Raw genomic sequence first — 72,089 nt, 5'->3', positions numbered from 1 at the left:
CATACGACAAAATGACTGCAAACCGCGAATGGATGTACCGTAGGATAGTTGACAGTGAGGTATTGCATGAATATATGGATGGTGTTGAAAGTTTTATTGAATTTGCAACAAGTGTCAGTACAGTGGATCCCACAGGTCGGATTAGGTGTCCCTGCAAGATTTGTAAGAACAATTGATTTGTAGAACCTCATGGTGTTAGACATCACCTATACAGGAAGGGTTTTGCGAGTAATTATCGGAAGTGAACCTTTCATGGTGAAGAATTTAGGAACAATTTTGATGCGTGGGTGAATGTGGTACACAATAATCCATATATGGATTTGATATTTGATGCCGCAGGAATAGAACTGGGTTCTGCTATGGGTCCTAGTGATGTAACAATTGGGGTAGAGGAAGAAGTACCAAACAATGCAGCTAGTAGATTTTATGATTTACTTAGAAATGCCGATGAGCCACTTTGGAATGGTTGCTAGAGTCACACTATCTTATCTGCAGTTCTTCAACTACTGAATTTGAAGTTCGAGTATCATTTGAGTCAATCATGTTTTGACTGTTTGTGCATAATAGTAAAGAGTATGTTGCCCAAAGATGAGAAATTGCCACATAATTTCTATCATGCAAAGGTTATGGTTAACACTCTAGATATGCGGTATCAAAAGATAGATGCTTGCCCAAATCATTGCATGCTGTATTTCAAGGATCTGAAAAATAGCATATCATGCCTGTCATGTGAGCAACCTCGGTTCAAGCCAAAGACAAGAGGCAATGGTAGCACGAGATCAAAATAAGTTTCATACAAGTCGTTTCGCTACTTTCTTATCACCCCTAGATTGCAATGATTGTATATGTCTTCATGAACAACTAAACACATGAGATGGCATGCAAATAAAGTTTGACATGATAAAGACAAGATCACGCATCCTGTTGACGCAGAAGCTTGAAAGCACTTTAATCATACTCATCAGAACTTCGTAATGGAAGTGAGAAATGTTAGACTCGGTCTATGTACAGATGGATTTAATCCATTTGAGGATAGATGATCAACTCCATACTCATGTTGCCCAGTATTTGTAACTTCATACAACCTTCCACCAAGCTTGTGTATGAAGTGTCATAATCTTTTTTTGTCTCTATTGATCCTTGGTTCGACCTCACTTGGCCAAAATCTTGATGTATATTTAAGGCTATTGATTGATGAACGAAAAATATTATGGGATGACGGTGTTATCACGTATGATACCCACAAAAAACAAAATTTCAATATGAAGGCCACTGTTGTATGGACAATCAGTGACTTCCCTGCATATGGTATGCTATCTGGTTGGAGCACACATGGAAGGTTAGCATGTTCGTATTGCATGGAGGACACAAAATCATTTAGATTGACGCATGGAAGGAAGTCGTGCTGGTTTGAGTGTCATCATCGATTTATATCTAGCAACCATCCATTTCGAAGACAAAAGAATGTGTTTCGAGCGAGCACAACTAAAATGGAAGGTCCACCGACAAGATTGTCTGGCATAGAGATTTTAAGAAGATTGTGATACTTTCCAGATGTATTAACAGATGCCCGTAGTCTGACGCCCTTCCTTAAATTTGGGAAGGATCATAATTGGACAAAGAAATCTATATTTTGGGAACTACCATATTGGTCGACTTTATTGATATGACATAATTTGGATGTGATGCATGTAGAGAAAAATGTGTTTGATAATGTGTTCAATACAATAATGGATGTTAAAGGGAAAACGAAGGATAATCCGAAGGCCTGTATGGATTTAAAAGTAATATGTAAACGACCAAAATTGGAACTCAAAGACTATAGTGGCAAATTATTGAAACCAAAGGCAAGATACGCGCTTCGATCTGATCAAATAAAGTAGGTATGTCAATGGTTGAGACAGTTGAGATTTCTAGATAGATACGTCTCTAACATTGCTCGGGCTGTGAAGATCGATAATGGATAATTATATGGGTTGAAGAGTCATGATTGTCATATCTTTATGCAATGATTGATACCCCTAGCATTTCATGATATGTTAGACAAACCTATATGGAGGGTATTATCTGAGTTGAGTAGATTTTTTAGAACATTGGGCGCATCAGAAGTCATAACATTTGAGGTAAAGAATCTCGAGGATTCTGTCATCACTACTATTTGTCAGTTATAGAAGATATTTCTATCGATATTTTTCGATGTTATGGAACATTTGATCATACATTTGCCATATGAACTAAGGGTTGGTAGTCCTGTGCAATATCGGTTAATGTACTCATTTAAAAGGTATATTTTTTCTTATATTATTCTCTTTAATGACAGATATTTCAAATTTAAGATGTATCTTTTTTACAGATGCATGTTTGACCTCAAAAAAAAGGTTCGGAATAAAGCAAGAGTAGAAGGCTCTATTTGTGAGACATACACATTAGAAGAGATTTCAAATTTCTCATCTATGTACTTTGAACCTCACATTCCAACATGTTACACATGTCCACCTCGTAACAATGATGAAAAACAATTTACTGTAGTTGACAAACTGTCGATATTTCAACCACTTGGGCATGCATTTGGTAGTTGTTGATTAAGACTCTTGGCAGATCGAGAGCAAGACGCATCACAAATATATATTCTTTTTAATTGTTCAGCGATCGACCCATACATCGAGTAAGTACATGTAGACACAACACAAATCTAAATCTTTTTATGTTCTTGACGTGCATACATGGTTCGGTAATATAAGTATTTGTTAAGTGCAGACGATTTGATCTAGAGTTGCGAAGAGAAGTTTCATATTTCACTGATGCAGAAGTGCAAAAAGAATGTGAAACTAAGTTTGTGGAGTGGTTGAAAAAGTTGGTAAGGACGATGACATAATATGTCTATGTGTAAACAACACTAAGTTACTTAATTGGTCGTGATCACAATCATTGTTTATGTTTATAGGTTCGTCGTGGTGATGTTAAAGATCAAGGAATATATGATTTACAAAATGGCTCAACCAAAGTTGTGCAATGTTACAACGGATACATCTTAAATGGTTACCGATTCCATACAAAAAACTATGGTATAAACAAATCAACAATGAATAGTGGCGTATGTGTCAAGGATATCAGCTACGGTGAAAATGAACATGATTACTACAATGTTATAGAAGAAATAATAGAGTTGACTTACTTAGGCATAAATAATAGGGTAACTTTATTCAAGTGTCATTGGTTTGATCCAACTGCAACAAGAGTTGACAAAGCCTCAGGCATTGTTGAGGTGAATCATAAATCAAGGTTTGGAACATATGAATCATTCATATTAGCCTCGCAAGCTCAAGTTTACTATACTTCATATCCGAGTACAAAGAAGTCAGATAGAAATGAATGGTGGGCAGTTTGCAAGGTGAAGTCTAAACTATACCCTGAGTATGATCAGTTACAGGAAGACAAAGTAACTGAGGAGAGTGAGTACTATCAATCAGATGGTATTTATAACTTCTCTTATAGTCACGATGTCGCGCATGATATGCATGTCATATCTTCATTGGTCGATGGAACATTCATAGAAGAATGTGATCCAAATGATATACCAAGTGGATGGGCAAACAATGAAGAAGATGAAGAAGAGGAGGAAGAAAAAGAATATGAAAGTCAAACAAGTGATGATGAAGAATTTTCGAGCTAGTGAGCAAAATCTTGTAATACAAACCTCTATTGAATATATTGTAACGTGTTTGAATTATTTGAATGTACTGCAATACTTTATGTGAATGATTTCAAATTATTTGATTGTATTGAAATATATTGCAATAATGTGAATGATTAGAAGGTATTCAAATGTTTGAATGTATTGAATTACATTTTTTATTTTTTGATTATGTATCTTTGATACGTATATAGTTATGATTTGAATATATTGTAACGTGTTTGAATGTACTACAATACTTGATGTGAATGATTTCAAATTATTTGAATGTATTGCATAAAGTGTTGTGAAAAGCGTTGAGGCGTAGCGAGGCGCTCCACCAAAATCTGAGGCGAGGCGTAAGCCTCGAGGCGCAAAGCATAAGCCTCAAAAAAAAATTTAAACTTAAAAAAAACTATAAAAATGATCTAAAATTATAAATAAATAAGAAATGCTTTATTGATGAAGCGCCAACCAACACGAAATAAAAAAATCTCAAATAAATATGAAAAAAATATGAGATTAACATGTAAAAGTAACATAAATGGCAAAGAACAATAAACATCCACTTGAGCCTTTTTCTATAGCTACAGTTGGAAAAACCAAAAGGAAATAACACACAAACATAAAAGCAAGAACTGTGGAAGGTGAAGTCCACTGAACATTACAAACAAGAGAACAGTAAAAGAGAAAGGTCCCATCAATATACTAGAGATAAATTGGGCCGTTGATCCTTTTCCCTTGGTACCAGAAATGTGGACAACCTAAACGCACAACGAATCAAATGAGTGAGTTTAAGGAGGGGAGAGAAATTCAGCAAATTCATGTCAACTATTGTAACAAACATAAATAGAAATTTCAAGCAATTGCACATAAAGATTCAAGCAACCTAGCATGCAATATGGTGAAAATTGGTCTTCAAAAATATCAAACAATTTCTCGATGAAGAGAAGAACATAAGACACAATCGTTATGTGGGTGAGTGAAAAAATCAGCCTTTGGATGTAATCGGAAAAAGCTTTCTTTTGGAAGCACTAGACATAGTGGTGCTCTGATCTCGAGTGGCACCTTAAACTCAAGATGAGGGTTGCCAAGGGAGTGGAGCAACCGCTTCATCTTGCCCAAGGTGATAAACCCAGAAAATTGTTACCAGAAAACACAGAGGTCGCCGGCAGCGAGTGGTGGCCGGCGACGGCAGTGGCGACGGTGAGTGGTAGCACGACGGTGGTTGTGAGTCGCTGACATGGCTGTGAGTCGCTGGCGAGTGGTCGCACGACGGCGGCGAGTGGTCGCACGACGATGATCGGCTACGGGTGGTGGTCGGCTGCGAGTGGTGGCCGACAACAGCAGTGGCGGGGGACGAGAGGGGACGGAGTGGAGAGAGAAGGGGTGAGGGCTTTCCCTCGCCCCAAAGCGCCTGTGTCTTTTTTAAAGACACAGACGCTTCAATCTTTCGAGAATACGGGCCCGGATCTGGGTCGAACTTGGGTCCGGGCTATCCGATTTTTAATGCGCACCTCACTTTGAGGCGCGCCTCGCCTCAAGGCGTACGCCTCAAGGCGCATGAGGCGTACGCCTTAATGATGTTGCGCTTTTAAAGTGCGCCTCAAGGCGAAAAGGGCCTTGCCTCGAGGCGAGGTGCGCTTTTTGCGCCTTGAGGCGCGTTTTTAACAACACTGATTGCATGACATTTTTTATTTGTTAGAATATGGTTCGTGGAGGTTACAGTGGTCGTTCATCTAGTGGTAGTCAGTCTCAGCCTTCATCTTCACATGCAGTTCTAGTAGGTATATCTTTTAACTAATTATATACTTGATTAGTTTAAATGCGTATTCTGAGAAATTCTAACGCATTTTTCTACAAATGATGTTTCGCTTATACATGACCCACCTACACCAGTTGTTCATATAAGTCACGAGCCAATGCAGGATGCATGGTCTTCTCAGTCTGACACAAGAAGACTCATTCAAATAGTATATATCGATAATCGACCGTAAGTATTTCATCTTCACTTATTACTTATCTTATAAATATTGTATATTGGTAGTTAATGTGTATCAATTCATGTGCAGTGTGTGCTTCGAGCCACAAAAAGTAATACGAGATATTAGGAATTCACTACTTCAACATCTACTAGGACCAGTCGCTCAATGGAAAGAGTACCCAAAGGAGGTGTTGGACAGATTGTGGTTCTCATTCATGGTATACAATCGTTTATTATAGTTAATGTGTTTCATATTTATTTATTTTTTTATTGTCATGTCTATTAACTTTCTGAAAATATTTGTAGGCTTTGAATCGCTTCACCACTACGATGGAGGATCAAGATGCAATAAAGATGTGGCAAAAGGTGGTTGCCAATCGATTTGCAGACATGCTGCACAATATGAAGACTGCAACAAAAAAAAATCTGGCGAGATAAATGATCCATTGCAATGAAAGAGTCATGGCCCTCCTACTATCAGGTCAGATGTTTGGGATGCAATGTGTGACAAGTGGGCGGGGCATGAATTTTGAAATCGCTCAGCGAAGGCTGCACAAAACCGAGCAAAATGTCTAATGCCCATCTACACACAGGTGGATCTAGGACTTTGGGGAGCCACCTGAAGAAAATGGTAACTCATCAATATATATTGTTAATTTTATAAGTATTGTTGCAAACATGTTAAATAATTGTTTTATCATTTAACTTTGCAGGAAGCAGAAAAAGGAGACATTGTGCCATACAAGGATATGTTTGTTGAAACACATAAACGTAAGACCACGAGAGAGTTCGTATTAGAGAAGGCGAGAACGACAACATTATGTATTTATTGTATTAATAATCATTATAATGTACAAGATATCATAAATATTATAATTCTTAATTATTATGTCATACTGTAATCATTACTTTGTAGAAGTCATATGAGCAACAGATGGTAGAGCGATATAGAAATGACTCCACTCAGCATCCACCTTTTGATTCTGCAACATGGGTGACTGCAACAGGTGAACCCAAAAAGGGTCGTGTGTTAGGGTTTGGGAGTAATATGAACACCTCACTAGTCTTTGCTTCCTCCAGTCATGGCTCACAGAGTTCTCCCCGTTAGCATCAGTTCCAAGCATCCGACTGACCCGCCTAATTCTTGGGATGGTGTACGCCAGCTCATTAAGGACACAATGCGTGACTACGTTGTCCGTAATGAGTTGAGTAGTTTTTTTCAGAACAAGGAAACTTCATCTGCAGGTGAATCTCAGGTATGAAAGTTTTGTGTTATGTATTGTATGTCGTTAAATTTCATGTCACTTTGATTGCCTTAACTTAGGTGCATTGCATATAATTTATTTCAGTATATTTTGTTTATCAATACTAACATTTCCTTTCTTGTGTAGGTTGTTGGCGCTAATCAGCGTAGTGGAGCTAAAAACGCAGATCGAGACAATGAAGAAGAGGATACACAAAATCTTGGCAATGATTAGATTCATGTGTTGCATTTGGTGTACCTTCTTTTTGTTTAAAAATTTTAAATGTTCAATTGTAAATAATTATAACTGGTGAATTTTGTAGTAGATCGATTAATTGTTTTAGTTTCCTTTTATATGTGTTTTGACGGGAAATATAAATTGTACAGAAAATACAAATTGTATTACAAATTTTTTTTTCTCGATATTATGTTTTAAATATTTTTTCCCTTTTTTTGCGACGGAAATATCCGTCGCCATTTGGGACCAAAATGCAATTTAGCGACAGATTAGGGACGAATTTTATTCCTTCGCTACTTACCAGCTGGTCATTGTTTTTGGGATGGATCTTAATTCATCGTTGGGTTCGTCGCTATATTAGCGACAACATTAGCGACGTATATTAATCCATCGTAAAGCCAAAATCTTTGTATAGTAACGACGACTTTACGATGGAACTTGTCGTTCATTGATTCATCGCAAATTAGCGATGAAACTAGCAACCAATAGTGTCTATCTCTAATTAGCGACTATAATTTTGTGATGGAACCTATCTGTCATCACTCCGTCGCTAAACACGTTAGTAACGGATTACTGACAGAGTAGGGTCGTCGCTAATTCACTGGTTTCTTGCAGTGTAATATGCATAACAAACCACAACTAACATGTATAAGAATTCAACTCAGAATGTCAAGCATGGAAATTTTATGCATGTCATGATCTCACTCAAAGACTATTATGCTACTCATTTCATTCACAACATTACATTAACATGCAACATAGAAAAATATTTATTTATATCTAAAATTATTTATAATATCTCTTACCTCAACTGTAAACATTGTGCTTTTACCGCAATCGAGTTTCAAAAAGCTCTAATACTGTGATCTGGTCATTGCACAAACATGCTTGCATTAATGCACAAAATCACTTACAGAATTACCAAAATACCCCTCCCAAATTGACTCATGAAACCTTAGTTTTTGTATCACTAATTTAACAAGATCTACTAGGTAAGTATATTCCTCTCTTTGATACGAGTCCAACGCACCAAATCTCACTCAATTCTGAGTTTAGGGTGCAAAGTTATGTCTATTTTATCAAAATGGATCTCGGGTACCCAAAAGGGTATTATGGTTATTTCAAATTTCAGTATAATTATAGAATTACCTGATCCAGATTCATCGCTGATATGGATTCAATATAGTTCAACTGGATCCAGATCCATTACTCATCTGGGTCCAGAACTGTGTCTGATTGGATCCAGAATAGTATGACTGGATCCAGGACAATCTAATTGGATCCAGAACTGTCTGACTAAGTCCTTACACTCTGATTGGATTGAAAACTGTCTGACTGGATCCAGAATAGTTTGCCTAGATCTAGAATATTTTGACTGGATCCAAAATAGTCTGATCTAGACCCAATTTTGATATGGATCTAGGACTGATCTAATTAGATCCGAAACAGTCATTCTGGATCCAAAACAGGTCCAGATGAAACTGGATCCAAACTAAAAAACTAGATCCAGTTAGATCAAACCGGTTCGGTTTGACTCGGGTTTATCCAAACCGGTTCAGCTCAGACCCGATTCGGTCTAGACCGATTTCACTTGAACTGGTTCAATCAGAATCAATTTGGTCTGAATCAGTTCAATCTAAATTGCTTTAATCTGAACCAGTTCAACCAAAGTTCCTTTTTTTTTAAACAAGATTGTCTCAACCTGGGTGTGATCTAGACCGACCCAGTTCGGTCTGGGTTGCACCCTGGCTGAACCAGACCCTCCATGTTTTTTTTTCTCTTCTGGCTCGGTTTGAGAGCGACCCAGACCGGCGGGTTTGGTTTAGGTCACGCTCAGATCGACCCAATTTAGTTCAGGTTGCACCCGGTCCCCCAAATAAAACCCCAACAGGGGGCAGAAGGGGCATCACCCCTTCCGTCATCCCCTTCTTCTTAAACAGAGAAGGGTCAACCGTCGGAGCAGGCCCTCTTTGTCCTTCTTAGTGGCAGAGGGGCCGACCACCGGCATCGGCCGGTCAGTCCCCTCCTTCTACCCTCCCTCTGACTCTCTCTCTCACACCCATGTCCTTTGTATATTTTTTTTCTTTTTTTTTCCTCTGTACATCGCCAACAGCCACAGTTGTCGGCCCTTGCTCACCGAAAAAGGAAAGGAGAAGAAGATGAAGAAGAAGAAGAGGGGGTACTCTGCTCACCTAACTATCGTCGTCGTCGTCACCGTCACTAGTAGGTGCCCCTCACTCACTCTCTCTTCCTCTTTCTCTCTCTGTCTCTCCCTCTACCGCTCGTTGGGATGTGGTGGAGGGAGGCTGACTCAGAGTGAGGATAAGCCTCACCTTTGCAGATTTGGGGGGGTGAGGTCTATCCTCACCCCCTCTGGAAACGCGGTTTCCCTTTCGAGGAAACCATTGTTTTCCCTTTTTTCAATGCTTATCTTCTTCAGCGATCTCGTTGGAGGGAGTTATAATTCTACCCCCCTTAAAACAAGATTCATCTTGAATCTTACCTGGAAACAATTGTGAAAAATATTCACGAATGTCAGATTCACACTCCCATGTAACCTCATTATTATTGTGATGACTTCATCTAACTAATACCAGAGATAGCGCTTTGTTTCTTAGTTTTTTAACTTTCGTATCTAGAATCTTTATAGGCTTCTCACTCAAGCTTAAGTCATCTTGTATCTTCAGTACTGACTCAACAATATCCAGTATATGGAAGGAATCAATCACATACTTTCGCAGCATAGATACATGAAACATGTTGTAGATTCGAGACAAGGAAGGTGGCAAAGCTAGTCTGTATGTTGTCTGACCAACTCTCGCGAGTATCTCGAAGGGTCCAATATATCTTGGATTCAATTTTTTTCTTCGAACAAAATGCATCACTTCGTCAAAAGAAGATATCTTCAAAAATAAATGATCACCTTGCTCAAATTCTAACTCATGACGTCTTTGGTCTGCATAACTTTTTTGTCGACTTTGAGCTGACAAAATATATTCTCGAATAAATCTCACTTGGTCTGTCATCCGCTGCACCAAATCTGACCCTAACAATCTTCTTTCTCTAACCTCATCCCAACATAATGATGTTCGACACCGTCGACCATACAATGTCTCAAATGAAGCAATGCCTATACTTGCTTAAAAGTTATTATTGTAGGCAAATTTCATCAAAGGTAGAATATTGTTTCATGAGTCACTATACTTTAAGGTATATGCCTGTAGCATATCTTCCAGGGTCTGAATGGTTCATTCTGATTGTTCGTCAAACTGGAGGTGAAAAGTCATACTCATTGTTAATTGTGTCCCCATAGTTTTCTGAAAACTCTACCAGAATCGTGATATGAACTTCGAATCTCTATCTGAAACAATCGAATTCGGTACTCCATAAAGTCTAACAATATCTTTGATGAACAACTGCGCCAACTGGTCACAAGAGTAGGTTGTCTTATATGCCAAAAAGTGAGTTGACTTAGTTAGCTTGTCTACAATCACCCATATTGAATCCATCCCATTCCTAGTTTTTGAAAGTCCTGAGACAAAGTCCATTATGATATCTGCCCATTTTCATTCATGTATGGAGAGTGGTTGCAATAGTCCACTGGTTCGTTGGTGTTCAATCTTCACTTGATGGCACACCAAACACTTACTTACAAATTCAGCAATGTCTCTCTTCATACCACTCCACCAAAATGAATCTTTCAAGTCCCGATACATTTTGGTGCAGTCAAGGTGAATGACATATCTAGAGTGGTGCGTCTCGCCGAGTAACTGATGTCTAAGTTGATTATCCTTTGGAATGCATACCCTATTACGAAATTTGAGAAGTCCTTGATCATCAACTTTGAAGTCTGACTCCTCACTTTTCGTAATCTTCTGTTTCACTTGGGCCAACTCTGGATCTAAGCGTTATTTTTCCTTAATCTGATCCAATAATCGTCTTGGTAAACATTGAGCTTCTGTTTTTTGATATGCAACCAAGAAAAATAATTCCCAATTTGCAAGTTTGGCTAATGCTTCTAACTTTCTGCTAAGTGCATCAGCGACTACATTCGCTTTACCCGGGTGATACTTCAGCTCAAAACCATAATCTTTTAAAAATTCTAGTCATCTCCTCTGTCTCAAGTTCAAGTCTCTTTGTGAAAACAAGTATAAGGCTTTAATGGTAGGTAAAAACTTCAAATTTGCTCGCCATATAAATAGTGTCTCTATATCTTGAGGGTGAAAACGACTACTGCAAGCTCCAAGTCATGCATTAGATAGTTGACTTCATGCATTTTGAGTTGGCAAGATGCATAAGCTATCACTTTACCATATTGCATCAGAACGCAACACAATCTTTTGTCATCGTTATACATAGTAAAACCTCTGGATCCATAAGGTAAGACCAACACTGGAGCAGTGGTCAAATGCTTCTTTATCTTCTCAAAACTTTGCTCACACTTGTCATTCCACTCGAACTTTATGTCTTTTTTAGTGAGTCTTGTCATTTGAGCTATTAATAGGGAAAACCCTTCCACAAATAGCTGGTAGTATTCAGCCAATCCCAAGAAACTACGAATCTTGGTAGGATTCTTGGGTCTAGTCCAATTGGTGACTATTTCAATCTTTGCAGGGTCTACCATAATTTCATCTTTAGAAGCTATATGTCTAAGGAAGAATACTTGTTCCAACCAAACAACACACTTAGAAAATTTGGCGTAGAGTTGATGTTCTCTTAGTGTCTGCAAAACTATCATCATGTGTTCTTCGTGTTGCTCTCTCGTGGTAGAATAAATGAGGTTGACATCAACAAATACTACTATGAACTTATCGAAATATGATCTGAAAACTCTATTCATCATATTTATGAAGGCCGCTGGTGCATTAGTCAGATAAAAAAGCATGACCAAGAATTCATAATGGCCATATCTTGATCTAAATGTTGTCTTAGCTACATCTTATTTCTTAATTTTCATCTGGTGATAACCCGACCTCAGATCCAACTTCGAGAAACATGCAACTTTTGAAGTTGATCAAAGAAGTCATCAATCTGTGGCAATGAATATTTATTATTGATGGTCACTACATTCAGTTATCGATAATTTATGCACATCCGCAGTGATCCATCCTTCTTCTTGATGAAAAAAATTGGAGCATCCCAAGGAGATATTGACGATCGAATAAAATATTTCTCCAATAATTCTTGCAGTTGCTCTTTAAGTTCTGCAGGTCTCATCCGATAGAGAGCCTTCAAAATGGGCGATGTTCCTGGAACAAGATTAATTTGGAACTCAATTTCTCGACCGAGAGGAAGACCAAAAGATCTTCTGAAAAAAGATTAGCATATTCTTGAACTATGTTCATGTCAGATATGATGAGATCTTCTCTCTCTTCGGTTTTCATGTAAGCAAAAAATCTCATGCATCTTTCTTGAATATATTTTTTGGCCTTTAGGCGAGATATGATTGTTGGTTTCAGTAGTTTTCTAACACCCTGATAAGTGAAGGTTGAAGTCTGGAGGGTTTGAAAACTTACACACTTCTTTCTGCAATCCATAGTGGCATGATGAATCGCTTAAAACCTAATATTTTGATTCAGGTTTTAGTAGGATTCAAGATCTAGTTTAAAGGCAAAACTCAACACCGAACACCTAATCAGATGGCTACAGAATCCAACTAATTGGATTTGGATTCGGTTAAATGTCGAAATACATCCGATCCGTTGACATCCCTAGGTGGAAGTGGGACCCGTAAGTCCGTAACACAGAGCAACTCGGGGCACCACACCTGGTGCACCTGAGCGTGGTCAGGTAAAGCGTTTTATGCGAAACGATAAACGGGATAGATAAGTGAAACCTGTCTCTGTGTCCCATGTAATACCAAACAGGACAGGTGTTACGGCTTGTGTTGCTGTTTCACATTAGCCAAGTGAGATGCGGTTTTACTTGATTTGCTCTCGGTTCGATCTCAGATTCTAAACCCGACCTCCTCCCATCCTCTTCCTACTACTCCTCCTCCAGCAGAAGCGCGCTCCAGCGGAGAGCTTGATCGATCGATCGATCGGAAGAACTCCCCATCCCGTCCAACCTCAACGAAATATCGGCGTCCTCCGGCGCCGGAAGATACAGAGGGGAAAGGGCGTCGAGTTCCGGAACCGTCCGATGGAGCCGGACGTGAGCATCGAGGGCGGGTGCATGATCCGGGTGGCGGTGCTGCCGATCGGCCCCGTCCCGCGGGCGCGGCTCCGAGACTACGCGGCGATGCTGGCGCGCCACCAGCGGGTGGAGCTCTCTGCCATCAGCTCCTTCTACACGGAGCACCAGAAGAGCCCCTTCGCCCACCAGCCCTGGGACTCTGGCAGCCTCCGCTTCCGCTTCCTCCTCGGCGGCGCCCCGCCCTCCCCCTGGGACGACTTCCAGTCCTCCCGCAAGATCCTCGCCGTCATTGGTCTCTGCTACCTCCCTTCCCTCCCCGACCTCGACGTCGTCGCCGACCAGTTCGCCACTGCCGCCCGCCCCTACGCCTCCTCCTCCCTCGATCAGCGCTGCTTCGCCTTCTGCCCCAACGACGCCCAGGTTCCTCTCTCTCTCTCTCTCTCCCTTCTTTTTTTTTCGCGAGATCGAGGGTTTTCTTGAATTAGGGAATGCTTGCGATCTATGGAAATGCAAAGAGGTTTTTGAATCGGCTTTGGAGGTAGATTGTGTGATCTGGAGAAATCCCGCGAGGTTTTCAAATCGGTTTCGGAGATAAATTACAGTTTTTCGGTTCGGTTTCGGAGGTAGATTGAAGGTTTTCGAATCGGTGTCGGAAGTAAATTGTATGATCTGGAGAAATGCTGCGAGGGTTTCAAATTGGTTTCGGAGGTAAATTGCGTTTTCTGGAGAATTGCTGCAAGGTTTTCAAATCGGCTTTAGTGGTAAATTATGTGATCCCGTTATGTGAGGATCTTTGCGAACAAGAGAAGTTTGCCGAGTGATTTGCGCGATGTAATTAGGAGGATTCATAACGTATGTTGTGTTACTTCACGGAATGTTATTGCTTGCTTGTTGTTCGTTTCTTCGACATTAGGAGAAATCTTTCTTTTAGAGAGTTCAGAGAACTACGGATTCAGAATCCTAAGTGACCTGGTTTCAGTGTTTCATTGTGCGCCTTTGATTGAAGATTGTGTTAAACGGAAGGAGGAGTAGAGCAATAGAAACAGTTTTCTCTTCCTCCCAAAGAGAAGAATAGAACAATCACCTTTGAGTTTTTATGACTTCTGTTAATCTTCTTAATGAAATATTTCTTGCATATGGTACTTTCTCAACGCCTCTTATGCGTTCTACTGTTCAACTCAATTGCTTATGAGTTATACACCAAAATGCAATATCTCAGCTTATGCACAAGAGGATGCATCCCGAATTCGGAAACCTTCTTATATAAAGTTTCTTTTGAACATTGCTTCAGATGACTATAAAGGTGTCCCAGGCCTAACTCTAGAATTGTTTTTTCATTTATTTTTTCTGAACAAAAGTTCAACAAAAAGTTAACCTTAATCCTTCTCACAGCTATATTCACCCTTCTCTTGTGACAGTTGGAAGATGGTAGTAAAAGGGGAGGCAGCATAGTATTGTTCCCGCCTTCTGATCGGCACACTCAGGAGTTTCATTTGCAAACGATGATGCAAGATATTGCTGCCTCGTTGTTGATGGAATTCGAGAAATGGGTTCTTCATGCGGAATCTGCTGGAACTATGGTCAAGACACCTCTAGATTCTCAAGCTAGCCTTATCTCAGAGGAGGTCTGTTTCTTGGGTGATTTTTGACACCTCTCTCCCTGAACTGAGTGACTGCCTAAAGTGTTTGTCTTTTCTTTCTTATTTTTTTAGGCAACAACAAGGTTGATGGAGTCCATAACCACTGGGGTCTAAAGACTCTAAACTCAATTGATTGACTTGACAAAATTCAGTTTTTAATCATGAACTTATGAATCTACTTTTCCCCTGAAAAGATTTTGTCCAGATTGGTAATGTAATCATCCTTTCTTGGAATGACTGAAGGTGATAAAGGCTAAGAAAAGGCGGCTTGGACGAGCACAAAAGACGATAGGGGATTACTGCCTGTTGGCAGGGTCTCCAGTTGATGCAAATGCACACTATTCTACTGCCATCGAGCTTGCAAGATTGACAGGCGATGTTTTCTGGCACGCTGGTGCTGTGGAGGGTAGTGTCTGCGCTTTGTTGGTGAGTGTGCTCTTTCTATGTATAAAGCACTTGTCTTGCAGACTTGCACATTTCCTTATATTTGACAAACCTTTTTCTACTTCAAAGTTTAATTGTATCCAGCTTGAGCCTTGCCTGGTAGACTGATGTTGCTTTTGGTATATAGATAGATCGGATGGGCCAAAAAGATCAAATCCTAGAGGATGAGGTGAAATACCGTTATTATGATGTGATCCAACTCTACCGAAGATCTTTTATACAAGACAATGCTCAAAGGTCCATTTCTAATGACCCTTTCTCTAAGGATCATTTTGGTTTATGATGGTCATTTTCTGTGTTGCATTATTACCGTCACATGCTAATTCTGATATATATATATATATATATATATATATATATATATATATATATATATATATATATATATATATATATATATATATATTCTATCTTTGAATTTATTACCAGACGGTTAAGTTCTGTTTTGTTATCTAAAAAACTAGGTTCCTTTTGGTCAAATTGGATCGGATTTTGTTTTCTAGGCTTTGTCATAAACCCAATTGGTTATTTACAATTACATAAATCAACAGTTTAGCTTGCACTCAGATGTAGTGGATTTCCTAATGTAACTTCTGTACCAGAAACAATGGTATCTCATTCCGTAAAAAATTTCCTCTTAAATAGTGTGACATTTTTTTCTTATAGATTTTTTATACAGAATATTTTCTTGTAGGCATTGGGTTGAATACTTTGTTATCCTGTTGAGATTTCAAAACCTTCTAGTTGTTTTGTAACTATACCTTTGGCAAATATAACTAATGCATGCACCCTGATATTCTTAATTTTTTTGAAGGAAAAAAATAATTTTATGTCGACTAAATAATTGTATCTTGACATATATTTTCTGGGAAGTTCAAAATTTAAAGCTTTGCTACTGATTTTCTGTTACTGTTATTTTTAAATTTGTCAAGATTTTTCAGGCATGCTCCCTTCTGAATATCACTGTGAGACAATACATATGACCAGTCAGTGTGTGTGTGTGCACACACACACGCTCATGTGTGTATGTTTGTGTGCATGGCGTGTGTGTAGGGGTGGCAATCGGGTCGGCGGGTCAGCATACCTCAAACCGAACCCGACCCGTTTATTAAACGGGTCGGCTGTGGCAAACACGAACCCGACCCGTTTAATAAACGGGTAACCCGACACGACCCGCCAACCCATTTAATAAATGGGTTGGGTCGGGTAAACGGGTTTTCAGGTTGGCGGGTTGACGGATCGGGTTGGCAGGTAGGCAGGTTGGCGGGTCGGGTTGATGGGTCAGGTTGGCGGGTCGACCCACCCGCCTAACCCGTTTATTAAACGGGTCAGGCGGGTTGGCATACCCCTAACACGAACCCGACCCGTTTAATAAACGGGTTAGGCGGGTCGACCCGTTTATTAAACGGGTTCATTTTTTCCAAACCCGAACCCGCCTAAGAGGCGGGTTGGCGGGTCGTGTCAGGTTTTGCCACCCCTACGTGTGTGTGAGTTCTGGTTGGTTTGGCTCTAATTTTACATCAGTCTGTACGGTCTGATCCTGTTTCAGTCTAACATGGTTATACTCCAACCTAGAGCCATGTTGAACTAGGTCTTTGCCCATTATGAACCAGTGGATAAGGCCTGGTCAACCAACCTCCTCATATGGAGGTGTGCATATATGTATATGAGTTATCTTATTTGTTGCAGGGAAAATTTATAGATTTTCTAAGTAGACCTATTTTGGCCTCTAATATTAATTTCCATGTGCAGAGTTTCAACTGTCAGTTTTGAACTGGAGGCTACACTAAAATTGGCTAGGTTTCTTTGCCGGTAAGGTTACACTGTTATTATATGAAAAACATCCTGAATGATTGTATGACACAATTTTTAGATCTTATATCCTCTCCTCTTAAAGGTATTTGAAAAGGGAATATATTTGCTACAAATGATTGTGTACAATCAACCTAGAATCTCATAGTTGCAAGTTGTTTTAACTGAATCTGATGTTGTAGATGCATACAGCATGGCTGATTTACTAGGGCTAAACACTTGGAGCATGTTTTTTTTTTAAGTTGGCAAATTTTGATGCGTTTAGTGCTGTCAATTTTTGCATCGCCGGGAAAACCAGCCCATGTGTTGGATTATGGCGATCCAAATGCTGATCCCCACTAAACAAAGCATGTAGATCACATCCATAGGGCTACAATTGTGGAACAAAACAAAAAAATAAAAAGAAAAGGTTTGCTAGTTCTATTACACATACAATTGATTTTAGCAAATATATTCCTGTTAGAAAATATATCATTCTTTGTATTTGATTACTTGATGATGGACATGATAGCTAGAATTTGTAGAAATTGTTGCTATGGATCCTTGGCAATTCATTTGTCTAATCAAAATTAACTTTAATTGTTGGATTTTTATTATAATGCTTGATTAATGGGAACATAGATGTTGAGGTGACCCATAGGATGTCCTATTCTACATTTGGCAGCCATTGTAGGTCCAAGTTTTGAACCTTTAATCTAATATTTTGAGAATATATCTAACAAAAGCCTTAACTAAGAATTCCTTATGATTTTTTTTTCAGTTTGGAATTGTAATTATTGGCCTCAAAATTTACTTTTATCATTGATTTATATTTAAAATTATCAGGCGAGAACTGGCAAAAGAGGTTGTGGACTTATTAACTAATGCTGCTGATGGTGCAAAATCGTTAATTGATGCAAGTGATCGTTTGATATTGTACGTTGAGATAGCACGTTTATTTGGAACCCTTGGTTATGCTCGCAAAGCTGCTTTTTTCTCGAGGCAGGTTGCTCAATTATATCTGCAACAAGACAATTCTTTAGCTGCTAGCAGTGCTTTACAAGTATTGGCAATGACATCAAAAGCATACCGTGTGCAAAGTAAAGGAACCACCTTGGAACCTCACTCTTCTTTGAGGGTATGTTGCTAGCTTTTGGTACACTTTGTATGATCTAATTAGAGTACTTCCTTACTTTTTTTAGCTAATTTATGGGCTTCTCTGCTCTGTTTTAGTTGATCATTCATGTAGTTACACTATATGGCTGTTGTTTAGGCTTTTGAATGGTTTAGTGGCATATCACCTTATTATCTGCTAAACTAGGTTCTGTATGTATGGCTTCTGAAGAGCTATTTACATGCACAGTAACTATAACCAAACATAAAGTATGCTTAGGTAGTCTTCAATGGTAAACAGTCCATACTGTGCTAATGTGATTAGCACTTTGACTTTCTGACATGAAATTTTCATATCATAATTCCAATCATGGTGCTAAGTAATCTTGTTAGAGACTTAAATTGTTTAATAATTGAGTGGGGCCATCCATTTATGGATTAGTGAAACCATATTGTCAACCTTAATGGCAATAATCCCCTGGTACTCTACCATGTTGTTATAGGACTTGTATTTCACATCCGGTATGACTCCATCGATAAACTTATAACTGATCATTGGTGATTCAATCACCAAGATGTTGTGTCTAGAAAAGAAATAATCAAAACCACAAACTACATGTTTCTAACCAAGAACATGAAAACGAAAAGGGAAGTCTGCGACTAGTTTCAGTCTTATCCTGAAAAAAGTTTTGTAGAAAAACTAAAACGAATCTTCATTCTTCTAGAACATCCTGAAACAACCAATGGGTAGAAGTTGAGCTCATCCAGCGTCATGCTTGCTGGTACATCATTCAACAAATGCATCACTAACGGTATCTGAATATTCAGTAGGGCCATTTCTATATCCATTTAGTTTCTGGATGGCAACCAGATACTGGAATGCCAACAAGTTTTGTTGAGTGCTCAAGATAAATTCAGAGCATACCTGGTGAGGAAGGTCTGGAGGGACTACTCGAGTAAACAATGTTGATGCCAAGAGCAAGGAGAAAACATTCAAAAAGGTATATAACTGTGCAATAGTAACACAGAATGTCCCCTTTGGTGTCTGGTGAACTGGTAGTTCAAGGTGTTGGGGACATGAGGCAAAGTATCCACATGCCCTTAGCTGATGCAAAGTGTTTACACTCAGAACTGTGCTGATCTGAAGCATCCATACTCAAGATTGTGTATGGTAGGAGATATCTACATTTGACATGGTGTTAGAGCGTTCATGTCCAACGCATTTGATGCTGAATGTCCATAAATGCAATATAGGATATTGAAGTATCCTCGCTCAGCATTGTTTCCACCCATGTCACATGGGTACAGGTATGAGTGCGGGTATGGGTACGGAGGGTACGATACGGCAATTCCAAAAAATGTGGGTACGGGGACATGGCGATATATATAATATTAAATATTATATAAATATAAAATAAATTTCAAAAATAAAAATCTATTATTCCAACAAGACAACAACAACAACAACAACAACAACAACAACAACTACGCCTTCATCCCAAAACAATTGGGGTCAGCGATATGAACCAAAAAAGAAATTCATTTTGGGTCTTCCACATGAATCCTTTTCCTCCAATCATTTCTATCCAACGCCATGTCCTCGGTGAGGTTCAAAGCATTCATATCCTTTCCTATCATCTCCATCCAAGTCTTCCTAGGCCTACCCCGACCTCTTTTAACTAATATATTTTCCCATTTCTCCAACCTTCTAACTGGAGCATCATTAGGCCTTCGCCGAATATGTCCAAACCACCGTAAACGATTCTCTCGCATCTTATTTTCAATGGGTGCAACACCTACCTTCTTACGTATCTCTTCGTTCCGAATCTTATCTTTTATTGTATTTCCACACATCCATCTAAGCATCCGCATCTCAGCTACACTCATTTTTTGAATATGATGTCTCTTGGCAGCCCAACATTCCGTACCATATAGTAAAGCGGGTCTAATAGTCGTCCTATAAAACTTTCCCTTCAACCGCAATGGCATTCTACGATCGCACAGCACTCCAGTAGCACTTTTCCATTTCATCCACCCAACCTTTATCCTATGATTTACATCTCCATCAATTTCTCCATACTTTTGAATGATGGATCCCAAATATTTGAAATAATCATTCACCGGTATATCTTGCTCACCAAGCTTCACTACACTCCCATCACTACTTCGTTGCTTACTAAACCGACATTCCATTATTCCAACAAGACAACATAAATTAATTTAACATTTAACAAATAACATTTAAACAATTAACATTTAATATCCAACTAAACTAGTAACAGAACAAGCTAATAACTTTTATTCAAAGAATCAAAATTCAATAACAAATAAAGCTACAACTACAGCTAACAAATTAACATGTACTGAATACAAAATGAATTGAATACAAGTAATGCTATCGTGAATATAAACTGATAATATAAATTAAATACAAACTGAAAATATGTGCTAAATACAAAATGAAAATACAAACTAAATATATGTAAATAAAAACTAAATAAAAAATGTAAAATATAAACTGAAAAACACCTTAAAACCAAAAAAAAAACTGAAAACACCCTATATGAGTCACTGAGAGATGCTCCTACCTCATAGCCATTCGCCGAAATTCACTAGAGGTAAGCTCCTTTAGTCGCCGGAGGACACTGACGAGATAAAGAGAGAAAGGGGGAAAATGAGATGGGGAAGACGAGAGCACGAGAGAGCGAGGCTGCGAGGGGGTTAGGGCATGGGGAGAGAGCCGAGAGCTGGAGGGTTTTCATCGGGCCAGGTTAAAAAAGATCAGAACGGGATGGGCCTTCGTTGGACCCGACCCGGTGCAGTGCGAGACTCAATCCATGGCGTACCTGCACTGCGTCCGGTGGCGGTACCCATGTCGACATGGGTACAACACCCTTTTAGTCATGTCTATGTTACTTAAATTTCTACCACTTTGTAGTAGAAAAAAAGTGTGTTAAGCTGTTTTAGTGTCGGTTATTATTTTTTAGTTTTTTTTTTGCAAATTATTCCCTGCCTTATGCAATGTGATTGCACCTGATCCAGCCTCTCTTATCATCTCTCTCAAACTGGACTTGGTCTGCCATCATGCCAAGCACTAGACAAAAGCTTCGTAAAAGGATCATCAGCTTGGTTTATGCCTTGAATAAACATGGGTTGTAACTTTGCTTTCAACATTTTTGCAAAATGCTGATCATTCTTCACATGTTTCACTTTTTTCATGTTGCACAAGATTATTAGTTATGGCAACAATACTTTTATTGTCACATAAGAGTAAGGATTTTCCAATATTTTAATACAGGGACGCAAGCAAATGTCTTATCCATAAAACTTCTAATGTCTTGGCAGCCATTGCTCTATATTCTGCGTTAGTGCTTGATTGGGCAACTGCCATATGTTTTCTAGTATTTCTACTAAACCAAGATATCAAATTTGACCTAAGAAAAACACCATAACCAATAACAGACTGCTTGGGAGTGTGATTTGTTGACCAGTCTACATCCCAATAAGCCATGACAACAAGCGACAATGGTTCATTCCTTTTAGCAAATTTCATATATATCAAGCCATCTGAAATAGTCCCCTTAATGTATCTAAAAATATGTTTCACCACTTCCATATGGCTCATATGCAATGCATGCATAAACTGTGAGGCTTGGTTAACATAAACAAGGTCTAGTCTAGTAAAGGTGATTTACTGCAATGTCCCAACAAAGCAAAGCTGCGATATTTCTCTAGTTCTTTTAACAAACCATCTTCTTTTTCAGTATGTAACTGCATATTCTAAGGGAGTGGAGTTTTGACAGGTTTACAATCTGCCGTACCATTATGCTGCAAGGGATCAATGTTAAAAATGTAAATATATATACAATGTATGTGTGTATATATATATGTAAATAGTAACTAGGTTAGTTTTACTTTTTCTTTTTTCTTTTAGTTAGAACTTAGAAGTCAACAATGTTGACTAAAGTCAAGAGACGTTGGAAATTACCCAATGGCTTTATTTGGAGCTGTTGGGATCTCTCCCAACGTCTCTTTTGGAGACTCCATTTTGTATATAAATAGGGGTGAATCCCCTTCTCATTTGTTATGCTTCTTGCATGAATTTATATCAATAAAATATTATTTTTTAGCCTCTTGTGTTGACGCCTTTAGTGGTTTTTGTGTGTGAGCCCATTTGTGGCTTATTGTGTGTTCACTTTGGTATTTTGGTAGACTTTGTTGTGGCTCTTTTGTGTGTCCACTTTGGTAATTTGGTGAACCTCATTGGAGGTTCTCATTTCCTTACATGGTATTAGAGTTTGGTGATCAAGCTGAAATTGTTTTCAGTACATTGAGAAGTATGACACTCCAAATTTGAAAGTGTTGAATCTCTTGCAATTTTTATTCGAAGTACTCGTAATTGGTGGCATTTGCTTTGTGGTAGAGTGATTGTGACTTCCAGCTTTACTCGTTCTTTTCTCTCATCTTTTTCTATTTTTTTCTTTTGTTTTACTCTTGTAAAACTGAATGACAATGAAAATGTCACCATAAAACCCATTAAGCTCAATGATTCAAACTATATAACATGGGCTTCAATTATGAAGCACCTTATATGGGGAAAAGGGTTGTGGGGATTAATGGATGGAACCTATCCGAAACCCAAACTAATCTTTACCAAAGTAGAATATGAGAAAGAGGTACTTCTTATAATGGTTGTTGAGAAAAATAAGGCAATAACTACTTATTAGAAGAAGTGAAAGAAATGGAAAATGGGTCATGCCATGATTATGTCTTGGCTCATTAGTAGCGTCAACATTAAAAAGTGTTTCAGTCTTCTAAATTTAAAATTCAAACAATGAATGTGATTATCTTAAGAGAATGTATTCTCTTAAGGATATTGTACATGTGTGCAACTTGCAAGATACGATACAGAATATGGTTCAAGGAGACAAAAGCATTAGAGAATACTATAATGATTTGTCCAAACTATGGGAAGAGTTTGCTTTTTTTGAACCAAAGTGGCATTGTCCGGAAGACATAGAACTCCGCCAAAATCAAATAGACGCGGAGCATTTTTATCAATTTATTAATGGGTTGAGATCAAAGTTTGAATCTATCAAATCCGCTCTCCTTCATCGATGAAAAATCCTTTCAATAAAAGACACTATAGAAGAATTAAGTATGGAAGAGAATAAACTTAACAAGTGTATCTTTAAGAGTGATGATGACTCGATTCTAGCTATATCTAGACCAGAAGACTATGTTCATACCTACGAACCACTACACTATGGAAGGCCAAATGATGAGAAGCAAAACAATGAATATGAAAAAAGGAAAGTTATTTGCTACTATTGTCGTGAACTGGGACATGTGAAAACATATTGTCTTAAATTGAAGAAGCCACATGAGAAGAAGGTTGCCTCTGTTGGGCCTCCAGAAAAGTCAAGTGATCCATCTATTGGAAACATATCCTTGACACAATTAGTGGAGGCTCTTCAACCTCTACTCAAAGGATCATCCTTATCCACTGGAGATACAGTTTCTCTGATCACGATAAATCTCTTTGGCTTCTTAACTCAAGTGTTTTTTTTCATATGACACCAAATGGTGATATACTATCCGAATGCCATAACTCAAGTGGGTCAAATATTTTCACTGCTGATGGAACATCTCTTGAAATAAAAGGAATAGAAAATTTTGAAAACATTTCTCAAAATTCAAAAAGATTTTGTATTTCAAAAATTAGATATATTTCTAAATTGAACTTAAACCTTTTATTTGTTTCTCAATTATCTGACCATGGATGTAATGTTTCATTCTTCTCTTATGGTTGTCGAGTGCAAAATCACCAGTGAGGGAAGCTGATTGGGGAAGACCATAGAGAATGAGGCTTACACTATATGTTTTTTTTGGAAATACCCAATAATACATTTTGTTGCAATGTTCAAAAATTGAATTTGGATCTATGACATAAGTGTAATGAATCAATGGTGCATGAATACAATGCCAACAAAGGGCTACACAAGTGCACAACAAAACCATGGTCTCTAATGGACCAAACACAATCTCATAAAAAAGATAAGGAATGTGAACTTTCACATAACACAAAGGCACAAAAGCTTATATAAAAAAGTTTTTTTATAAACCTCACACAATATGCTTCTAAGAGCATAACATACAAAAGCATAGACTTGAGGTGAGGGAGGCAGTCCAACAGTCACATGGTGCATTAATTACAAAAGACAAAAAGAAAAAGACAAAATTACATGTCGGTCCCTAATGGACTGTACTAAATATAAATACTTAAAAAGACCAAAATACACCTTACTGCTATACGTATATCAGTCAGGTAATGTACAATATTTTAACACTCCTCAAACTGACGGTGAAATCACTGAAAATTTGCTAAGAAGATACAACAATCTGGGTAAGGGAAGAGCTTTGGTGAACAAGTTCGCAATCTGAAATTCGGACTGAACATATGGAAAAATAATTGTTCCCTTCAAATATTTTTCACGAATATAGTGACAATCCATCTCAATATATTTCGTTCAGTCATGAAACATGTGATTGTTGGCTATATATATGGCGCTTTTGTTATCGCAGCATAGTTTTGAAGGTTCTGACACATCAACACCCATATCTAAAAGTAGTGCTCTCATCCACACGACCTCGGTGGTTGTTGTAGCCATAACCTTATACTCAGCTTCCGTGAAAGATAAAGACACTTTCTGTTGTTTTTTGCATCGCCAAGAGATGAGAGAATCACCTACAAACACAAAAACTTGTAGTTGAGTAACAGTTATTGAGATCACTTCCCCAGTCAGAATCAATATAAGCAATAAGATTTAAAGATGATGAGGAGGATAAAAATAACCCTTTAATATAGTTTTCTTGATGTATCAAACTATTCTTAATACTGCACTCATGTGAACCGATGTGGGCGCATGTTGAAATTGGTGTGTACAACATGCGCAATGTTTGGTTTGGTAATGGATAAATACATTAATGATCCGATAAGTTGTGTACAAGGAGTTGGATCATCTAATAACACCCCGTCTTCAGCTCTCATTTTTGCATTTATCACTTCAGGAGTATCGGCATATTTTGTGTCAGTGATTTTCAAGCGCGCAACAATATTACCTGCAAACTTGATTTGAGATAAAATGTACCCTCTTGGCGAGTAGGGTACTTCAATTCTTAAAAAATATCTCAAAAAACCAAGGTCAGTCATATCAAAAGATTTTTTTAAGCATAATTTTAATTTCTTCAATTTTCTTCTGATCATTCTCAGTGATGATCATATCATCAACATATAAAAGGAGAATGATAAGTGAGGTGCCCGTAGATCTTACAAAAAGAGCAGTGTCAGTGTAACAAGATCTAAATCCAAGATTCAACATAGTACCACTAAATCGATCATACCATGCTTTAGGGGTTTGTTTAAGTCTATATAAAGCTTTTTGAAGACGAAGAACCATACCATTTTTAATAGTCAAACCAGGGGAGGATCCATGCATACTTCTTCATTTAAATTTTCATTTAAGAATGCATTCTTAACATCTAATTGATATATATATAGGCCATTTTCTAATGGATGCTACTGCAACTAGAGCCCTAACTATGGTCATACGAGCTATTGGGGCAAATGTTTTTTCATAATCTATTCTATATTTCTGAGAGTATCCTTTCACAATTAATCTTGCTTTATATCTTTTTAGGGACCCGTTACTTTTTGTTTTGATTTTAGAAACCTATCTACACCCAATTGTTTTCTTTCCTTTGAGTAGAGGTTGAATTGCCTAAGTATAAGCCTTATGTAATGCATTTAATTCTATTTTCATGGCTTCAACCCATTCTTTTATGTTTTTAGCTTCGTTGTAGTTAGAGGGTTCATGATGTAAATGAATGGTTAGAAGACAAGTCCTATAGTTTGGAGAAAATGATTCATAAGAAACAAATCTATTTGGAGGCCTATGTATTCTTCTAACAATAGTTTCTTCAACATTTGTTGATTGATTATATCTTTCAAGAGCACATGGATGCTCCCCATTATCTCGTCTAGAGTATTGTAGGAGATTATGAGATGATTCTCTTTCTTCGCTTGAGTCATTAATAGACTCGAAATTACCAATGTCATTATAAACAATTTCATTATTTGATTTAGGTAACAAATCAAATAAGAAAGCATACTCAGATTCTTCCTTAGGTTTTTCAAAAACAAATCCATTTTTATTTTCAAGAAAAGTAACATTTTTAGAAATATAAAGCTTATCATTTGTTTGATCATAACATCGATAGCCTTTTATAGCTTTAAGAGAGAGTTTGTTATATTTTTCAAGAAGTACAAAACATTTACATCCAAACACCCTAACCTTTTCAAGTCAGGAAGAATTTTAAAATGTTTTTCAATGGGAGATTTGTTTTCCAATGTTTGAGAATGCATTAGATGGACTGCTGTTAGAGCGGCTTCGACCCAATTTTTTTTGGAATTTCTTTTGAAATAAGTACGGTCCTAATAGTTTCAATAATGTGATGATGCTTTCTTTTGGAAATGCCATTTTGTTGAGGGGTCGTAGGACAAGATTTTTGGTGTACAATTCCATGTGTTTTTAGATACGATTGAAATTCATTTGAAAGAAACTCTCTCCCTGAGTCTGAGCGGAAGACCTTAATATTTGTTTCAAATTAATTTTTAATAAGATTATGAAAGTTTTTAAAACACGAAAAACTTCGGATTTGAGTTTGAGGAAATATATCCAAGTATGTCTACTAAAATCATCTATGAACGCAACATAATAAGAATAACCACCTTTTGACATAACAGGAGCGAAACCCCATACATTCCAATGCACTAATTCAAAACTTTCATTAGACATGGAGGTTTTAGATCCAAAAGGTGTCATTTGTATTTTTTCAAGTATACAATCTTTACATACAAAATCTTTATTTTTACAAAATTTTTCCAAAAATGAAAAATGAGATAATTTGGATATACTTGGATGTCCTAATCTTTTATGCCAAAGATCTAATTTAATGTATTTGAGATAATTACAAAAGGAGTTTTTAGGTAAACACAAGGAATCCTTATAGTAAAGATCTCTTCTTCTTTAACCTTGCCCAATCAGCTTTCCTGACTGGAGATCCTGCACCCAACAAGCCTTAGATGAGAAGAATACTTTACATCCATAATCGAAAATTTGAGATATTGAAAAAAGATTTAAATCCAATTTTGGAATAACCCTCACTTTTAGGACAAATATTTTTTTGAGATATCGTTGAAGTTTCCTATACTTTTAACTTTCAAAGAAGTACCATCGACGGTTGATACACATGAAAAATATAAATTAGTACAATCGGATAATAGAGACTCTTTATGAGTCATGTGAAAAGAGGCACTCGAATCCAAAATCCAAGAAGACTTACCTAGAGGAGAAGAGGAGATGACAGTGCTGGATGTAGAAGGAGTGACCTTAAGAATTTGTGAGACGAGCTCTGCTATTTGGGCAATGGTCAAATCATTGAAGTTGCTTCATTTCTTTGATTTTTGAGGTTCTTTACTTAAGGCGATCACTTTATATCTTCCTCCGTTATGTCCTCCATTGAATTTTCTTTCAAAGTGAGATGGTTTGTATGTTTTTACAAAATTTCCCGGTTTTGCCATGGCAAGGACCCCATCATTTGATTTGTACATTCAAAGTCTTGTTTCCTCTTGGCAATTTTGAGCAAAATCCTAACTTATAGAAGGAGTCGATGTCCTATGAAGTAAAGAAGACCTAACTTGCTCAAATTCTGGTCGGATGCTATAAAGAAAGGAAAAACAAAATTCTCTTTCTATTTGAGATCTGCTCATTTCAATAGCCGAACCTTCCCATTTTGGTTCTAACATGACTAGTTCATCTCAAATAGGAGATAAAATATCGTAAAAATCTCTTGCGCTTTTATCCCCTTGTTTTACTTTACGTACCTTATCTTGAAGATAATATAGCCTAGCCATATCTTTTTGGATGAAGGTATTCTTTAGAAAAACCCATGCATCACATGCTTTTTTAAACTTAATAACGTTGGCGACGACTTTGAACTCTCATGGTTTATGTCCATGGTATTCATAAACCATGAGAGAATTTGAGCATTGCTCGCTTCCCAATCCTCTAACTTGTTTTGATACTCTTGCAAAGATTTCTCCTTTTCTTCTTTAGCCAAAGCTTTGACTTGATCTCATTCTTTCCTTGTCAATTTTAGTTGCGGTTCATTAGTGGTACCACTAACAAAACCCTATAGCTTCTTACCTTTGTTGTGATTCTCCATTGCCATCACCCACATCAAGTAGTGGTTTTCATTGAGCTTGTAAAAGATGACAGGGACACAGTCTCTTTCTCCCATAATGTATTTCAAGAACTTTGAATAGAGGAGTTGGAAGAGGACCATGAGTTGAGGATCACCACCACAAGTAGAATAATCCCGAAATAACTTTTTACTTCATGAGCCAAGCTGAGATACCATGTAATGAATCAATGGTGCACGAATACAATGCCAACAAAAGGCTACACAAGTGCACAACAAAATCATGGTCTCTAATGGACACAATCTCATATAAAAGATAAGGAATATGAACTTTCATATAACACAAAGGCACAAAAGTCTATATAAAAATGAATTTTTATAAACCTCACACAATATGCTTCTAAGAGCATAACATACAAGAGCATAGCCTCACTTGAGGTGATTATTGGACTGCCTCCCAACAGTCACATGGTGCATTAATTACGAAAGACAAAAAAAAGACAAAATTACATGTTTGGACGGTACTAAATACAAATACTTAAAAAGACCAAAATACCCTTGATTGATATACGTATATCAGTCAGGTATATGTACAATATTTTAACAATAAGAGACTTGGCCATCCTAGTATATCCAAGATTCAGTTTTTTTCAAAGATGAAAATTTTGTAATTTTAAAAATTTTATGAGTGAAAATTGTGTTCTTGGTAAAATGAAGAGATTACCATTTCAAGAAAGAACCTTTGTTTCTTTCCGACCACTTGAGTTAATACATTCAGATGTATGAGGACTAACACCTGTTATATCAAAAGGTGGTTTTATGTATTATATAATCTTTGTGGATGATTTTACGAGATATACTTGGATTTATATTCTTAAATACAAATTTGAAGTTTTCTAACATTTTCAAATATTTCACAATTTAGTCAAAAACCAATTCAAGAATGATATTTTCATTTTTCGCACTGATTCAGGAGGAGAGTTTTTATCAAAAGAATTTAAAGATTAGCTAGACCTATATAGTATCATACATAAAAAATCTTATCCTTATACCCCTCAACAAAATGGTTTAGCTAAAAGGAAGCATATGCATGTTATAGAAACAACAATAACTTTACTTATTACAAACCAAGTGCTTGAAGATGTTTGGGCTGAAGCCACATTAGTTGCAGTTTATCTTATTAATATAATATTATCTTCTTTGAAAAATGTATCTCCTATTGAAAAACCTTTTAAACAATTCTCATATTACTCTAAATTGAGAGTTTTTGAATGTAAGTGTTTTGTTTTTACTGACAAAAATGACAAACTCTATCCTCATGCTATTTTTTGTGTCTTTAGGATATGCAAATAATAAAAAAGGCTACAGATGTTTTGAGTTCAAAACTAAAAGGCTATATGTTTTAAGGAATGCATTCTTTTTAGAAAAAAAAGTTTTTTTTGAAATTAAGAAGACTAAAAAAATAAATGTGTATTCCTTTCTGTTGGATTTAATTCCAAAGATTGATGATTGTGATATTGATAAAAATCAGGAAGTTAAAAGTGATGTGATGAGTGAAGAACAATTTGATAAGGATCAAGAGTGTATCCAATATTTAAGGCGTAGTAATTCTGAACATCTATATGCTCTTGAAAAATATACCAATGATGAAAAACATGTAGAAATACAAATCAGAAGGTCAAGTAGAGTATAAAAAATCCTTAAAAATTGTGTCCTATGAGTCATCTTCACCTAAGTATCAAACCTACATTGCATTAATACATTCTTATATAAAACATTTCAATTATGCTGAAGCAAAGAAACATCTTCAGTGGGTAGAAGCTATGGGAGTGTAATTAGATGCCTTAGAAAAGGCGAATACTTGGGCTGTCCAAAACATTCTCCTAGGAAAGAAACCTATAGGTTGTTGATGGGTATATAAGGTTAAAATCAAAAGTGATAAAACTTTTGAAATGTACAAAGTCAGATTAGTTGCCAAATGATATTTCCAAGAGTATTGAATAGATTATGAGGAAACCTTTGCTCCAGTTGCTAGAATGACCACAATTAGGACCTTAGTAACCCTTGCCTCTGTGAAGAAATTGCCTATATACCAAATAGATGTTAAGAATGTGTTTCTCAATGATAAATTGGTTGAAGAAGTCTATATGGATGCACCGCCTAGTATAGTTATTCCTAAGGGAAAGACTCTTTATTTAGATAAAGCTTTGTATGGTCTTAAACAAGTTTCCAAAGCTTGGTATGACGTGTTTAGTCAAGTTATACTTGATGTTGGATTTCAATATTGAGGTTTCTGATGCAGGTATTATTATTCTCCTTTTTTATTTGGGCGATATGATCATCACATGATGCGATAAACAGAGAGTTGAAAACATTAAAAGACTTCTCAAAACATATTTTGAAATGACTGATTTGGGTTTTTTAAAGTATTTTCGTTGGGGCGTTCCCTACTGAGCGACGCGCTGTACTCTATAGGCCCGGAGGCAGTGATAAATGTGCAAGGGTTGCTAGGTCGTCTCTCGGAAGCAACGCGTCACACCGGCGCCCAGGTGTGGTGTCAAATAGGCAAGGGTTCCCTCACTTTGTTGGACGTGTGGGGGGTAAAGAAGTTAGTCCAAGACCATAAAATTAGGTTAGCCACTTGGAACATAGGGTCATTAACTGGTAAGTTGGTAGAGTTAGTAGATGTTATGTGTAGGAGAAAGATTGATATTTTATGTCTACAAGAGACCAAATGGGTAGGTGAGAAAGCAAAAGTGATAAAACCTTGGGGATATAAGATTTGGTATGCAGGAATAAATAGGAATAGGAATGGAGTAGGGATTGTTATGAGTCGTGAGTTTATAGATAATGTAGTTGAGGTTCGTAGGAAGGGTGATAGGATTTTACTTATTAAATTAGTATTAGGTTCGGATATTATTAATATTATTAGTGTTTATGCACCTAAAGTAGGTTTAGATGATTCCATTAAGCGTCATTTTTGGGAAGATTTAGATAGAGTAGTACAAGGGATATCTTATAGAGAAAGGCTTTTCATCGACGGTGACCTTAATGGGCATGTAGGCATTAGTAGGGATGGATTTGAGAGTATCCATGGAGGCTATGATATAGGAGAAAGAAACGAAAGTGGAGAAAGGATTTTAGATTTTGGTTTGTTCTATGATATGATCTTAGCAAACACTTGGTTTAGGAAGAGGGAGTCTCACCTAATAACATTTAAAAGTAGGGTTAATACAAGTCAGATAGATTTTTTCCTACTTAGAAAGAGAGATAGGGGTTGTTGCATCGATTGTAAGGTTATACCGGAAGAAAGTGTAGCTACACAATATAGAGTCTTAATTTTAGATCTTAGAATTAAACAATGCTACAAAAGGGATAAACATAGAATAGATCCTAGAATTAAGTGGTGGGCACTGAAAGGAGCTAAACAAGGAATGTTTGTAGAGCAGGTAGTTAAGGAAACTGATTGGTGTCTCGAGGAGGATTCATAATTAATGTGGAATAAGATAGCGGGTGACATGAGAAAGGTGGCTAAGGAGGTATTGGGTGAGTCTAAAGGCGGTGCACCGCTAGGTAAGGATACATCATGGTGGAACGAGGATGTCAAATTAGCTATTAAGGTTAAAAGAGAGTGTTATAGAAATCTAAGTAAGAGTCGTAATAATGAGAATTTGGAGAAGTATATGATAGCAAAGAATGAAGCTAAAAAAATAATTTGAAACGCGAGGGATAAGGTATATAAGGAGGTTTATGACAAGTTGGATACCAAAGAGGGCGAGAAGGGTATTTATAGGCTTGCAAAGATGAGAGATAGGAAATTGAGGGATCTGGGTATGGTTAAATGTATCAAAGATGAAACACAAAGGGTTTTAGTCAAAGATGAGGAGATTAAGGAGAGATGGAAAGATTATTTTGATAAGCTATTTAATGGAAGTCATTCTCAGGATCTTGGAGACTTGTCCATTCATTTTCATGAGATGAATCGTGACTTCATGCTAAGTTAGAATTATGTCGTGGTGTATGTTGTTTGCTGATGATATTGTTTTGATTGATGAGTCTAGAGCTGAAGTAGGTTTAGATGATTCCATTAAGCGTCATTTTTGGGAAGATTTAGATAGAGTAGTACAAGGGATATCTTATAGAGAAAGGCTTTTCATCGACGGTGACCTTAATGGGCATGTAGGCATTAGTAGGGATGGATTTGAGAGTATCCATGGAGGCTATGATATAGGAGAAAGAAACGAAAGTGGAGAAAGGATTTTAGATTTTGGTTTGTTCTATGATATGATCTTAGCAAACACTTGGTTTAGGAAGAGGGAGTCTCACCTAATAACATTTAAAAGTAGGGTTAATACAAGTCAGATAGATTTTTTCCTACTTAGAAAGAGAGATAGGGGTTGTTGCATCGATTGTAAGGTTATACCGGAAGAAAGTGTAGCTACACAATATAGAGTCTTAATTTTAGATCTTAGAATTAAACAATGCTACAAAAGGGATAAACATAGAATAGATCCTAGAATTAAGTGGTGGGCACTGAAAGGAGCTAAACAAGGAATGTTTGTAGAGCAGGTAGTTAAGGAAACTGATTGGTGTCTCGAGGAGGATTCATAATTAATGTGGAATAAGATAGCGGGTGACATGAGAAAGGTGGCTAAGGAGGTATTGGGTGAGTCTAAAGGCGGTGCACCGCTAGGTAAGGATACATCATGGTGGAACGAGGATGTCAAATTAGCTATTAAGGTTAAAAGAGAGTGTTATAGAAATCTAAGTAAGAGTCGTAATAATGAGAATTTGGAGAAGTATATGATAGCAAAGAATGAAGCTAAAAAAATAATTTGAAACGCGAGGGATAAGGTATATAAGGAGGTTTATGACAAGTTGGATACCAAAGAGGGCGAGAAGGGTATTTATAGGCTTGCAAAGATGAGAGATAGGAAATTGAGGGATCTGGGTATGGTTAAATGTATCAAAGATGAAACACAAAGGGTTTTAGTCAAAGATGAGGAGATTAAGGAGAGATGGAAAGATTATTTTGATAAGCTATTTAATGGAAGTCATTCTCAGGATCTTGGAGACTTGTCCATTCATTTTCATGAGATGAATCGTGACTTCATGCTAAGTTAGAATTATGTCGTGGTGTATGTTGTTTGCTGATGATATTGTTTTGATTGATGAGTCTAGAGCTGAGGTTAATGCTAAGTTAGAATTATGGAGACAGACATTGGAAGCAAGAGGTTTTAAGTTGAGTAAGAGTAAGACAGAATATATGGAATGTCGGTTTAGTAAGCAACGAAGTAGTGAAGCTTGGTGAGCAAGAAATACCGGTGGATGATTGTTTCAAATATTTGGGATCTATCATTCAAAAGTATGGGGAAATTGATGGAGATGTAAATCATAGGATAAAGGTTGGGTGGATGAAATGGAAAAGTGCAACTGAAGTGTTGTGCGATCGTAGAATGCCATTGCGGTTGAAGGAAAAGTTTTATAGGACGACTATTAGGCCCACTTTTCTATATGGTACGGAATGTTGGACTGCCAAGAGACATCATATTCAAAAAATGAGTGCAGCTGAGATGCGTATGCTTAGATGGATGTGTGGAAATACAATAAAAGATAAGATTCAGAACGAGGAGATACGTAAGAAAGTAGGCGTTGCACCCATTGAAAATAAGATGAAAGAGAATCGTTTATGGTAGTTTGGACATATTCGGCGAAGGCCTAATGATGCTTCAGTTAGAAGGATGGAGAAATGGGAAAATATATTAGTTAAAAGAGGTCGGGGTAGGCCTAGGAAGACTTGGATGAAGATGATAGGAAAGGATATGAATGCTTTGAACCTCACCGAGGACATGGCATTGGATAAAAATGATTGGAGGAGAAGGATTCATGTGGAAGACCCAAAATGATTTTCTTTGTTGGTTCATATCGCCGACCCCAATTGTTTTGGGATGAAGGCGTAGTTGTTGTTGTTGTTGTTGTAGAAGTTGCTTATTATTTTAGAAGTTACTCGCTGATTTAATCTAAATTTGCGTTGGATGTTATTGCGAGGTCTGGTATCTTTAATGATAAAAATGTTGACACTCTTGAAGTATTAAATGTCAAAATAAAGATTTATGATTGGGAACCACTTGAAAATCCAACACCATACAAACAATTGTTGGGATAGTGTCATATCTCTCAATTACGAGACCTGACACTGCGCATGCAGTTCACACAACAAGCCAGTTTCAACGTGCTTTCACCACTGTTCATATGAGAGCAATTTTGCGCATTATTAGCTATATTAAAATTCTGCTTTTCGAGGACTTTTTTTGTCTGTTTTTTTATCATTAGATTTAATTGCTTATACTGATGCTGATTGGAGATGTGACTCCAACAACTGACACTCAACTGATTTTTGTGTGTTTTTAAGTGACTCGTTGATTTCGTGGAGATGTAAGAAACAATAGAAGGTCTCTCTTTCTTCATCTGAAGCAGAATACCAAGCCATGACTACAACCATTATAGAAGTGGTCTAATTAAGAAAATTGTTGGCTGACATGGTAGTCCAAATTAAAGGAGCATACAAAAATGTATTGTGACAACAAAAGTTCCATCTATATTGTCAGCAACCAGACTTTTCATGAACGTACCATACCTATTGATATGGACTGTCACTATGTTCAAAAGGATTATCTACATAGCACTATTGATCTTCCATATGTTACTTTCGAATATCAGTTGACAGATTTCTTCGCCAAACCTCTCGCTGCTCCTAGATTTCACTTTTTCTCAGACAAACTTTTGGTTATTCAACCGTAAGTTTGAGGGAGAATGTTAAAAACGTAAATATATATACGTGTATATATATAGTAATTAGGTTAGTTTTACTTGTTCCTTTTTCTTTTAGTTAGAAGTCAACAATGTTGACTAAAGTCAAGAGACGTTGGAGAGTACCCAACAGCTTTATTTGGAGCCGTTGGGATATCTCCCAACGTCTCTTTTGGAGACTCCATTTTGTATATAAATAGGGGTGAATCCCCTTTTCATTTGTTATGCTTCTTACATAGATTTATATCAATAAAATATTATTTTTTTAGCCTCTTGTGTTGACCCCTTTAGTGGGTTTTGTGCGTGAGCCTATTTGTGGCTTATTGTGTATTCACTTTGGTATTTTGGTGGACTTTGTTGTGGCTCTTTTGTGTGTCCACTTTTGTGATTTGGTGAACATCGTTGGAGGCTCTTATTTCCTTACAATCAAGAGCATACCTTCTTTATGTAAGGATCAAGAAATCTTTTTTATAGTCCACCTGAACTCTTAGAAAATAGCACAGCCTCCCAAGGTCTTTCATGTGAATCCTTTTATGTAGAATTCTTTTAATGATCTCTATTCTTTGGTGATTGTTCCCTGTAATAACAATTTCATCCGTATATACATACCTACTAGAAAGATAGTGAGATCATTACCATCCTTGTGAACAAAGACAATAATCATATTGACTTCGAACAAATTCTAATGAGCGAATGGCAGCACTAAAAGTTTTAAACCTGGCTTAAGACTATAGATAACCTTCTTAGGGTGAACGACAATGCTACTAACATCACCTTATGCAAGTCTCCCTGTAGGAACACATTCTTTACATCTAACTGCTAAAGTTTCCAAGCATGCATTGCTGTCAAAGACAAGACAACTCTAATTGTATCCATCCGAACCACTGGACTAAAAGTTTTGTCAAAATCAAGTTCATGTTGCTTAGTATATTCTTTAACAACCAATCATGCCTTATATCTCTCTATTGTACCATTTGCTTTGTGCTTGATTTTATACACCCATTTTTGTTTAGAAGACAAGTAGTGATTTCCCATCTATGTCACAGGGACTCGGCTAACTGGGTGCCGCACCCGCATCGACGCGATGCAACGTGGGTGTGCATACGGGTGCGACACCCGGTGCGGTCAACGCACCTAGGGTTATTTATGTCCAACTTTTGGTCTTTATATATATATTTATATTTTTGCCGCACCCCCACACCCAAGTTTTTTCAAAGTGCCGCACCCGCACCCTCACCCGCATCCATGTGACATAGTTTCCCATGTATCACATTCACGAAGAACACACATCTCTTTATTCATGGTATTTATCCCCCATGTCAGTTTTTGCCTCATTAAAAGTTTTATGTTCTTTCTGACTGTCCTAGGCATCTACAAAAATTTTGAACTCCAAAGAAAAGGTTTCATAACTTACTCACCTATCTAGAGGATGCCTGGATCTTGTTGACCTTCTTAAGGAATAAATCTGATCCTGACGCGAACCACTCTACTGATTGGAGCTGATTTGATTTGAAGAATTATTCACAACTTCCTTAGTAGCATCATATTTTGAAGGTAATGATCCAGCATGCTGCCCATGGAAATCACCAGCTTGTTCGGCATGTTCATTCAATGACCAGCATGATCAGTATGATGTCCATTAGCCTGTGAAACACTCGAAGTAACAGTCCCGGCCTATTCACACCCTCAAATCTGATCAGATTGCTTTCCAATCACTAAATTATGCTGGTTTCTTCTGTGGTATACTTTTTGAAAGAAGGGAAATACTTCTAGAGGTTTACTTGATTTGCTGGTTTCATCATTAGCACGCTGGTCTCATTTCTGCTATACATCTTTAGGCACATCAATAGGATCAAGCCTGACTTCATTTGATGGCCACAAACTCTTTAAATGCTCAGGTTCCAAATGCTGTTCCATATGACTAGTCAAGGCATCTTTACAATTGTCCTCATGAAAGACATGTCTATATATGGCTACCTGCTTGGTCTCCAGATTATAGCACCTATATCCCATGTATTCATCAGCATAACCAATGAATTTGCATACCTGTGCTTTGGGAGACAATTTATTTCGTTGAGACAAGTCCGCAATCATATAACATAAGCTTCCAAAAGCTCTTAACTTATCATAGTCTGGTTGAATTCCATATAACATGAAATAAGGAGATTCCCCCTCCGGTGATGTTAAAGGCATATGATTTATAAGATATACTGCACAATGAAATGTTTCGGTCCACATATCCAAACTTAATCCGGACTCTATCATCATAGTGAGTGTTGTATCAACAATATGGTGGTGTTTCCTTTAGGCAACACCATTTTGAGCTAGTGTCCTAGGACAACTCAATTCATGCAAATTGGCATTATCATGCAAAAAAATTTTGAGGTCACTAGATACATATTTACCATTTCTATCACTATTCAGGGTAAGAATTTTAGGGGAAAAAATTGTTAGAAAATGGTATTCTACCATTCAATCACAAGAAGAGGAGTAGAAAGGAGAGAGAGATGCTGGTGGCGGCAGAAAACCCAATCAAGGTCTGCAGTATTGGCTTCCCATTAAGTATATGCTGGTATAATTATTAGGGTACGAAAATACCCATTACACAATAGGTTAAAATTACAGTATGCCATTAATGAACATGTGCTTAAATAAAACTGAGTTGGGTCTGGATCTCGAGATCCAAACCTAGTTGTGAATGACAACTTTTTATCCTCCCTTAAGTTGTACATGGTTTTGAACCACCATGTTGAGGTGTATGACGACTTGGTATGTTGATTCCGGTGCAACCACTCATGTTACTGGTGATGCTGGTAAGCTTCTAAATCTTGTTTCTTATATTGGTATAAATAGTATAGTTACTGGAGATGAGTCTCACCACCATATTTCGCATATTGAAAACTCTGTAATTCCTATGTCTAACTATTCTCTTGATCTTTCAAATGTCATTCATGCTCCTAATATCAAGAAAAATATTGTTTCTGTCTCTAAGTTTGTAGATGACATTAATGTTTCAGTTGGGTTTACTCATTTTTCTTTTCGTGTCAAGAACCTTCACACGAGAGAAACGTTCGCGGAAGGAAAACGACAAGGGAATATGTACGTGTTCCAAGAGAATCCTTCCACTCATGTTCGACCTGTTGTTGATTCCACCTTGAAGCTCACATCACCATCTTCTTCAGTTCCTCTTGAGAGTGTTTTTAGTCTTTCTGAATGTATTGAGCCGAATCTTTGGCATGGTCGTCTGGGTCATTGTAGTAGTCGTTTTATTGATAAGCTTGTTTTCAAGCAGTCTTATTCTCAAGTCAAGTCTAAATTTAAGTGTCGATAATAAAAATGTTTAGTTGTCTTCAGTGTAAGACTCATGTTCTTCTATTTCATTCCATTAATAAAAGAGCTTCAAGACCATTTGAAATTATCTGTTCTGATGTTTAGGGTTCAACTCCAGTTTCTTCCAAGTCTGGCACTAGATATTATCTCATTTTTGTTGATAGCTATTCTCGATACACATGAATTTTCTTTATGAAATGTAAATCTGAAACCTTCAAGTTATTTCAAAATATTCATTCTTTTGTTCAAAATCAATTCTCTGAGAATATTATTTGTTTCCAATGTGATGGAGGGGGTGAATTCTCTTCAAATGGCTATTAATTTTCTCCAGACAAATGGAACAAGTAGGCATGTGTCTTGTCCTCATACACATCAACATAACGAGAATGCTGAATGAAAGCATCACCATATTGTCAAGAGTGTAATGAGCATGATGCATGATAGTAACCTTCCAGTTACCTTCTGGGCAGAGGCTTTTCATTCAACGGTTTTTGTCATAAATCGATTGCCCATGACCATCTTCGAAAATAAATCACGCTATTTTTCTTTGCATAGTGTGCATCCAAATTATCATGATTTGCGTGTATTCGGGTGTTTATGTTATGTTCATGTTGACAGTTCAATGCGACACAAGTTTTATGATAAGGTTTTAAAGTACAGATTTGTGGGGTATGCTGATGATTATAAAGGGTACAGATGCTATGATCCCGTGAGCAAGCATATCAAAATATCCAGGAATGTTGTATTTAATGAATTAAATTTTGACTATAATGTTAACACTTCTCCTGAAATTGAAGTTTATTACCCTTGGTTGAACTCAGATCTCTGTTCTAGTGTTGATGATGTTTATTCTTCAGGATGTAATCAAAGAGATGAGGGAAACGTGTCTGATGCTGCACAAAAGACTCAGGAAAGTGTGATTTTTGAACCACTATTGGCCCTCGAAAGGTATAAAGGCATTGTTTGCTCTCGACGTGAGAAGAAGATACTCCCCAGCTTTAATCAGGAGGTGAATTCTCCTTCTGTTTTTATTCCATCCTCTGTTCACCCGGCCTCGACATCCTATTGATAGGCGGGTTAGTTATGAGAATTTCACGATGCATTTTCAACTCTTCTTAACCTCTTTAAGTAAGGAAGATCAACCCATAACATTTTATCAAGTAGTAATTTCTAAGAGATAGATTGAAGCTATGAATGAAGAAATGAAGGCTCTTCATGAATGTGACACTTGAGATATTGTCCCAAGATCACACAATCGAAATGTGGTTGAGTCAAAGTGGGTGTATAAAATAAAGTATAAGCTGGATGGTACTATTGAGCGATACAAGGCTAGACTGGTTGCCAAGGGCTTCACACAGGAGCAAAGACAAAACTACGATGAGACCTTCAGTCCGATCATGAAAATGGGTACTATCCGAATCATACTATCATTGGTTGTTGAGCACCAGTGGACTCTCAATCAACTGGATGTAAAAAATACATTTCTACATGGAACTCTGAAGGAGGAAGTATACATGGAGCAACCCACTGGGTATGCAGAAGGGAACTACAAAGAATACATGTGCAGGTTAAAGAAAGCTATATATGGTTTGAAGCAGGTATCTCGATCTTGATTTGACAGTTTTTCTCTTGAAGTAAAAATGTATGGCTTTAGTCGGTCTCTTCTTGATCATTCTCTTTTTATATTCAAATGCAAAGATATAATTACCCTGTTATTGATATATGTAGTTGACATTATCATTACAGGTAACTCTAATGAACATATTGAACAGGTTAAAGAACTCCTGAACTATAGATTCAAGATGAAGGATCTTGGTAAACTGCGATATTTTCTTGGAGTAGAAGCTGATAGGACTACTGAAGGCATGACACTTATCTAACATAAGTATACCATTGATATTCTTAGCAAGGCGGGTATGACAAATTGCAAGCCTCTAAGCACACCCAATGTACTTCATTAGAAACTCAGTTCTCAAGATGAAGATTTGTATGAGGACCCTACATGATATCGCAGGATAGTAGGAATGCTTTAGTATCTCACCTTCACTCGACTTGATATTGTCTATTCTGTTAATCAGGTATCTCAATTCATGCATGAACCACATATTGGGCATATGAAAGCTCTTAAACGCATTCTTCAATATTTGAAGGGAACTATTGGAGATGGTCTTCTGTACAGAAGGAGTATGCATGACCATCACATGCATGAACTTCTTACTTACACAGATGCAGATTGGGTAGGAGATCCAAATGAGCGTAGGTCAGTCTTAGGATACTGTTTTTTCATTGGCCTAAATCTTGTCTCCTGGAGTAGTAGGAAATAAAAGGCTATAGCCAGGTCGAGCACAAAAGCTGAATATAGATCAATGACAACTGTTACAGCTGAAGTAACATGAATCAGACACCTGCTGATAGAAGTAGGAGAATCAATATCTAAATGCATTCTCTTATGTGACAATCAAAGTGCTATCAATATGTCATTTAATCCTATCTACCACATTTGTGCCAAGCATATTGAAATTGATCAACATTTTATAAGACAGAAGGTCGAAGAGAAGGAAATTGAACCATAATTCGTTCGGACTCTGATCAAGTTGCTGACTTGTTTATAAAAGGGCTTATCATGGACACATTTTGGATGTTAAAAGGCAAGTTGTTCATGGTTCAAAACCATGTACAACTTGAGGGAGGATGAAAAGAAGTCGTCATTCACAACTGGGTTTGGATCTCGGGATCCAGACCCAACTTGGTTTTATTTAAGCACATGTTCATTAATGGCATATTGTAATTTTAACTTGTTGTGTAATGGGTATTTTCGTACCCTAATAATTGTACCAGCATATACTTAATGGAAAGCCAATACCACAGACCTTGATTGGATTTTCTGCAGCCACCAACATCTCTCTCTCTCCTTTTTACTCCTCTTCTTGTGATTGAATGGTAGAATACCATTTTCTAACATGGTATGAGAGCGGAAGATCCAACCTTGAAGATCATGTTCTTCTTATGAGCATCCATCCAAGTTTCTTTGTCTTCTTCTGAGGTATCTCTTTATCAGTTCATATCCATTCTTTCTGCCTTGTCTCTTTCTATGGTATCTATTGTTTTTTATCATTCCTTTCTTTTATTCCACAATCCAAAATCTTGGATTTGCTCACGTTAACATTCTTTCTTTCCCTGATTTCTTTTTCTCTTATGGTTCTTCCTTTCATATTGCTTCACGTAATTTCACCCAAACAACAAGTTTACATAATCACGCAATATCGGATTTGATATATGCATGATTTCAAAGGTTGAAATCACGTTAAACTTGTTCTTTCTGCTTTTCCAAATTGACGTCAGATCAGATTCTGATCTGGACGTGATCTCAGATCTGTCTTGATTGACTGATATCGCTTTTGAACTTATTCCCTCTCTGCTTTGGATTTCTTCTCATTTGGAAAAGAAAACACGTTATTCTCAAAGTAACGTGCTTCTTACTGATTGAATTCTTATTTTTTTTTTCAGAACAGTTTTTACTGCATAGTCTGTTTTTTTGCCTCGCGCCTGCATATCATTAATTAAAAAAAAATTATTAGGGTACAAAAATACCCATTACACAACAGGTTAAAGTTACGGTATGCCATTAATGAACATGTGCTTAAATAAAACCGAGTTGGGTCTGAATCCCGAGATCCAAACCCAGTCGTGAATGACGACTTCTTTTAAAAAATAGCATACTTAAGTAAAAGTGGAGTCTCTGTGACATAGATAGTCCTTCATATTCCTACATGGGAAGGTGGCCCGTTGTTTTGCAAAGACAGTTGTAGTAGTTAAATAACTTTTGCTACTGTAACCTTTCCAAGGAATCTATCCTTTTTTTCTTTTTGGTTCTTCAGTGTTAAGTTTTTAAACTAATTAGTCAATGGATTTTTTTTCCTAGCTTCTTTAGTCCTCATCCCTTTTGTATATGTTAAATCATTTCATATGTAGTCCTATGAGTATGTTCATACTCTTTCCATCAAAATATGGTCCAGTACAGACAATGAGTGATGATAGTGAAACCAAAAGATCTCCTACACTAAATATTAAGGCTTTAACTGGGGGAAGTTCTCTTGTGTCATTGCGATGTGCAATGACCAGTCTGATTGTCTTGGCTTACTGGATTATGTTATTCTTTGTTTAACATGAAGGAGATACATTCATGCAATCCTGAAAGCGGAAAAAACCATTCTCAATCAGTAGTTGGATTGTTTGAATCACACTGGAGTACTATCCAAATGGTCGTTCTTAGAGAGATATTGCTATCTGCTGTTCGTGCTGGTGATCCTCTTGCTGCATGGAGTGCAGCAGCTCGCCTTCTTAGGTCTTACTATCCTCTTATCACTCCCTCTGGTCAAAGTGGCCTTGCTGGTGCACTTGCGAATTCAGCAGAGAGAATCCCCTCCGGAACTCGGTGTGCTGATCCTGCTCTTCCATTTATCCGGTATGTTGTTTTATCCATACATGAAAATATTCATGGATTAAAATTCCTTCACAGAATAGCCTCTTTTATTGTTTGTTTTTTTATGCGAATGATGCCGTATCTGCATTTCTTTTAGTTATTATGTTCTGGAACGTGTTTTTCTTCCACTATTTAGTCTTTCTTAAAATTCTGGAGTTTCATGAAATATATGCATATCATACGAAGAATATTAAGCAATTGGCTATCTTATTACGATTATGTGCATCTCAGTTTCCCCAGAGTCATGATGTGGTAAGAGGGAAGGAAACTGAGATGTTGAAGTTGTGCCATGTGATAAATTCTAAACGGTTATTTTCTTTCAAAGGCTGAAGTATGCTTCAAAACAATAACATCAATGTAAGGAAGATACTGCTATTTTCATTTTATTTCCGATGATTTTTTTAGATAACCAAAGAAAACAGTAGCATCAATGTCATGAAGATTGTTCCCATGTTGATTTTATTTATACATACAGACTGATGTTGTGATTGAATTATTTTTTGTACTTGGCAAAAACATTCAGAAGTCTAATCTTTGTTACTTAGACACTTTGGGGCTTTCAGTGTATGGTGTCAGACAGCTGTACTTCAATAGGGACACCATCATCCCTTGGCACTGTTGGGGCACACATTTTTTTGAGCACAGACGGATCTGACACCATTTGAGACATCGACACTTCATGTTGGGTCTTGGACACTTGAAGAAATGTGTACACACACTTACCTTTGGATTGAAGGAGGTTTTCCTTCACCAAGATATAGTGATGCAACTACATGCTTGTAGCCAACAAGCATGACACTAGATGAACCCTAGTTGAATATGTAATCTTTGATGAGGACACTTTAGAGTATTGATATCGATTGATGTTAGAACCTTCAGGCTTCTTTGTGTTTACCTTCTTGGGACTAAAAGTTGGACCAGACATCTAGAATATGTAAGGTTTGTTGTTTTTTGTCTTGAATTATGAAGCATCTCAATCTTTACAAGTTCATGTTCATATAAATCATCAATGATCAATAAAGAAAATGAAATACTTGAGTCTGAACTTGATGTCTTCTGTACATCCCATAGATGATTCAATTCTCTCTTTTTCATATATGCATACACACATACATACATATTTATACACTCAATTGTATAGGCAGCCCTATAAACTAGCATTTCCGGGCGATCTGGATGCCAGAATCTGGTGAAATGAACATCATCTTGAAGGGTGCCTTGTCCTCTGTCAGTGTTTTTGTCTTATCATGGTTAGAAACACTAGGACATCTACGGATTTATCTACCTGGATGTCCTTAATTCCAATGATTGAGACAAATATAAACTCAGTTTGACTTGAAACCAACCATCCGTTTGACTTGTACCATTTCAGAGTCAGAATGTCTGGAAACTATCAAGATGGGGCCGATGTCACCCTTCCAGCGAATCCTACACCAGAATGTTATCAGACAATGCATATCACCATTGTGATACACTCAAGTTTATCAAATGTTTTCCCATATATATATGTATATATATATATATATATAGTGCATGCACAGTGTAATGGACAACCACAAAAAAATGGAAAATGTGCAAAAACATGCATTTTCTGCTTTTTTATTTTTAGCGCAGTCAGAAGTCAGTCACTAAAGGCCCCAGCGGTAATTGAGGCCTTTAGTGACAGTGTTTTGACTGTCGCTAAAAGGAAAAAACCTTGCAAAAACGTGCACTTTTGCATGGGCCATCCATCAAGGCCGCGATGGACAGCCCATCTGTTTGTGCTGGTAGCTGCGCACCTAAGGGTTGCACAGCTACCACTTTTTCTATATATACACGTAGAGAGTGTGTGTGTGTGTGGTCATGTCCATGTATCTAGTTTTTTAAGGCTCGACATGTTGATGCTTTGTACTCATTTTCGAGATTGACACTCGTATGTGTATCCAGGCAACATAGATTCCAATATTATGCATGTCATATCATATGCGTTGATGAAAATAACATATGGAGAGGTTATCCTGGATAGATGAATGTAGACTAGGGTAAACGAAGGTAGATGGTCTGGCAGTTATGGCTTTTCGGCGTTTTCGCTGTCTGCTTGGATATTTAGAAGGAAACAAACAGTAGGATCTTCCAACTACTTATGTTTTCATGGTTTGATTTGGAGAACAATCAAACCTTAGGCAATATCAAATGGCACAGATTTGAGACCAGTTGGGTTGGTTCTTGCCTTAGGGATTGGGTCCCTCTATGTCACATGGGTGCGGGTCCGGGGATGCGGCACTTCCAAAAAACCCGGGTGCGAGGGTGCGGCAAAAAAAAAAAAAAAAAAAAAATATATATATATATATATATATATATATATATATATATATATATATATATATATATATATAAAGTCCAAAAGTTGGACATAAATGACCCTGGGTGCGTTGACTGCACCCAGGGTCAGGTTGACCGCATCGGGTGCGGGTGCGGCACCTAGTTGGAGAATCCCTGTGACATATATTAAAAAAAAAATCTTGGCAATTTTTTTTAAGTCCAAAAAATTGGACCAAAATGACCCTGGGTGCGTTGACTGCACCCAGGGTCGGGTTGGCCGCACCCGCATCGCGTCGCGTCGACGCGGGTGCAGCACCCTGCTAGCCGAATCCCTGTGACATAGGTGCCCCTTTATATGCTATCCTTGTCTTTATGTGAAGTCTTGTCACCTCATCATCCCATCACATCTATTTAATGAACTTTCTGGTGAACATTTAAAGTCTAAATGGAACAGTTGCATAAATACACGTGTGTGCATGCACGTTCGCACACACACACAGAGCATCCAAAGAGTACCTGTGGTGTCTGTTGCTTCATTCATTGGGTGTATGATCAAATCCTTGTCAACAAGGTACATGTAGTGTCACAATATTTAGATTAAAACTGAAAGATGCTATATTGCATAAAAAATGTGTGTGCATCCATTATCTTTCTCTCAAAAGAGAGATCATGCATGTAAACATATGCGCTATATGATGGATTACCGCATATGGAAATTTTAGGAGGGCCTGTTTCTTGAATGTCTCACTTGCTTTTTCTTCTATCTAGAAAATATTGTGTTAACTTAATATGAATTTTGCAGTTCGTTGCTATTCTGAAGAAAAAAAATGGCAAATGGTGTGTATCATTCTAGGGCACATGAAAAACTTTCTTTGGATTCCTGATACGTTGTAGTGATCCTCAGTCTGATGTGAAAATACATCTTATGCTACAAGTCATGCAATTTGTGATATTGTGAAGGATGTATCTGTATTAATGCATAGTGGCTTGCTTCAAATTATTAATACTTACATTCCTGTGTATGGTTTTAACTGTTTCCTAGGTTACATTCATTTCCTGTACATCCTTCACAAATGGATATTGTAAAGCGGAATCCAGCAAAAGAGGAGTGGTGGACAGGGTCTGTTCCTACTGGTCCTTTTATCTATACACCTTTCAGCAAAGGAGAATCAAATGATGGAAACAAACAGGACCTGATTTGGATAGTTGGAGAACCAGTTCAAGTGTTGGTCGAGTTGGCAAATCCATGTGCATTTGACTTAACTGTTGATAGCATATACCTCTCAGTTCATTCTGGAAATTTTGATGCTTTTCCAACAAGTGTTTCTCTTCCTCCTAATTCAGCAAAGCTTATTTCATTATCTGGCGTTCCAACTTCTGTTGGTTCATTGACAGTTCCAGGGTGCATAGTTCATTGTTTTGGTATAATAACGGAGCACCTTTTCAAAGATGTTGACAACTTGTTACTTGGTGCCACACAAGGTCTTGTACTTTCTGATCCTTTTCGCAGCTGTGGGTCATTGAAGTTTAGGAAGGTGCTTACTCCAAGTATATCCGTGGTACCTTCCTTGCCACTATTAGTTTCTCATGTTGTTGGAGGTGGTGATGCTGCCATGTTGTATGAAGGTGAAATTCGTGATGTTTGTGTAAGCATAGCAAATGCAGGGACTGTTCCTGTTGAACAGGCACATATTTCTTTTTCTGGTAAGAATCAAGATTCTATTTTGTCAGTTTCATATGAAACTCTCAAATCTGTGCTCCCTTTGAAGCCTGGTGCAGAAGTCACAATACCTGTAACAATAAAAGCTTGGCAACTTAGTTTGCTGGATTATGATAATGTTGCTAACAAAAATATATCTGGAAGCAGTGGGAGGATTTCCAAGGATGGAAGCAGCCCCTTGTTGGTTATTCATTATGCAGGTAGATGAGTCATTATCTTATGGATGATCATGTTTGTTTGAGTTGATCTGCATGTCTCACTTTCTTCTTGAATGGGTTGTATTGCATCATTTGACTTGCCTGTACAGGTCCTCAATCATAATTTTTCGGTCATGGACATTTGATAGTCTTGTAATCTTGTTTAATATTTTCTGTACTTTGTTTCTCACTGAGAAATTAAAAAACTGTATAGCAAACCATTTTATAACTCTTATGTATCACCAGGAGATGTCTAATATGTCTACTGGTATTCTTTTAGTGATCTAAGTTAATGGTTTCTGTAGATTGATACCTTTTAACTGTTAGGAACATGTTGATTGTTAAAATAGTGGAATGTATCATCACATTTCCATGTTATAACTTTTGTTACCAGACTATTTTCTAATTTTAGGTCATGGCCAACTTCTGGACTGGTATTGCTAAGGCTTTATTTTTGTCTGTCAATTTTGATCAACCTCGGCCCATTTTAAGCAATCCATTTTCAGGTGATTATTGATTCAGATCTCATTTCTATTTTCATTCTTGTGATGTTTTAGTACCCTATTATTTCAGGGCCGCTGGAAGCTGTAAATGAAGGCCAAACCAATGAGCATGTCCTTCCTCCTGGTAGACGCCTTGTTGTTCCATTGAATATATGTGTTTTACAAGGATTGTCTCTTGTTAAGGCTCGCCTACTATCTATGGAAATTCCTGCCCATGTAACAGAAACAATTCCTAAACCTGCTCATGAAGAGAAAAGTGATGGTGGTGTTGACACAAGAGGCAAAACTGGTAGCTTGGTTAAGATTGATCCCTATAGAGGAAGCTGGGGTCTTCATCTTCTTGAACTTGAGCTGTCTAATCCAACTGCTGTCATGTTTGAGGTCAGCGTATGTGTTCAACTAGAAAGTCATAGGAATGGGCAAACCTTGGAGTTTATTGACAATGAAAGTGCTGACTTCGATTATCACAAGACTAGAATAGACAGGGACTATTCAGCCAGAATACTGATACCACTTGAACACTTCAAACTACCTGTTCTTGATAGATCGTTTTTTGGGAAAGAACCTCAGCAAGGTGAGGCTTTTAGCAATTCATCAATTACAGAAAGGCATACCAAGGCTGAATTAAATGCCTCTATCAAGAATCTAACTTCAAGAATAAAAGTAAGATGGCATTCTGGCCGGAATGGTTTTGGAGAATTGAACATTAAGGATGCGATCCAGGCTGCAATGCAGACTTCAGTTATGGACATTTTGCTACCTGACCCTTTAACATTTGGATTTAGGGTTTCTACGAAGGAACACATTTTGGCAGATATTGATGCCAACAATCATATTGATTACACTGACGAATCTGTAACCACAAGAAGTAATGCAAGTACCAAAGGTTCCATACTGACACACACTATGATTCCTATGGAACTTCTTGTTCGGAATAACACAAGGGAGATCATCAGGATGAAACTCAGTATCAGTTGCAGAGATGTAGCTGGAGAAAATTGCTTTGAGGGAAGAAAGACTACCGTTCTTTGGGCTGGTATAACTTTTCATCATAGCAACATGTGCCAATTTTTCCTTTCTAGATTTATTAAAAGGGGAAGCCAAGTTTCTCACGAGAAGCTTTGTCTTGGCTCAATCTCACTCTCTTTAATAAATGAGCTGAACTTGATCATGAAACTAGGCCCCTTTTTAAAATTTGAATATATTTGAAATAATGTTTTTATGATATCTATGTATATCTGACACTTCTTAGTAATGTTAATAATGTTAATCACAACTCTTAAGCTGTCACTAAGATATATATATTTATTTTAATGTTTTAAATTGGAAATTTTGTCTTGTAGTCCTTATGTGGGTTTGTATGAGGTAGATGATAGATTGTGAAGCTTAAATATACTCAATGGTCTTGAGCTTGCTCTTCTCAGGCTTAGCTCGGCTTGTATATAACCCTAGTCCTATTGTCTTGTGTGCATCTTTTGTTTTTTTAATTTGAGCTGATTTTGTAAGTGTTTGATTCAAGAGGGAGCTTCGTAAACTTAGCCTGCTCAAAGTATTTGTATGAATGGGTCTGAATTAACCATGATCTATGGGCATTTTCTTATGGCTATTATTCTGATCTTTTTTTTTTCTCTGTTTGATGCTTGCTTATTTCTCACATTGTGTTTCTTTGCTATGCCTCAAGGTGTCTTATCCGGGATCAGCATGGAGGTTCCCCCACTCAAAGAGGTAGCCCATTCATTCTCCTTATATTTCCTTGTGCCTGGTGAGTACACGCTACTGGGTGCTGCTGTCATTGATGACACCAATGAGATCCTCAGAGCGCGTGCGAGAACGGATTCTCCTGATGAACCCATATTTTGTAGTGGTGCACCATTCCATGTGTGTGTGTGTGGGAGAACTTGAAGCAGTTAACCGGCCCCCACCCTCGTGCTTTCTTTGATCATTTTTGGATCCCAAATTACCCTCCTTTTCCCTTTGCTGTGGAAAGCAATGTCCTCATGGCACCAAATGTATGATCTCTCGCTTGAAGAATTCTATTGTCACCATTCATGTTTATTACGGTAATAATTTGTGTATTTTTCTTGTAAATTATAGGTTTCCCAATTCCCATAAGGTTGCTGTGCTTCTCAGGCCCTACTGTACAATTACACATGAATGCATGAGAATGAAAATAGAAGCGAACTGCCCTTGAATTTGTCCTCGGATTTGTTTAAAATCTATTGAAATGCCATTTTCAGAATCTGTACATGATTGGTTGCTTCCGTGACTATAAGAATCCTAAAGGTGGTACGTTTTTGCAAAGTTTTCCTGCTTAACTGTTCCAGGCATGCAGGATCGAATGAGATAGCTGGATGGTTTGGTCGCACTATGATAACCGAGGAGTCTTGGGTTCGAACCACACAGTGGATTATCCTCTAATTTGCCTATCCAAAAAAAAGAAAACTGTGAGAGTCAAACGGGAAAAAAAGAAAAGAAACCTAATTCTTCATCATCAAAGTTACTACCACACTTCGTCAACGGTGTTCTTATGTAAGAAACTATTGATGAGTTAAAAAGCGTAATCTCTCTCTTCATTTCTTTTTAGATTTTTCTTTTGTAATTGGGACCTTATGAATGTGATTTACAAGATTTTTTTTAGTAAAAAATAACTTTTGAATCATGTGTTTGTGACATGTAAACAGATTTTTTAAGGGTTTCAAAAATCAACAGCCTACAATAGACTGAAATTTCATGACTCAAAAAAATCATATTTTTAAATCAAAATATCTTGTTTCAATGTTTGATTCTTAGCAAACAAACCATGTTGAACACATCTATCTAGTAAGATTGAATAAAATAGCGAAAAATGATTGTATTGTTTGGTTAATTTGATGCAATTTCATAAAAACCCTGCAATTTTCAATATTCTTTCGATGTTCAAAATTGCAAATATCTGACATTGTTAGGACACTTTTATCCTTCACAACCGTGAAAGTGTGCATTTTTACGATAAAATTGTATCGCCTATCGAATATGTCTAACAATCACTTAAATCCAGAATCATAGGTTTATTTATGCAAATTTAGACCTAACGAACTCACATAAATTTATTTGCAAAATCTAGTTGAAACTGAAACCACCAAAATCACAACTATCACTCTTTCCCATATAATAAATATTTTTGCATAAAAATATTTGTGAAACATCTCTCGCAAATAACATACTTTCACACGCATGTTGAAATCACATAAATTTATGTGTGAAACTCCACTTAAAGGGAATCAACAAAATCACGAATATGCTACTTACATATTTGTGAAATTTTTATTATATACAGTTTTTCTTAATAGTTGCAATTTTGTCGAATCATACATATATACTTGTTTTTGTTTTAGGGTTTCTTCTCGTTTGTGTCTGCAAAAAACTTCTTTTTAGAACCCTTGCAGTGATTTCTGCATTCCGAGGAAGTTGCAGTATCATCCTTATGATCAACTTTTCCATCTACAGTTTTAAAAGGTGAGTTCCATACAATATATACCTGTGTATCCCCATGCGTATTTCCTAAGAGGTTGCGGTATCATCCTTATGATCGAGTTTAGGGTTTATTATGTTTATGATTTTTTTATAAAAATATATATTTTTGCAGATAATTTATGATTATTTGTTTGTCTTTTAGTTAATATAAGTTGTTTTTATGTTACCATAATGGTGCTAGGGTTCACTATGCATAAGCATTAAAAGGGCTAAATTACATTATCATGGTTGTTGTAGGTAGTCAATGATGCTGTCTAAAAAGACTAAAGTATATTACCGTATGTCTGATTATACTAATTAAAAATCTATAGTGGTCTTTAAAAATATTACATTTAAGAATTTTGTGGCTTTAATGTCTCGTAAAATTGGATATGTGGCTTTCACCCTCCGGTATAGCTATTCTCCAAACAACTATGAAATGTTGATAGATGTTGAAGATGATGATAATGTAGAATCAATGTTATTTAGTGATGATATTTACTTGAAAGTATACACAGTTAATGAATGGGTAGTTAAACAATGAGTAGTTGATCAATGAAATGATGTGAATCCCGTAGAAATACACATCTATCTTAAGCACCATCTATCGATATGAGTCCTTTGCCGATTATCCAACTGTCCTAAAGAGTGAACGATATTGATGTTGTACATGATCAATAGATCACTGCAAAGGATGTAGAACCATATGGGCAAACCAATGCCAATGATATTCATTGTAGTAATCTAAATGTCATGCAACCTTCCCAACCATATGACAATGCTAGGTATAAGTTATAATTTTGATATAATTTATGGTTAAGATGTAGGTGTGATGATGAATATGACATTTTGATGGTTAATTTTGAATGTTAGAAATACAGGAATGATGCATGCATGAAAGCAAATGAAGTGATATATACAATGAATTTTGATATACTTGATGAAACCAAACAATCAATTAGTAATAACAGTGATCTTGACAGTGCAGAATTAGATGATATCAATGATGATGGGCATACTATGTCGATAAGAGAGAGTAAAAGCAATGCACCAATGACATTGGAGAATGTGAACCCTTGGTTCTTGTTCAATGGGTACTCATATAATGAAGAGCAATTGAAAATCATTTAAGCAGAGACATCTGATTTGTATGAGCAATTGTGTAATAAAAAGCTGAATGATTGTGAACAATTCTAATGGCTATCAACACACTCAAACGATCAAAAAATTGCTTTAGACAAAAAGGTTTAATGATCTCCAGCACTGTCATGAGTTTTTGAAAGATCATATGACCAAGAAAAACTATAAAGAAAAATTCTTAAAGAGCTGCAATAACAGAGTTACTATCGTATGCACGAGGAAGAACACTCATATGACGGTTGATTGCTCTTGAAAGATCCATTACATAAAAATACGTGAAGCGAGTTTCTTTCAAGTAAAGAGATATGATAGAGAGCATACATATGATGAATCACTGGACAACCTTGTAGTGCAAAATATACTTTCTAAGTGGATTTCAAGTGTTATTCATAAACACATGCACGATAACCCAAAGATAACTCTAAGAGAAATCATGAATGACATCAACCATAAGAAATGTCTGAAGGTTATTTACAATCAAGTATGACGTGAACGAGAACACACTAAGACTGTATTATATGGTTCATTCGAACAATCCTTCAATATGCTTTCTGCCTATTTGGATCATCTAATGAATGCTAACCGATGATCGCTAGGGTATATTAAGACCAATAAAAAAGATCGATTTAAGTACATGTTCTTATCCTTTCGGCTAAGCATCAATGATTTTTTAAAGGATGCCCTCCAGTTCTTATGGTAGATGATACATTCTTAAAAGGAATATACACATGTTTATTGTTATCGACTTATAGTATTGATCCTTTCAGTGAGATGTTTTCGATAATATTTGCAGTTATTGATAAGGAATCCAAAGATTCATGGTCATGATTTTTAGAGATATTAAAACACGAATTCATACAATTCGATGAGTTTAAAGAGATGAATATTGACAGTTAGCTTAGATAGACATTCATATTTAAAATATATTGTCCACTACACATGGCCTACATGTCATGTTGAATTTTGCATAAAGTATTTGATGGTGAACTTTTCGAAAAAAATTGGTTCGCCACTCAGTGCACTTTGGTGGATTGTGACTTGAGCAACCATAAAACAATAATGTAATTATTTTCTTGATAAAGTTAAAGAACAAAGCACATCTGCATACAATTATATTGTCACTAACGTGGATTTGAAACATTGGGCTAACTGTCACTTTCAAGCAAAAAACTATGCTTGTTTAACATCTAATATAGTGAAAAACTTTAATTTATGGATTCTTGCCATACATGGCAAGCTCCTAATTCCACTTATTAAAAAGTTTTGTTTCATGCTGATGAAACTTTTTGAGAAAAGAAAGATTGCAGGGCAGCATATGATAGAGGTTGGGGGTGCCGAAGGTCAAAGAAAAGCTAGAGGAACTGAAGAAAAAGGCACAACAAATGTATGTACAAGTAATGCATTACCTCCGATAATATTGCAAAGCTTATGAATGATCTCATGGTTATAGTGTTGATATTTAGAGGCACTTGTGCTCTTGTGAAGAGTGATAGGTTAGCGGGATTCTTTCCGAAGATGCGATCACATGTATTTTGTATAAGGGCAACCTACCAGAGGATTATTGTGACAAGTAGTTCAAAGTTGAATAATATTAAGTTGCATATAATCAGTATTCATTCTTCCCAATGGATAACGTCTCACACATCGCTCTACCTACTCTTATAGTTGTCTATCTACCAAAAGAGGTTCGCAAAGCAGGGCGACCCAAGGTTAATAGACGGAGAATAAAACACATGAATATTGTGCCATACAAGTGCAGTGTATGTGGTGAGGTTGGCCACAATAGGCGGCACTACAAATAACAATATGTATATATATATATATCTAGTATTGTTTAATGAATTGCTTCTTTGTATGCATATTCAATGTTTTTAATTAATTGCTTATTTATGTGCATATCCAATAATTTTTAATTAATTATTTCTTTATGTGTATATTCAATATTTTTTAATTAATTTCTTTTTTGTGTAAATATTTAATATTTTTAATTAATTACTTCTTTATGTATATATCCAGTGCTTTTTAATTAATTACTTCTTTATATATATCAAGTATTTTTTAATTAGTTGTTTCTTTATGTGTATATCTAGGTAGTTCAAGATGTATGGCCATATACGTTCTTACAAAAGAAGGGGATTCAAAGAGCCTCTAGTTTCAAAGAGCAAGGAACAATTGATCGTATATGAGGTATAGGCAATATCCTGAATCATGTGTATATATTTGATATTAATCGTATACAATTTAGTTTATTGTTAAGAACAAATTAATGAGAAACAAAAAACTATTAAAGAGAACACCCCAGAGACGAAAGAGTATGAGTTTGGCAAAGAAACTCTCTTGACAAGTGACATAAGTGTTAAATTTGTTTGTTTTTTTTGTTATGTTTGCATGTAATTGTGTTTGTTCTTTTGTTATCACATTGGATTTACTATATATCATCTAACAAGTTTATAGAAAGAATCCAAGTGACTTATAATGAGGACAAGAAAATAGATAACTTGCCGAAGACCCTTTACCTTACCTTGTATTCTCTCTGAGTTATAAAAGTGGTGTTTATATTGTTTTACTGTTGATTAATAAAAACTAACTAGTAAACCTTGTTTGTTCATAGCAAATGATCTTAACTAAAGGGCAGTGAGGTGAGGAAACTGATTGCTTGGAGAGCTATGACATGTCGTATCATTTCTTTGATGTTGACAAGGCATGTTTTTACATAACTTTGTATACTAACAATTTCCACGTGTACAATTTGGCTACACTAGATTTATGTTACAACTCTAAATTCCTTTCAACTAGGGTAATGAGCATTGGGTTCTTTGAATGGATATAAAGGAAAATGACTTTAGGCTCTACAATTCCACATTGAATACATATTTAGCATACAAAAACCTCAAACGAATAGTAGGATAATACAACTTACTCAATAATGTGCTTTTTTGTTTATGTTTGTTATCTCCTTTTTGTGTATATTTGTTATCTCTTTTTCATACATATGTGTTGCACGTTTGTTTTTTTTTAGCGCAATTTGGGTTTGACTATTACAAAGATTGGATGTCGTAGAGGATGAAGGGTATTCCTTAACAAGAGAACAAAAAAGTACTTTGCATTTGTTTATTAACTCATTTTGTACATGTACATGTTTTTCATTTGGTATTTTCTCATTTTACAGGTATGACTGTGGTATATTTATCATACAATATATGTAGTACTTGGGTAAAAACTGAAGATTGAATTTCACGTTGGTATGCGTTTATATGTCTGTTGTTCACTAGTTTGAGATGTTTGTTGTAGTTAGTTGTTAGCTAATAAATGATTATTTTTCAGTAAAATGTAAGGAATCATATGATCAAGTTCTACAAATACATGAAGGGAAGGGCTTTAAGGGTGCGAAAGACAATGAAAAGGCGAATACATCAGTTAAATAGGTGCTGAAAGAGTTTGTCTAGCTAACTGAGATGTGGACAATTATGTACCTTTGTAATAGATCAAGTTAAACTTACATTTGAAATTAGGTAGATCAAGTTAAACTTTGCAATTGAATGAATCAAGTTAAACTTTGTAATTGAATGGTTAAACTTCAAGTTATTTGATTTCGTGCAAATCAACTTTATTTAATTTTATGTTAATCATATTGAGCATCCTTTTATGCAATTGTTAATGGAGAAACAATTTTGCAAAACTATCCAATTTTTGTTGATTAGTAGAATTTTTGCAAATATACTTCACCAGATTTTAGAACACATATGCAAACAAGTATAATATATGCAAATAAGTTGAAAATAGTTGTTGGAAGGGAATTTGATTGTGGACCACTAGTTGGTTATAAAAGCTAAAAAAAAACTTAGATTATGCGAAAATAAGAAGGTTGGGGACCACAACGTGTTTCTTAGGGATGACAGTGGACCAAGGCCGAGGCGGGTGACAAGGTCTCCACCCCCACTCCGTCTCAAAATTCTGCCCTTCAACCCTACCTTCATCCCCGCACGGGTTTTGATTTTAACCTCCATTCTCATTTCATGTCCTCTATCCCTAGTCTAAACGGGGTGAGGCAGGGTGGGGCCCTGTTTCTTTGAGGTCCACTACCATCTTTGAAGGTATTTTAGTTATTTTACTAACGGGGATAGGGGAAGGGGATGGGGCAAAGTGTGGCGGGGCGGGGGAAAATATAAGTCCATCCTCGCCACCGGTTTTGATTTTAACCTTCATCCTTGCCTCCATCCTTATTTTATGTCCTCTATCCTCGTCCAAACGAGGCGAGGCGGGGCCCCATTTTCTCTCGGTCCACTGCCATTCCTAGTGTTTCTATATGATTCGAGAAATTCACAAAAAATAAAAAATACCACATATTTATCATAGTTTTGTAGATATTTAAGTATGATATTTGCGATATCTGGAGATTCATAAATAACTTCATGTGAGAGCGTGCAATATATGTGAAAATGTAAGCTATTTGTGAAATTAGTAGTAAGTGTTGTGCACATAAATTTATGCGATTTAAGGACACATGCAAAAGTATGTTGTTTACGAAAGATGTTTCACAAATATTTATATATAAAGAAGTATGATATTCAATTTTGGTGGTTTTACTTTCACCAAGATTTTGCAAATAAATTTATGTGAGTTCGTGAGGTCTAAATTCGCATAAAAAAACCTACGATTCTATATTTAAGTGGGTATTAGACATATTCGATGGACGATACAATTTTATCACAAAAATGCATAAATTCCTAGTTATGAAGGGTAAAAGTGCCTTAATAATGTCAAATATTTACCATTTTGGATGTCGGAGAATATAAAAAATTGCAAGGTTTTTAGGGAATCATGTTAAATTAGCCCTACCGTATGGTCATTTTTCGTAAAAAAAAAAAAGCATGAACCTCAATATATATATATATATATATATATATATATATATATATATATATATATATATATATATATATATATATATATATATATATATATATATATTAATAATGATAGGGTGGTCCCGGTGCAACTTCTTTCTTATCTAAACCGTTGGATTGTATCCAATCTAACATGTTGAAATTTTGATGGTCTTTGATATTTAATGGCTTTCAAAAAGTAAATGGAAGAAAAAAAGGCACCAAATTTAATGGTTTTTCTTTATTAATGGTTCCCAAAAATTAAATGAGGGCGGCGTGGCTGGTGGAGTACAGGATTTCAACGTTGAAAAGTCTCTCTCTCTCATTTTATTTGCCACATCTCGCCATGACTTCAAACCATACATCATGTTGATCATCCATCCATGTGTCCATATCTATCATCTGTCCATGCATATGTATTATGCATCAATGTACAAGTATGAACTAGAGATAGAGAAAAGGAAACTTTTTTACAAAAAGTGAAAAAATGTGAGATGATAGACATGGATGCATTCCATGCATGTATGAATGTCACATATTCTTATTCATCATCCATTCATTTTATGCATTGATGCTATTCATCTACATGTATTTCATGCCCAAATATGGAGGAGAGAGAGATCATTTATGGTTGTAGGTTGAACCCGGGAGTACCTACTCCCACATATTAAAAATCATGGTTGTAGGTTTATATTTTCAATTAAACCTTATGGATGCACTCAACATAGTTTATTTGATAGGAATCATGCTTTGAATCATCTTTTTTGGACGTAGGATGTTTTAAGTCATGAAATTTCGATACATTAATTGTGAACCATTGATTTTTAAAAGTCTTAGAAAACAAACATATATATGCTATAATGACATGATCCAAAACTTGTTTTCTACTAAATAATGCTTACAAATCATATCTATAGGGTCTGATCAACTAAAAAAGTTTAAGAAATTTGACAATTTAAAGTTTCTATCAGGTGAGAGTAGGAAATTTCCTATATATATATATATATATATATATATATATATATATATATATATATATATATATATATATATATATTTCACACACACATGTGGGTTGGGTTCTGGGCTGAAATTTTAAGCCCCGGTCAAGACCAGTTTTTCAATGAGCTAGGTTTGACAGGCTGCAACCTTGTAAATGTTCAGATCAGCCACTCTGGCCATGCCTGCCTGTTGTTCAGCTTTCGAAATTGGTCATGTTTTAGACCTTTCTACTGAACCGAGACCAGTGCCGGCTCCAAATGTGATGGCTGCTGGCTGGACTTTTGGAGACTAAGCATCTTAGAGAAGATTTTGGCAGGTCCTGGAAACAAGATATGTTGCTCCTTGTTCGGCTTGTAAAGAGCTCGTTCGAACTCATAAATAGGCTCGGAAAGTGGCAATGACATAGCCTTTGCTTTTTCTGTCACTTTATCTTCTGAATAACATAGCATGAAAATATTTTTACTCTACCAAAGAATAATGCAATTCATGGAAAAAAATGCCTTCATAAGTGGATTGGGCAAGTGTGCATAAATCTATATAGACCATCCTGCTAAACCCATGAATTTCTTTTTTCATTTTCATCTGCCATTTATAGACCTCTCTCTCTCTCTCTCTCTCTCTGATTTGACTGGAGAGAAGGGTAAGAGCAAACAAGCTATGACACCTATCCTATTTTTTTTCATGGATGGAGAAACCACCCCTGGAGTAAGAGACCTGGTTGCACTGGACTTATGCCTGTCAAACCTATGGTAGCCTTTCCAATGGCATAAAATGGTAGCGCACCCCTCGCTGCCAGGGAGTCACCTTGCTTCGGCTTAATGTACAAGGTGATGACACCCTTAAGATTTGAATCCAGACCACCCATCTAGTGGCCTAGACCCCATCCCACTATGACAAACCTCTCTGGGGCACCACCTATCCCAGTTGAGCTCCCAGAGATCAACGATAAAATGATTTAAGAAAAAAGGGTAGTTGGGATACAGGCGGCTAATGTATTGAATTTTCAATCCTCAAAAAAATGTCTTTATCTAGAAAAAATACAATCCAAGGATTGTTCCTACTATTTTAACCATGCTTTACACATCCATGAGGTTAAATTTTGTGAAAAAAGCATCTCCCTATAAGTTTTAATTAGGGGTATCAGTGGGTCGGGTTTACCCAAACATGACCCGGGCCAAACCCTACATGGGTCCAGACCCGAAGGTCTGATTAATACATGAATCCAGGTATAGTTTATGAAATTTTATACCAGACCTGGGCCCAACCCGAGTTTCTATTAAGACCCACAAATTTTCAATGTAAAAATGATAAAAAATATTATTTTACCGAACATGGTCCAGGTCTGGTTCATGTAGTTGTTATCAGGTCCGGGTATGGTTTTTTTTACAGTAAACCTGATTAGATTTGAGTCTGAACCCAGTACCATACCCGAATATCTGGTCCAAATTCGGTTTCACATGAGTCCTAACCAAACCCAACCCGTTGACACCTAGTTTTAAGTAGGAGATTTGTAAACCTAGGGTATCCATAATCCAATGGTTTAGATAAGGTTTAAATTTTGAGGGCTTTCCTTTATAAATAATTTTCAAATAAATAAATGAGGTAGGAGGAGTGATGTTTTTCAAAGGTGAAATCAATGATCAGAGGAGTGACAGTTTTCAAAGATGAAATCAATGAGTTTTTCTCTCTCATCCATATGTAGACATGAATCATGTGGATGAATGACATGAATGCATAAAATGGATGGATGATGGACATGCATGCATGAATCCATGTTAATCAACTAACTTTTTCTTAAATTTCTAGAAAACATGCTCTTTTTCGTCTCTTCCTCTTTCGTGTTTTATAAATAGATGCATGGATATGAATGCATGAACGAACGATTGTTGACAAAGATGAATGCATGATGAATGATGGAAAGGATGAATGAAAGCATGGCATGAATGCATGCTCACTCTCTCAATAAGGACATTGAATTATGAAGATATGTGAGAGGAAGAAAATTAATAAGTCAACCACGCATTTAATTTATAACTTTGAAATCCGCCCACACCACCATTCACGCCTCGTATAGTTTTTAGAAGATATTAACAAAGGAAAATAATTGAAATTAATGCCTTCACCCCCTTTTTCATTTACTTTTTTGAGAGCCGAAAGCTATACAAATTTCAATCTCATTTAAACCGTTGGATTGAAAATAATCTAACGGTATTGATAAAAGAGTAGGTGCTCCGGGAGCACCTACTCTTTACAATAAATATGTGTCTTTTGATGCAGTGCCTCGGGATCTGATAGATGGATCAATCTCGTAGACCGTATTATTTTTCAGTATTACTCATGACTTATCATAAAGTAAACACTAAGTTACACGCGTGTAATGTGATAATGTAAAGTAAACCCTAAGTTATTGATTTAGTGCACACCCACATGCATGTTTGACAGATTTGCCTTGCCATCAGTGGAAGTCACGCAACCACTAATTAATACCATATAGAAATTGCACAAAACCAAGTCTTTAAATAACTTCTTGCACGCTCATTTCTTCCAAGAGAAGAAACTATGTTTTCAGAACTTAAACAAGACACACATACACGAGTGGTATTAAAGGGTAATATCCCATTGTTCTTGCAATTTTTCATGTAAATCTGACCATACAAGTGCAGATTATTAGGTTTCATTAACTTTTGGAGATATTTTAAACCTACGAATTTAGATATTAAAATATGTAGATAAAGATAACAACAAAGGTTCAAATCGCATAAAAATGTAAGTAATACAAACAAGGCTTTTAACATCCAATTTGTTAGATGAAAAACATGATTGTACCAAATAAGCCATTCTAAATCCATGTGTACCACATCCAATTTACTTGGAAATACGTAAGTAGGTGAGATTGCACAAGTTGGTTCCAAAAACTTATCCTATGAAAATACACATGTACTAGGGATGGCAGTGCCCCGTTTGGACCGGAGATGGAGGACATGAAATGGGGACGGAGGCGGGGATGGTGGTTAAAATCAAAACCCATGAAAGAATGTGATGAGTTGTGGAGTCTGATTCATTGTTTTTGCCCTTGTAGAGAGGGGGGTCCGGGGGCGGAGGCGGGGATGGTGGTTAAAATCAAAACCCATGAAAGAATGTGATGAGTTGTGGAGTCTGATTCATTGTTTTTGCCCTTGTAGAGAGGGGGGTCCGGGGGCTCCCCCCAGAAGATTTTTTTTTTGACTTTTGTTTGGGACCCGGTTTCCAGTGGATCAGACCCGATTTGGTTAGGGTTAGGGTTGTCGCTCTTGCCTTGTTTATATTCTCACTTTTCTTGTAACTGTTGGAAAAGAGTAATAAGATTTCTCTCTGGGCGCCGTGGTTTTTTACTCTCTCAGATTTGAGGAGAGGTTTTTCTACGTATATCTGTGTTCTTCTTGTGTTTTGTTTGATCGTTCTTGTTCTTTGTTTCCTTTTGGTTGTTTCTTGCTCGTGGTTTTCCTAACAGAATAAACTTACGCTTTCTCCCACCCCGCACCACCCCCAATCCCTGTTAGTAACTTTTTTTCCTTTTTAAGAATGACAGTAGACTAAGGAAAAATGGGCTCATGCCTCGCCCTGTTTGGACCAAAGATGAATAACATGAAACATGCATAGAGGTTAAAATAAAAACTTGTGCAGGGATGGAGGGCAGCACGCGCACGCACATGCACATAACACAAAGAGAGTAATGAGTCTATGTTAAACTACAATGGTGCTAAATGGAAGCTAACATGTTGATGGATGGTCATCGAACAAAAAATGCAAAAATCACATCAAAAACAAGATCTTTAGACAAAAAGACCTTTAGTAGCACACTAAAAGCATTATTAAAGGTCCTGCTAAAGGTCTGCTTTTAGTGCGACACTAAAAAGCCAAGTGTATTTTTGAAAAAGGTCTTTAGCGGCAAACTGGAAGTGCCAGTAAATGTCTCAAACCTTTAGTCGGATCTCGAGTAAAAGGTTTTCAACCTGATTTTTTTTAAGCGCTGACGAGAGAGAGAGAGAGAGAGAGAGAGAGAGAGAGAGAGAGAGAGAGTTCACCCACCCTGACCCAAACCCCCTTGTTGAGGTGCCCACCCTGGCCAGTACGTAGCTCCGCAATGAGCCCGCATGCACATTGCACAGACGCAGATGCACGCACTCGCGCAAAACACAAAAGATCATGTGATCTGGATGATCACCTCATTTACGTAATCAGGTAATCCCCTCAAATAACGTTGGGTCCCTCAACTGACAAAACATAGGGTCTGCAGGACACTTTTTGATGGGATTGGCCGGATCCATTCTTCACACATTCACCCACATACACACGTTTATACAAAATTAATCTAGGAAGGAAGGAAACAAGGGTCGATCTAGAGCATGAAATCAAAGAACTTTATAATATTTATATAGATATTGTAACCATCTCCATTTTTCTCTTTTGTTCTTATATACTTTCTGCAGGATTTACAGCAGCCATGGAGAACCTATGTGTGTGTGTGAGAGAGAGAGAGAGCCTAAAGAAGATCAACATTAATACTCATGAAGATCAACAAAATGTTGAACCCATGAACCAAACAAAATAGAAAACAAAACTAAAATATAGAAAAAACAAAAGCTGAAGAAAAAGAAACTACAGACAGCTAGCAACAAACAACAAATCCAGCTCAACCAGGATATGTCACAAGTTCAAAACCCAAGGGAGGCCATTCTTTTAAGCGCAAGCCTGAGCAATGAGCCCTTGTATGGGATTTCGCCCCACGGCTACGCCAGGTCCAGTTTCTCTATGTAAAATATCCCGAGAAAGGAAAAGAAAGGCATTTCTGCCACTACTATATGACAATTATTTCAGATGAATCACGACTTGGAGAAGAACCAGAAACGCGAAAAATCGATGTGCGCAATCAGTCCAAGCGAAATTGCTATAATGGAAAGCATACCAACCAGAGGCATCATCATGAATCCAATGAAGAAGGCCATGGATCCAATCAACATGAGCGTCGATGCTACGCCCAGCAGCAGAGAGGCAAGTTGCACCGGCGTGATTCTCTCTCTACATTTAAGGGTGTACGCAGTGGTATCAGATGATGATGAATTCATAAGCTCGAACATCAAAGAAGCCATGAACCTCAGTAGTTGATCGCTTCGAGGCTTGGCCTGCGTAGAAGTCATCTCAAAAGGCCGAAACAGGAGTATGGTAAGGGGGTTATTGGCTATTTGGTCGCCTTTTGTAGCTGTTGACGGCTTGCTTAGCTGGTGGGGAAGGGATTATGATGTGCGTATATTTTCATTGATAAAAAATGCAAATGAAACTTCGTGTCACATCCACCACTACTCAACTAACTAACGTGAAAAGGCCCATCATTGTTTATTGATTTCCTTTCATACAAGTGAAGAAATTAGACCTTGTGTAAAGCGTATGTAAACTCAGGAAAAATTGGAGCCACTAAGAAAAGAATTGAAGGCAAATTTACATGTAAGGGCCTAAGTTATAGTGAATTCTTACCACCTTAGTGGTTACTCATGTGGTCAGTGGGTTCCTACGTCAAACTGAAGGCCCAAGATCAAACCCGGCACGGGGGCTGACATTGCTTTATTACGGTTGAGGCACGTAAGGCTCAACCTAGAGTTTTACCTCGCAGGAAGACAGACCCGTTAAGTGACCCGGTTCCGGTGAGGGTTTTACTTCGACATGAAAGAAAAAATAAAATCAAGTTACAATGAATTCTTGTTTAGCCACCTCAAATTAAGTATTTAAAGTAATTAAACGAATCACTTTGTTTAGAAACTACTAAGTTGGTGGCCTCTGTTAACTTTTCTTAGGGTTATTTTCAAATAACCGACCAACGGGGGGCTTCCCTCGTCTGGCAGGAGCAGTTAGTGCACGTCACCTTGTATTGGGAGGTTGCAAGTTCCAACCCCAAATGGTATGGTTGTATAACTGGTAGAGATCTGCCTGACCCTAGGGATGGCAGTGGACTGGGACGGGGGACAAGGTCTCTATCCCCACCCTGTTTCAAAATCCTGCCTTCTATCCCTGCATGGGTTTTGATTTTAACTTTCATCCCTGCCTTCATTCTTGTTTCATGTCCTCCATCTTCAATCCAAACAAAACGAGGCGAGGTGGGCCCCATTTCCACTGGGTTCATTGCCATCCCTAAAGAAGGATTGGGGATGGGACGGGGCGGGGATCGGGATATATGGGGGGAGCGAAAGAAAGCGTAAGTCCATCTTAGCCTCCATCCCCATTTCATGTGCACCATCCCCTGTCCAAACGGAGCGAGATGGGACAGGCCCCCTTTTCCCCGATCCACTGCCATCACTACCTGACCCCAGCTTACTCTGTCAAAAAAATTCAAATAACCGCCAATGTCTCACTGATAATCAAATGCACCTAACAATCAACCACCAGTGGCTTAACCATGAGTTAAACGGAGAGCATCATGTTCATCATATTTTCAACTCTATTGTTTATGAGGGGTGTAACTAGGTTCGATAAGGTAGGTCTCATCAGACGCATACCTAAATCATGTCTAGAAACTACACAAAAACCTATCCAATACGAGATGAGTTTGGGATCGTCTATGATTTTGATATATTTAATGAGTTGAGTTTTAATTATACTCATTTTCACATCACATTTAGAATTAGATCTAAATAAACTTGAACTAATATAAAGCAGGTTTTGGTGTTGGTCCAAGCAGATTTCCTGTAATTAAGTTGAACCGAATCTGATCCATATTGTATATCCATGTACTGCATATCCAAATCCATATTTGATTGGGAGAAAGCATATATGGTTTGGATCCTGGTGAGTTTGAATCCATATTTGACTTTGAGGTGCTAGTACCAGGTTTGATCCGCCATAAGAAAAACCATACCCAGGTCCTACAAGGATTACATGAACCATTCATACTCGGTAAAATAATATTTTTTTAATCTTTTTTTTATTGAAAAATCATGCTTCTTAATGATAACTTGGGTCAGACCCCGGTCTGATATGAAATTTCACAAACTATATCCTACTCTATATACTAATCGGACTCTTCTAATAGGACCTCCTTCTTTATCACCATTCACAAACCCCTAGCCCTATAAGGTTTGGTACGGGTTGGGTCTGGTTCAAACTGGACTCATTGGCACCCTAAACTTGATCCCACCTCCAACCAATTACCCTAGAGAGAGAGAGAGGTGTGTTCGTGAGGAAATGCAGGGCATTTAGGACATTTCAGGTTTGAATGGATGGTGAGCAAGTAATTTTGATAGTAAGTAAGGCTGTTTCGAAATTAATCCATCCAAACATATCTGTCGCCACGTCTTTCAAATGATGTGGATCCAGGATCCTTTGAATTCTATAATCGACACGTGGGGATTGACTTGTTAGGTGCGCCCCCACTGACTGCGTGGTGCAGACCATGAAAACCCGCACGGGAAGCGAGGAGATGACATGGCGATTTGTTGTCGTTTACCTGCTTACGTTGCCTTCTGGCCCACATCGCCGATTCACAAGCGAAAGTATCGGCTCGAGATTTCCGATACAATTCGAAAGACTCGAATCGGGGATTGACGGGCTTTGGAGAAAAGGGGGGGTGAAATGGATTGGATTCGGTTGGATATCCAAACTAAAATCGACGTCCCCCCCCCCCGCCCCGATCCTAGATTCGAGTTAGTATATGTCGGATCCACGTTAAAACCTGTAGTTTGTCTGTAAATTATATTGACAATTAAAAACTCTCGTGTCCTCGTGTCCTATTTTCAGAACATTTCAAACTTGCAAGTCAAACTCATGTCACGTATCATTGTGTCTACGTACCTTTGTGACACAACAGGTGACATTGAGGGGGTATTTTTATGTGGATCGGGGTTAGAGCCGGAACACAATACGTTGACAGCCCTCCCGGTCCATATATCCACCAGTATTGCTGCTGACCCGCCAACATAGTTTCAACTTTCAATGGTGGTGGGCATGCCAATGGTGACACCCATTGCTGGAACGACTATGACACAGCAACACGTGGTGCCACGTAAGGTGTGACTGGGATCCAAACTCACATTTTCACCATTTTTTTTAGCTTCTAACCCAAAATCCAGCTTTTCACTACATGGCCGCCAGAACAGGATATTGGGGGTTTCAGAGGTAGGTCACGTAAGGCAAGGTGGTCGTTGTTGTGGAGTCCAAGGTTGTTAAATGTGATAAGGCGAAGCGAGGCATTGAACCTGTTATGAAGCCAGGTGTTTTCATGATCAAAATAATAAAATATATAATATTAATAAAATAATAAAATTTTTAAATAAAAACTACTAATAAACGATAATATAAATTAAATACTACTTTCTTGTAATTAATTTGTATTATTCATTTTCTTATTTGTATGCACATGTAAACCATAATTAAGTTAGACTCGTCGTGCAAGATAAATCAAGTTATATCTACAATCATGAAATCATATTGAAAGGCTCTCAGGGACTCCGCTTGTATGGTATGAGTTGTCAATTCACCTCACCATGTGTTAATAGGTTGAGAGTTCAAAACCTAATGAAATGTTGTGTAATTCCAACATGCACACACCTATACTCATTTATCCAACAATTGGTGGTAAAAATCAAGTGCCACTGAAAGAAGCTACTTCCATTAACACATGTGTACTATAAGTCATTTCATTAAATACATATTTTAGAATTTTATTGAGTACTGTAAGTCACAATTTACTTTATTTTTATATTTTCATAAAAAAATTATGTTTTTTTTAAAATTCTTTAAAAATCAAGAAATTAAAAAGGACGATTCTGTTCTGAATCTCTTTGCAAAACGATTCAGCTGAGAAACAAATTCAATAACAATAACATCGGATCCAACCCATCTGCCAATTTCACACACACAATTCAAACTGACTTGACAATAATAGAGTTTGGGGTCTACTTTGAACCAACTACAGCAATGAGTTGGATACACAAAATCTGTTGGGCGGATTTGGTTTGGATCTTTTTTTCTTATGACAAAGATCTCTGGCGGTAAGCAAGCAGCCACTCCTGAACGAGGTCCTATCAGAAAATGAGTTTGCTCGGTCATTCGAGGATGCGGAGATGTTGAGCGTTGGCCACTTCTTCCACGCCTTCTCCTTCCAGTGGAAGCTGAAGCGCCTCCTCATCCTTGGCTCTGAGCATCGCCTCCACGAGTCGATCACACTCGAAGATAATCCGATGACAGAGGGCTGAGATCTCGGCCACCTCCTCCGGTGATCCTCCTAGAGTCGACCTCCTCTCGCTTCATCCCTAACGAGATGCTATCAGAGCCCTACCTCTGGCACAACATCTTGAGCTTCATCCTAGTTAGCCCAAACCTAGTTCTTCTAGCTGCTCTCGCATCGATCGGACGTCGAGCGCAAGATCCTTGAAGAACTCGCTAGAATCGGTGACTCTCCGTCGAAGAAGAAAAAGAGGGGTTGTTCGAATTTGCAGAGCTCTGGGAGATGCACTACCTCATGTGGCGATCTCGAAGTCGTCGAGGTTGTACCCGACTGTGGTGGTGGACACGACACACTGCCAGACAAGATCTTCGTTAGGAGGGGGTGGTCGTGGCGTACAACTCGTACGCGATGGGGTGGATGCCGGCCATCTTGGGGGATGATTGCCTTGAGTTTTAGTAGGAGCGGCCCTCTGTACCAGGAGAACTGGCGCCGCCCCCACCCGGACACCCTCCTGTCCCAATCGTTGGTCCCTTTGGGACTCATCGACCAGACACCGTCGCGGCGGATGACCTTGCCAGCCTCCTCAATGTCTTCTCCGACTGGATGACCTCGCAGCGGTGGTCCGACCTTGAAGCGCACACTTTAGAAACGAAGTGAGCCTTGATGCGAGGCATGCGCTTCACGTGCGCTTCGAGCCTGCAAACGCCTCAATTCCTTGAGCTTGAGCTTAGCCTCTGAAGCATAAGCTTCAGGTACTGAGGTGTTCGCCTCTCACAACACTGGTGGAGCCGGGAGTTTTTTTGCTTTGTCAAGGGTAACTCATCATCAAAACACAAGACATTGGGGCTACTCTTTTTTAAAAAAATATAATAATAACATTGGGCTACTCCTTTTGTTTTAAGTGTGGCCCAGCCCGGAGATCTCTTGGCTCATTTATTATTGGGTCAGGTTTTGGCTTGGTTTTAATGGGCTTGGGTTTGAAGATAAGCTCATGACGAGAATACAAGCTCGCAGGCACAGGATCAGGCTTTCCCTTTGAAGGGTAAATGATAATAGTTACCAAGTTACTATGCAGTCAACTAATTTATTTATTTTTCATATTACTAAGAAATTAGTTTGGTAACTTAAGCCTATCAGGTCAGTCCTATAGCCCATGGGCCAACCTGACCCAGCCCATGTATATAATGGGCTGGGTTTTGGCCTTGTAACTAACGAGTCAGGCTTAAAAACCTGATCCAAATCTAACTCATGATGAGCCAGGTCGACTTGGCCCACTGGGCCGCCCGACCCATTGCCCAACCCGTAGGCTTCTTAAAAAATCCAAGCCCACCATTGGTAATTCTCACAGAAATCATCATTTTATTTTCTCAAAAAAGGTCAAAACTATTGTTTTTAAGAGTTAACAACGGTTAGGTTAAATCAAACTAACCCAGGTAAACATACGAGCAACTTCGTAAAAAAAATATGCATTTGTGTTATACCATACATTAGCCATTCACTAATTAGTAGCTCCTGAACAGCCTTATCTTCTAAATCATTTTAAACAGCTTCAAATAACAAAGTTTCATATGTTTACTTATTTTGAACTCAGACGTATTATCTGTTGCTTAGTAAAAAACATGTATTAGATTAAGCATTTTTAGTGTTTAAATGCATATTTAGAATGGTAAAAAATCGATGGCTCATATTTCACTAAAACTTGCTGAAATATAAATCAAGTTTTTTCATCGATTCGATTCGATCAAAAGCATGGTTTTTAATGAATAAGGAACAATGAATGCATCTACGGGTTATGATTAAGCAAAAAGCATGTGCAACTATATATTTCAGAAGCATTTAAGACGACACTTACACCTAAATTATCCAAAATAAAATTATTAGCACGCCTAAAGAAATGTCCCGGGATAATATTTTCATACATTTGATGGCAGGCAAACTGCTACCAGTTATACAACTATATACCACCAAGGAGGGTTGGCGTAGTGGGGGGGGGGGTTTGGCTTTTAGATGGGCAGTCAAGTTTATTCTCATCAGTGTTGTGAGAGGCGTACGCCTCAGTACCTGAAGCCTACCCCTCAGAGGCGAAGGTACTGAGGCGTTGCTGTGATGCGCCCCTCATCAACTTCCGATCAGTTGTGACCACCGACCACCGGAGTTGCTGTGCTGCAGCTGCTGCTCAGTCTTCTCCGACCACCGGACGACCGGCATATCCCTCGCTTCCGTACCAGCTGGGCGGGTGGTCCTTCTCTTACTGCCTCCCCTCCCACCGCTTCACTTCCATTCCAGTTGTGAGAGGGGTACGCCTCAGTACCTGAGGCGTACGTACGCCTAATAGGCGAAGCGCCTCATCGCATTTAACAACCTTGATTCTCATGGGTGTCGCCCCTCTGCACAAGCCAACACATAGTATAGGCCCCTAGAGTTAGGGATCCTAACCTTGGAGTTTTATGCTATCGATACGATGACCATAGATATGTCAGGCTCAGCCAGGGCGACCAGGTCTTCATACTGGGTACGGTTTCTTCAGGTTGTAAATCCAAAAATACATTTGATGGCAGTGCCGAAAATTGATAAGTTCCATACTTTTCAATTGTTAGATTTTCTTTTTGTTTTTTGTGAGGAGGGATAGCTTAGTGGATGTACAGTAAACCCTAAAAAATAAATAACATGGTTTTCAGTCTGTCACTGGTACAAAAGCAAGGTATCTTCAAACATTAATTTGTACGCTCACTCAAGATATAATTCAAAGGTCAAGCTCCAATCACGTTACGTGTCGGCAGATATCTCCAGGACTTAATTTTCAAAACTACTGAGTGTCTCAAAATATCATTTTATTATGAAATAACTGAAGAAGAAAGGTGAACGTGACAAAAGTTGTTTTAAACGTTACACACGTGTTTGAAAACCGCCATTGTAGTCCATGTCCTCATCATGTTCACACTGATTGTTATATTCTTCATATTAATTGGAGTATCGAACCATCAACTGCTAGGTGGCCCACCTCAGAAAAGCACACATAGAATGAAAGAACTTTTGAAGATTTGATAATCCAACTTCATGGACGGATTCAACATGTTCAAAATAGCGAAAACACCTTGTCTTTGTTAATTTTAGAAGATTGCCCAAGTTGATTGCTCTTAGGATCCGGTTTGGATTTATTATTGAATTGATTTTTATTGGTCGACTGACCAGCCTGCATGAATTCATGCCCTTTGGAACTAAATTGCTTGTTCTTATTAGAGAAACGTTTGCCCAATATAGACAGTGTGATGATTGATTTCTTCTTCTTCTTCAACACGAGAAGATTCACCTAGTTTCATGATTTTGAAGTAAGACAACCACTTCATCATATGGTTGTCTAAGAGGTTTGATCAGGGCAGCCATAAATGACTCATAGCTAGAACCAAGACCATTCAAAAGCTAAAAAACTTTAATTACCACCATCATCAACATGCATTCTTATGGCAACCACTTCATCATAAAAAAATAAATTTAAAATTCTTTGTATAATCATTTAAGGTATAATCTCTCTTTTGAGTAAACTACAACTTTTGAACTACCAGCAACTCTGTCAAAAAAAAGTCTCCTTAGAAGTTTGAAGGCCAACCACCAATCCCAGGACTTTCTCAAAAAAAAGTCTCGATTATCCATCCTCTAATTAAGAAGTCGATTTGACTTTCTTTATATAGTAAAGTCAGGATTTTGTCGTGAAGAACCATCCTTTGTATATATCGTTTGATTTGACTGGGGTAACTCGCCATCAATAAATCTTCCCATATCCTGGCTTTCAATAAGCCCAAGCACTTATGTTGCCACAACAAAAAATTTGTATGGTTGAGTTTGAGTAAGGAATTTAGCATGAAGGATTTGGGATTTCTTCATTTATTTTTGGTTGTTGAAGTGCATAAATTTGCTCAGGGACTGTTTCTTAATCAGCGCCCATATTCTTATAAACTCTTAGATCGAGCTCAAATGCTTGGATCCAAACCAGTGTCAACTCTCATGGTTTCAAATCTCAGATCCAATCAAGACTCTGATTTAAATTTTTTGGATCCAACGTTTTTTAGAAGTCTGGTTGGTGGCCTACAATATTTGGCATTTACTAGACCTGACATATCTTTTAATGTAAATTATGTCAGTCAGTACTATTTTTCACTTTCAGCTAGTGAAACAGATCCTTCGATATATTTGTGGTACTATGGATCATGGCATCAGGCTTCTAACTCAATCCTCGTTGGACTTGTATGCTTTCTCTGATTCAAACTGGGTTGGTTCTCCTTTCTTTCACTAGGAGGTTCACTATAAGGTATTGTACCTTTCTTGGTTCAAATTTCATATCATGGAGGGCCAAGAAACAGACATCAATTGCTCGTTCCAGTTATGAAGACAAGTATAAAGCTATGGCCTTTGCTATCGCTGAATTAGTGTCGTTACAACTTATTCTTCGTGATCACTCCTCTTATCTTATTTTGTGATAATTTACTCGAATGAAGCATGTGAAAATCTAT

General features: G+C 37.4%; 1 protein-coding gene across 1 annotated transcript; it reads left to right on the top strand.

Annotated features, from left to right (window-relative positions):
• Positions 1–13,158: 13,158 nt before the first annotated feature.
• Positions 13,159–49,940, top strand: LOC149838608 (trafficking protein particle complex II-specific subunit 120 homolog). Its single transcript, XM_090006697.1, has 10 exons — positions 13,159–13,693; positions 14,692–14,898; positions 15,157–15,339; positions 15,485–15,594; positions 17,110–17,169; positions 17,995–18,286; positions 42,837–43,129; positions 46,491–47,368; positions 47,939–48,904; positions 49,550–49,940. Exons 1-10 carry the CDS (start codon positions 13,280–13,282, stop codon positions 49,768–49,770), a joined length of 3,624 nt encoding a protein of 1,207 aa, XP_089862823.1. The 5' UTR covers positions 13,159–13,279; the 3' UTR covers positions 49,771–49,940.
• Positions 49,941–72,089: the final 22,149 nt, after the last annotated feature.

Source organism: Nuphar pumila, chromosome 5, assembly GCF_984573655.1.
Source record: "Nuphar pumila chromosome 5, dmNupPumi1.hap1.1, whole genome shotgun sequence".
Taxonomy (NCBI): domain Eukaryota; kingdom Viridiplantae; phylum Streptophyta; class Magnoliopsida; order Nymphaeales; family Nymphaeaceae; genus Nuphar; species Nuphar pumila.
This window is presented reverse-complemented; position numbering and strand designations above follow the sequence as displayed.

Bases quoted from the DNA above. Each gene is read 5' to 3' on its own strand.
- LOC149838608 (XM_090006697.1), top strand. From the start codon at position 13,280: ATGGAGCCGGACGTGAGCATCGAGGGCGGGTGCATGATCCGGGTGGCG. The intron at 15,595-17,109 runs GTCCATTTCTAA...TTCCATGTGCAG, and splicing joins ATACAAGACAATGCTCAAAG to AGTTTCAACTGTCAGTTTTG. The intron at 18,287-42,836 runs GTATGTTGCTAG...TTTAACATGAAG, and splicing joins AACCTCACTCTTCTTTGAGG to GAGATACATTCATGCAATCC.